Genomic DNA, 72,089 nt, shown 5'->3' on the forward strand with positions numbered 1-72,089 from the left:
GATGACATCACTGATGACATCTCAAATGACATCACTGATGACATCACTGATGACATCTCAAATGACATCACTGATGACATCATCTAGTGTCTGTGTGTTTTTGTAAAGTTTAAATATGTTTTACATATTGAAGAATGAGTGGATGTATGGAAGACTGAGTGTGTGTGTGGCTGGCTGGGAGGTGTGTGACTCTGTGCATATCAATGTGTACTTGTATCAGTGATTGTATAAGAGAGTAAGTATGTGTTAGTATATGTGTGAAAAGTATGGTGTTCTGTGTTTAACTGTATAGATGAGGAAATCGAAGTGTGATTGATTCTTCACAGGACTGACTAGGTGTATGAGTGCATATGATAGTGTTGTAATAATGAGTGACTGTATGTATGAGTGATTGTATGGGTGAATGAGTTAATGTGTGTGTAGACGTAGGAATCAGTGAGTGCGTATGTAGTAACTGGTATTGGTGTGTCATGATGTCATCAGTGATGTCATTTGAGATGTCATCAGTGATGCCATTTGAGATGTCATCAGTGATGTCATCAGTGATGTCACTGAAGTATGGTGTTCTGTGTTTAACTGTATAGATGAGGAAATGGAAGTGTGATTGATTCTTTACAGGACTGACTAGGTGTGTGAGTAACTCCATGGATGAGTGGCAGTGTGTGAGTGTCTGCATAGGTGTATGAGTGCATATGATAGTGTTGTAATAATGAGTGACTGTATGTATGAGTGATTGTATGGGTGAATGAGTGAATGTGTGTGTAGACGTAGGAATCAGTGAGTGCGTATGTAGTAACTGGTATTGGTGTGTCATGATGTCATCAGTGATGTCATTTGAGATGTCATCAGTGATGTCATCAGTGATGTCATTTGAGATGTCATCAGTGATGTCATCAGTGATGTCACTGACCATGTCATGAATGATGTAATATGTGACATCATCAGCAGTGGATTGCGGGTGCGCGATATATAGTTAGTGCAACTAACTATATAGGGAATTTCATTGGTTTTATGTCAATAAAATGTCCAGCTAACTATATATGGTCTCTAACCTATGGTTTTTTCAGTGAATTTTCAAGGTTTTGTAAATGCAAATTCCTAACTATATATGGTCTATAACCTATGGTTTTTTCAGTGAATTTCATTGGTTTTTTAAAAGCTAATATCTATAGCTGTAAAATATATTCTTTATTACGTGACGTATCACGTAGCCACGTGAGACGCCTCATGACGCGTCGCATAACCGTGACGTATCGGCTCTGCAGTGGAAACAAAACCCGTAACGTAAGCGTGCCGGAGCACGCTTACAGATATATATATTTTTTTTAACCTTAATTAGACAAAATCCACACGTGCACATATCTTGAGGCCTTGCAAAGGCACATCAAACAAACAGTCCCTACAATTTTGCCAAGTTTGCTGGAAATCTATTCCCTTAATTTTTTTTTTACTGTTTCTCTTGGTTTTCCCCTTGTTACGCTTACCGGGACGCTACCCGGTACGCGAACCGGACGCTCAAAAAACACAAGATGGCGGACTCCCGTTACGCTGCCGGTTAGCTGCCCGGTTCGCGTACCGGGAAGCGCCTCTACCGCGAAAAATCGCGGGGGACTTTAATATCCCCCTCATCAATCCTAGGGGGTCAGGAGTGGTCTACCTTGCCCCCTTTCCTTCATTTCCCCCTTCGTTTTTCACCACATCTTGTCCCTCGATCGTACCGAGAGACAAGATGGCGGCCGCTCCGGACTGTTTAGAATGTTGACAGACACCGGAGAGCCAATCAGCTTCGCTTCGCGAAGTTCCGTTACGCGTCAGGTACACGAACCGGGGCGCTAACCGGAGCGCTGTCACAGATATATTTTTTTAAACGTTAATTTCTCAAAATCCACTGGAGCACATATATTGAGACATAGCAAAGGCACGTCGGGCAAACCATATCTACAATTTTGCCAAGTTTCATGTAAATCTATTCAGCCGTTCGAGCTAAAAGTGAGTCCAACCGCCCTATGGAAAAATGAATGGGAAAAACGCGTTTTGGGACCCCCCTTTTTTCTCGGCCCCCCCTTGACGAAACCTCCGCAAATTTTCAGGGGCTGCTCAGAAACACAATGTGCCATTTTCCTGAAAATTTCAGCCAATTCCGTCCACAAACGCCAAAGTTATTAGACATAGAATGTTCAGAAATCCCACAGAGAAAAAATCCTAACTATATATACCCACTGGCTATCGCCAGTAGGTAATATACATATATAAACATATATAATCTGCATATCTATATAAATATAAATGCATGCATACATATACATATATGCATACATATGCATGTTATTTACATGAAAGTTTTAAAAACACTAATAAAAGCAAAGCTAAAAAGCCACCTCATTACAAACAGAATGGCTTTAACTTAAACGAGGGCGAGATCTATTGCATTTTCAATGCTTGTTTACTTTGGTTCTATCAAGAAGGCATTCAGATGTGTCACACATTTGCCATAAATTCGGAATGTTAGCACTCTAGTTGCTCATTAGATCACTGTAGTAAAGCTAGTGCTCACCAGGGAAGTCTGCTGCTAATCATGGTTTGCAGCCATTTTCCCGCATTTTTTATACCGCAGACTTTCAGTCCGCATACCATTATCCCGCAAGGTCATTGACCTCGCATACCATTATCCCGCATTTTTTCAAAACGCATGTGCATTTATCGCGCATGCCTTTACAAAGAATTACGTTTTAAAGGCATGTATGGTAAATGCATTTGCGTTGTGAAAACCACGATGACGAGAGAGGTAAGTGGGTTTGTGTTAATTTTTTCGTGGGTTAGTGATTGTGTAGTGTAGTGTAGTGTTGTGTAGTGTAGTGTTGTGTTAGTGTAGTGTAGAGTTGTGGTGGTTGTTTAGTGTAGGGTCATGCTGGGGGTAGTGTTTTAGGGTTTATGGTTGTGTTGTAGTGTTTGCGTAGTGTAGGGTCATGCTGGGGGTAGTGTTTTAGGGTTTAGGGTAGTGTTGTAGTGTTTGCGTAGTGTACGGTCATGCTGGGGGTAGTGTTTTAGGGTTTAGGGTTGTGTTGTAGTGTTTCCGTAGTGTAGGGTCATGCTGGGGCTAGTGTTTTAGGGTTTAGGGTAGTGTTGTAGTGTTTGCGTAGTGTAGGGTCATGCTGGGCGTAGTGTTTTAGGGTTTAGGATAGTGTTGTAGTGTTTGCGTAGTGTAGGGTCATGCTGGGGGTAGTGTTTTAGGGTTTTGGGTAGTGTTGTAGTGTTTGCGAAGTGTAGGGTCATGCTGGGGTGTAGTATTTTAGGGTTTAGGGTAGTGTAGTAGTGTTTGCGTAGTGTAGGGTCATGCTGGGGGTAGTGTTTTAGGGTTTTGGGTAGTGTTGTAGTGTTTGCGTAGTGTAGGGTCATGCTGGGGGTAGTGTTTTAGGGTTTTGGGTAGTGTTGTAGTGTTTGCGTAGGGTAGGGTCATGCTGGGGTGTAGTGTTTTAGGGTTTTGGGTAGTGTTGTAGTGTTTGCGTAGTGTAGGGTCATGCTGGGGTGTAGTGTTTTAGGGTTTTGGGTAGTGTTGTAGTGTTTGCGTAGTGTAGGGTCATGCTGGGGGTAGTGTTTTAGGGTTTTGGGTAGTGTTGTAGTGTTTGCGTAGTGTAGGGTCATGCTGGGGGTAGTGTTTTAGGGTTTTGGGTAGTGTTGTAGTGTTTGCGTAGTGTACGGTCATGCTGGGGGGTAGTGTTTTAGGGTTTTGGGTAGTGTTGTAGTGTTTGCGTAGTGTAGGGTCATGCTGGGGGTAGTGTTTTAGGGTTTTGGGTAGTGTTGTAGTGTTTGCGTAGTGTAGGGTCATGCTGGGGGTAGTGTTTTAGGGTTTAGGGTAGTGTTGTAGTGTTTGCGTAGTGTAGGGTCATGCTGGGGGTAGTGTTTTAGGGTTTAGGGTAGTGTTGTAGTGTTTGCGTAGTGTAGGGTCATGCTGGGGGTAGTGTTTTAGGGTTTAGGGTAGTGTTGTAGTGTTTGCGTAGTGTAGGGTCATGCTGGGGGTAGTGTTTTAGGGTTTAGGGTAGTGTTGTAGTGTTTGCGTAGTGTAGGGTCCTGCTGGGGTGTAGTGTTTTAGGGTTTTGGGTAGTGTTGTAGTGTTTGCATAGTGTAGGGTCATTCTGGGGGTAGTGTTTTAGGGTTTAGGGTAGTGTTGTAGTGTTTGCGTAGTGTAGGGTCATGCTGGGGTGTAGTGTTTTAGGGTTTTGGGTAGTGTTGTAGTGTTTGCGTAGTGTAGGGTCATGCTGGGGGTAGTGTTTTAGGGTTTAGGGTAGTGTTGTAGTGTTTGCGTAGTGTAGGGTCATGCTGGGGGTAGTGTTTTAGGGTTTAGGGTTGTGTTGTAGTGTTTGCGTAGTGTAGGGTCATGCTGGGGGTAGTGTTTTAGGGTTTAGGGTTGTGTTGTAGTGTTTGTGTAGTGTAGGGTCATGCTGGGGGTAGTGTTTTAGGGTTTAGGGTAGTGTTTTAGTGTTTGCGTAGTGTAGGGTCATGCTGGGGTGTAGTGTTTTAGGGTTTTGGGTAGTGTTGTAGTGTTTGCGTAGTGTAGGGTCATGCTGGGGGTAGTGTTTTAGGGTTTAGGGTAGTGTTGTAGTGTTTGTGTAGTGTAGGGTCATGCTGGGGGTAGTGTTTTAGGGTTTAGGGTAGTGTTGTACTGTTTGTGTAGTGTAGGGTCATGCTGGGGGTAGTGTTTTAGGGTTTAGGGTAGTTTAGTTGTTTAGTGTATGCTAAAGGCATATTCGTTCTAAAAGTTTTCGTTATTTTAATTTGCGGCCTAATAGTACATGCGGGATTTTTTTTGCGGACTGATGGTATGCGGGATTTCGTCATATATTCGCTAATCATACTTTCTATGGCAAAATGAACCCCCTCATTTTGTTCCTTTTTAAATTAAATGTTTTAAGAGTTACCACTTTATTCCAATCAAGATGGCTTCAGGTGTGCCATACCTTTGTAATAAGTAGGACTGTTAGCACTCTAGTTGTTCTTTAGAACACTCTGGGACATTCTGTCATTGGGCTATAGTTGGGCTACATCTGGCTGATATTTGGGCTACATTTGTTTTTTTTGTCTCTGGTGGCCATCTTTGGGCTACATTGGGCTACATTGGGCTACATTGGGCTACATTGGGCTACATTTGGGCTCCAACATATATATTGCCCAATGTAGCCCAATATATATTTTTCAAAGTTAATTTTCGTAAAAACCACTGGAGCCTATATCTTGAGACATAGCAAAGGCACATCGGGCTACCAGTCCCTACAATTTTGCCAAGTCTGGTGTAAATCCATTCAGCCGTTCAGGCTAAAACTGAGGCCAACCGCCCTATGGAAAATTGCATGGGAAAAACACGTTTTGGGACCCCCCTTTTTTCTCGGCCCCCCCTTGACGAAACCCCCCCAAATTTTCAGGGGCTGCTCAGAAACAAAATGTTTCATTTTCCAGAAAATTTCAGCCAATTCTGTCCTCAAACGCCAAAGTTATTCGACATAGAATTTTCAAAAATCCCATAGGAAAAAAATCCTAACTATATATACCTACTGGCTATCGCCAGTAGGTAATATATATCAAATCCAGCTCTCCCCAGCTCCGGAAGAAACAACACGGACACCTTGCAAGGATTGCAGGTAATTTATTCAAAATGTAGAACTGCACCGCAACGCGTTTCACCTTTCGGCTTGATCACGCTAAAGAAGCCTAGCAGTATACACATTTAAATATTAGTGATAGACATAAACATAAACAAAGGACTCAAAAACACTGTGAAGTGAATGTCAAATTCTAGGCTTACTTCTTCAATTGCCGCAAGCAGCTTCTTCCGATCTTTCAGGGCAAATTTCACGAGGATTTGCATCATCACCATCGAGCATGCATTAGAATTTTTGGACCAGTCCTCCAACATCTCGGGGTCAGGGTCCTCATATGTAGGAATTGTAAAAATTCTAAGCCCGCGTGGTACTCGTGCTGCCTCTATATACCGCTGTAGGGACTCCGCTTCCCACCATTTGGCCAGTTCCTTGCGGTAAAGTTTTTCAAGTTTCATGAATAATTCCTGTATTTTGATTTCTTCGTAAATGTTTCTGTTAGCATTATCCCCAGCTGTATTATCAAGGTTTATATCCGATTGTTGTGCAAAGAACAGTTTGTCTGCTGCCGTTTTCCTCTTTGCTTCCAAAGCTGCAGCCATATTCAATTAAGTTTCCTGCCAATTCCGTGCAACACCACCAACTGGACTACGTAGTCCAGAATGCAACAGTGGCTCCCTTCGCGCAAATGCCCAGCCGAACTGTGCTCCAGTGAAACGGACTCTCGAGAACAACGAACACCGCGTTCCTTCGCCGGGGGCGAGAATACCGCAGTGTCAGGAAACCCAGGAGTCACGTCAGCCGGATCCAGTAGCGGCTATTAGTACCAGAGTCTAATCGGTAAGCACTAAGAACGGCACTGATAGTAACTTCCCATTGCCCTCCTAGATCAGCCCAAACTGTAATATATGTATATAGTGTCAACAATCAGTATCACTGGCCAGTGCTACTCCAGGTATAATTGATCTGTCCTTAGAGTGTTATCCACACAAGCGTGTTACATTTAATATCATTGGAGTGTGCTCTTTTCAGTTGCTGCTGTTTTCTGAACTGTTTTTTAGAAATTTGTACATACTTTTTTTGACTGTATGATGTTTTATTACTTTTAGGTGATGGCACATTTTTGGTGATGGTGGGACACGCCTATTGGATCTTGACCAGCACAGCCAGACTGTTTAGTATACCCTTTTTGATGCTCATGCCCACTAGGGCGAGACTCTAACGTTCTATGTCCATGTAGACTATTTAATTTGCATGCAGCGCAGTGTTGTATTTACTTTTGAATAATGATGGCCCACTTGGGCAGTTATCTTTGACTACAAACAGTGTGACCAATACTGTTTTATATCACGTCTAATTATCACTGTGACAGCGTGCAGAAATCCATTTTATGAACTGGAAATAGGGTTTTCTTGCATACATTGGCCATTAATTGTGACTAGGTCAAAATGGCGGAACTAGTTAGTAAGTGGTTCACTGACATTCACTTCACGGTGTTTTTGAGTCCTTTGTTTATGTTTATGTCTATCACTAATATTTAAATGTGTATACTGCTAGGCTTCTTTAGCGTGATCAAGCCGAAAGGTGAAACGCGTTGCGGTGCAGTTCTACATTTTGAATAAATTACCTGCAATCCTTGCAAGGTGTCCGTGTTGTTTCTTCCGGAGCTGGGGAGAGCTGGATTTGATAGTATACAGGGCTGCCGGTGCCCTGCTCACGGACCGCCCTGATTGTCGGCTTCTTTCGGAACCGGAGTTTGTTGGCTTGCATATATATATATATATATATATGTATTCACTGAAAAAACCATAGGTTATAGACCATATATAGTTAGGAATTAGCATTTAAAAAACCTTTTTTTACTCACACAAAACCATTGAAATTCCATATATAGTTAGTTGTACTAACTATATATCGCGCACCCGCAATCCACTGCTGATCATGTCACATATTACATCATTCCTGACATGGTCAGTGACATCACTAATGACATCACTGATGACATCTCAAATGTCTCAGTGAATTTTCAAGGTTTTGTAAATGCTAATTCCTAACTATATATGGTCTATAACCTATGGTTTTTTCAGTGAATTTCATTGGTTTTTTAAAAGCTAATATCTATAGCTGTAAAATGTATTCTTCTTTAAATCAAAAAATATATTTTATATGTTTATTAATAATTTTTTTTATTATTATTTTTTTTTATTTGCTCCCGGTCCGCGAACCGGGAAGCTTCCCGTTAGCTCAATTTGGTGCCGCGACCCGGTCCGCGAACCGGTAAACGTTCCGTTCGCGCAACTGCCGCGTTAGAAATCAACATCGTGACGCGTCGCGGAAGCGCGACGTATCACGTTGTCGCGTAATGCGTCTTATGACGCGCCGCGTTAGCGCACCCGGAAGTGCTCCGGTACGCGAACCGAGACGCGAAGCGCAGCTCCCCGGAAGCGATCCGGGGCGCGTCGCGAAAGCGCGACATATCGCGTTGCCGCGTAATGCGTCTTATGACGCGCCGCGTTAGCGCACCCGGAAGTGCTCCGGAGCGCGAAGCGCAGCTCCCCGGAAGCGATCCGGGGCGCGTCCCGCAGCGCGTAACATAAGCGTAACAGGTCATGTGACTTGTTAATAAAACTTTTAATTGGTTCATTTCACTTTTGGTTTCCTAATGATGTAAGGCTAGGTCATGTGACCTAAAAATAACACTTTTCATTGGTTTAGAACTATTTTTTTTCCAAAATGATGAAAGCCCCCACCTTTTTTCTCACTCTGACTTTCAACTTTGTGAAAGGAAGACCTATTTTGCTGAGTGGAAAATGGCTTTACTAGTACCTGCAGCTGGTGCACCCCCACCACCACCACCACCTCCTCATAGGAAGAGAGGACCACCTCCACAGTTCCTTCCCAACACAGAGGAGGAAGAGGATGAAGAAGAGGAAGAGGAAATACAGGCAACACAGTTTTTACAAGAGGAGCCCCGGATATCTCATCATAAAAATAGTTTCATTTGGCAGTTTTTTTCTTTTCCTGAAGGACAAAAAAAAAGTTAATGCTCGCTATGTGACGTGCCTCATATGCAAAGAGGACTTATCTAGAGGCACAGATAAGAAGTATAGTTACGGCAACTATACTATGCACCGTCACATGCATCCACTAAATTACAGCAGGGCAGAGATTTGTGACCTCCAGGACAACCCACCAACTCCTGTGGCCAGGACATCGGCACAGGTAACTCTGTCGGGGCCAGAGGCACGGGAAACAGTGCCAAACATTCAAGACAACTTTGTCCACATGAAGATAGTGTGTTTATATTGCGGTACCTTACTCTCATGTGGCAATATGAGTATTAATTTGATAAACAGAGCATTTGAAAACCACAAGTGCTCAAAACGCCCCAAAAAATAATTTTTTTTTTTGCTCCTGTTGAGCCCTTTCCAATGCTTGTTTTTCGTTGTTTCCCCCCCAAAAAAACCAAAAAAAACATAAAATTGTTCAAAAAATACAAAAAAAACAAAAAATGTTCAGAAAAATAAAAAAAGAATATAAAACAACAAAAACATTAAAAAAAAGTTATTTTCAGAACTACCTCCCCTTTATAAAATAATTGCTAGAATGTTTAGCACTCTGGCAACCTCTATTTCTTTTGGTTCGCTTTCCGGTTCGCTCTCCGGTACGCGAACCGGGAGCGAACCCAAAAAAAAAAAAAAAAAAAAAAGAAGAGTAAGTATAAGGGAAGTAAACAGAGAGTAATGTTAAAAGAAAGACAGCTATAGGGACTAAACCAGAGATACTGTTTAATAGATTTATTTACGGAAGAAAAGATGGAAGAGGATATAATTGTGAAAAACAAAATAGATAAGGAAGTGAAAGAAAAAAAGGAGAGTAGAAGAATAACAAAGAAGAGTTTCTTAGAGAATGTGAGTGAATGTTCAAAATAAGATTAAAACATGTGGAATAACAGAGAGAAAAAACAGAAAGCAGAAAAGAAGAAGTAACAGAAAAAGAATAATTGAAACAGCAAAGAAATCTAAATAACATAGGGCCATATTATCAACATAGGCAATAAAAGTTTTGCAGCTTTTATCGGCAGAAATGTGTCGCTAAAGCCACTTTTGCGGCAGAAAACTGCCGCTAAAACCGCTTTTGCAGCAGTTTTCAGCCGATAAAAACAGCAATAATTTTATTGGCTGTGTTCATAATATGCCCCTTAGTGTGCTTCAACTACACAGAGAAAGCATAATGAACAAGTAGTGAAAGAGTGATCAGTCAGAGACACTAAAAGTAATAGAGACGGAGTGAGTGAACAAGAGTGAGGAACTATGAGAAGAGAGAGACTGAGAAAAGGAGTGGAAGGAGTAGAGTAAGTAAGTAATAGAGAAAGGAATGAGGGAAGTAGCAAAGGCAGGAAAGTGAGGGTTAAAGAAATGAAGCAGTGGAACTAATAGTATTTAAATGTGATAGAAATGTAATGAAAAGAGTACAAAACATTTACCTTATAATAGTCGTTAACTTAGTCACTTGTTATTTTTATACTTTCAATCTGTGAAAGAGAGAACAAACATTTGAAAAATATTAAAACATGTATTTAAAAATTAGAAAAGACAAGGGAAAAGATTGAAGGACAAACAGTTTTTCAACAACTTTGACACTTACAGAAGCTTCTGCTTCTCCAGGCCCCCTACACAGTCCTAAAGATATACATTTTAAACTAACAGTATCTTGATGCAGATGAAGAGAGGCCTATCTTGGAACATGGTGGATCTTTTGCACTGCTGTTGTCTCACAAAAGTGACGCAATGGCAGCGCAAAAGAGGTGCACAATCATCATAAAACTGTTCCTAACATTTTAAATGATTGTTTCAGGATGGCAATAAGGTGTGTCCTATCCAGACGTTTGTTTCAGGTGAGGCCTACTCAGGGTTGCAGATGAAATTTAGAGTTGTTGAAGAGCACAGAGGAGATAATACATGTGCAGGTCTAATAACGAAGTGAGTCATGTCCACTGCACTCTTGAACAAATGTCAGACCTCCTCTGTCTCCTGGAACAGGCCTAAACCTCATCTACACAATGTGATTTGTAATGTTAGGAAACACAGGTAATAGAATTGAAAAACGTGCAATTTTTTTTGCTCATTCCACAATCACATCACCTGTGTTTCCTTAGCTTAGGTATCTCATTGTGGAAATGTAGTCTATCATATGAAAGACTATGTATAATGTGAGCACTGTATGCAACAACTTTGACACTTACAGAAGCCTCAGCTTCTCCATGTCTACTACACATTTCTAAATGTATATCATAAGTACTAAAAATACAGAATTAATTATACATGTTAAATGGTTTATTTTTGCTGTTCTCAGAATTTATCAAATTTCACTAAAAACAGTGACTTGAAGGTATTCATCATATAACAGCGGGGAAAAAAAACACAATCAAAATGATTGTGTTTAAAAAACCCATATAACATAACCAATCAGAAATCAAAACTCCTCAAAAGTAACTTACTTTCCATGACGTCGAAGGATGTCCTATGAACAGCTTACACTCTGTTGTGCTGTTTTTATTTTCAGCCCGCCACTTTCTGAAAGAAAACCTCCATCGTTTTGAAAAATATGTTACATACAATAAATGACTTCTCGCTCTCTACCACACGTTTCCACAAGGCCAAATCATGTAAGAGCCATTTATAACTCTTGGAATTCTTGTAAGCAAATCCTGTCATTTTGTATTTCCGCAACTTTCAGAAAGAAAACGTTCAAGATCACTTTCACAATCCTGGACTAGTAATATCTTACCCTTCTTGCTCACTCATGTTCTACATTTCCTATGCCACTGATACTGCTTACTATGAAGCAGACTTACACTACCTCTATGACTACTACAATTATTTAATTGTCTACATCACTTTTAATCACAAAGCAATATGAAACAGTAGATAAAATTATATCAACCCCTAAAATCATTATAGGCCAGTTACCTACCCTAAATTCTGTCTTCTGAAAACAGAAAGTAAGAATATTTTTAAGTTAAAAGGCAACATTTTTCATAGTCAAATGTGAATCATTTCCGAAACACCAGCTTTTTTTACATTTTAAGCTGTGTAATAAGCGGATGTTGTCAAAGGACCATCATGTCATATAATAGATGCAGTTACACATGTTCTTCCTAAAAGGAACGACTGTGTAGCCACAACATTTGTAATTAAAGTTGAAGACTTACTTTCATCAGGTTTATATAGTTGGAATTTTAAAATGACATTATAACCAAAAGTTTGGTCAAATAATCTAGACAGCATTGCAGACTTACATTACCTCTACTCCATGTTTTTATTGGCTGCTTGAATTAGCTTATAAAAAGAAACAGTTTTTCTGAACTCATTCAAAGTGCAGTTATTTTTCTATGACGTCAAGTGTTATGGTAAGAACACCGTTTGCTTTGGGAAATACTCTGTTGTCCTTTAACTAATCCGTGCCCACCACTTTCTGTAAGAAAACCTTCTTTTTTTCCAGGAACTATTTAAAACTCAAAAATAACTTTTGACTCTGTACTACACTTATCCTCAAGGCCAAATTGTGTAGGAGCCATTAGAACCTCTTGAAATTCCTCAGAGCAAATCCTGAGATTCCTTCCCTAAAATTTTGGTTTTAAAAACACCAGGTAAGAATTTTTAAGGTCAAAAGGCAATTTTTTTTAAAAAGTTAAAACAGAATCATTGCAGAATGACCAGCCATTTCTAGACTTTAAATAAGCTGTGTAATGTCCTGATGTTATTGAAGGACCGTCATGATATATAATTGCTGCAGTTACAAAAGTCCTTCCTGATATTGACAACTGTGAAGCCACAAAATTTTTAATTAAAGTTGTCAATTTTGTTCCATCAGGCCTACATCGTTGGAACATTAAAATGACATACTGGCCATATGTTCGTATAAATAATGTTGATAACATTTCAGACTTACATTGGCTACACTCCATGTTGTGATCAGCTGCTTTTACTAGCTTATTAAAGGACACTGATTTACTGTCTGGCAAAGTTAAATATATAAATCTTTCTGAGTCTACACTAGTAGTACTTGATACCCTACAGTTCTCGCAGTCATGCTGCCATTGATAAGAAAGCCCAAACAGGTGATCTACATCTACACCTTCAGCATGCAATACATCAAGCATATACATTAAAAACTCCTGACAATCTTGCTGAATATTTTGAGAGAATTGTGTTTGACCTGAACATCTGTCTAACAGATTTCGAATTTCAGACACACTTTCTATTTTTGTTCTATCAGTGCTACATTTCTCTAACACAGAATTCAACAAACTGCAAAATCTCTGATCCGAATTGACCACAATCTCTTCTTTTACATTTTCTAGAGAAAACAAAACATTAACCACTACATTAGCATAGCAGTTGACACCAGAACTGTTTTCAAATTGAAAAACAACAACATCTTCAACAGAATCCTTTTTGTTTCTGCTTATAATTTCAGGTTCATCGACTTTCGTCTTTTTGCTACAACCTCCCTAGTATTGGTCACATTTCTTCGTTTCCGGCCTACCACACGTTTCTCAAACAAAGGATATTGAGGCAAATGTGGCGCATACTCTCTTCTTAACCTATTGTATTCCTTAACACAATCTAGATCCGCACAAATGTTCGTGACATCACACTCAATCAAGTACAATCCCGATAAAGTTCTAACTCGTGACAATGCCACATATGCCATACCCTCCTTGAACACAGAACTGCCAATATTCACCAATGCACTGTCTACACTTAAACCTTGCGATTTATGGATTGTCACCGCATATGCCAAGCAAACAGGAAACTGCTCACGGCAAACATATAAGTCTTTTACAAGCAAAAATCTAGCAGAACAACGACCAATTAGCTGTACTTCCTCAATGCCATCAAATTTAATTTTAAAAAATTCAATTCCATCTCTATTTCTGTATTTCACAAAATCAACAACATTACCCATTGATCCATTTACCAGACCTCTTTCAACATGTAAATTCCTTCTTAAAATTATACGGCAATTTAAGCACACATTCAGAGTCTTTTCAAAACCCGCAGTTTTAGATATACTCTTCTCTAATGAATCCAATTTTGTTTTCAAATTCTCAGACAAAATAATTGTTGATCCCATATGCTCTACTCTGGCAATAGCTTCCAGTTTCACAATCTCTTGGTTTTCTAAATACAACATTTTGTTGTTGAAGATGGCACATTCTGCAAGAGTTGGCATCAAACATATTCCAGATTTCTTCTCAGTAATTTTCTGAAAAATATTCTCAGGCACAACGTCTTGTTCTGGATATAAATTTGACAGTAATCGTGCATGTAAAGCTTCTTTCCCATGCTCGGTCACTTTTCCAATTCTAACATCTTGTAGAATATTCTTGTAATCTTCATCCTTCGCCTGGCGCATATTTTCATGCAGTTCAGCATAATTGAAGTTTAACCATATATTGACGTTGCCAATGCTCCCTAGGCACTTCCTGGTATCTTCATGCGTGAGCATTTTGAACACAGGTTGTCCTTTCACTGGTGTCAGCTGCAGAAGATCTCCGAAAACAATGATGTGTTTGCCACCAAATAACACATCATACTCTGTTTTAAGTACTTCTTACATTCTCAAATGCACAAAGGCAAGCATGACATTGGAAACCATGCTTACTTCGTCAATGATAAGAAGTTTCATTTTCCTCAAGACTCTTGAAACTTCACAACAAGCATCTCCAGATAACTTGTGGTATTGTAATTTGTTATCATGCTCCACTGGCAGCATCAGTAGACGATGCAAAGTAATACCTTTAATGTTATGTGCTGCCAGTCCAGTTGGAGCGGTGACAACACAAGACAGCGATGACTCAGTCCTTTTCTGCAAATAACATGAAATTGCTTTAATGAGGAAACTTTTTCCAGTTCCCGCTTCTCCACTCACGTACAGTCGGACAGGCTTCAACGACGTACATGAGCACTCTTTCTTCTCATGACTTAATCCATGATCAATTTGGTTGGTAACCTCGTCATATATTTTCCTTTGCTCAACGTTGAGTTGTCTTTCCAAGTCTTCTAAGTTAACCGCATCCTCCTGAGCATGTGCCATGGCTCTTTCCACTTCATTCATGGCAGTTGCAGCTTCATTTTTGATAACAGGTCCTCCTAGTGGATCCTGACTCAATGAAACAGAACTCTGACTGTCCTGAGAACTGTCTCTGGCAATCTCGGCTGCAATCGTTGCTTCCTGCTCGATTTCTGCATTCAACATTTCTAGATATTTGGGAAAAGCAGGACATTCTATGGTCTCCTTGGCGGCAATGAAAGAGTCTTCGTAACAGAGGAAATCTCCAAGCAGTTCCTCTTCTGCACGCCAAGGCTTAAAAAGTTGCAAAAGTGCTAAATAGAAAAACTCCTTTTTTTCAGGAGATTCGCCACTCAATTTTCAATGGTTTACCAAGTGGCATTTTCTTTGCTTGACCAGACATCCCTCACTTCCAATTACAGCATACACTCCTTTATCAATATCTTCTTTGATGTTCCTCTTGAATATGTAATTTTGTAGAACCTCATACAGACAAACATTCTCGAGGTGACTGCTTCGATTTGGATAATATGTATCCAACATGTTGGTCTTCAAAATATCGGTACTGTTCGGCTCCTTTTCTGCCAAATACTCAATTTCCCGCACAGGTTTCAGAACTCGATTACGCGTTGCAGCAAGACCAAGACTCGCCCAAATGATACTCCTGGATTTGGCATAGAGACTTGCTGAAGACAACCGGTCAGAACATTCGTAAGCTCCGATTTCTCGATGTGACAACATCTTCAGACTGAAACTGTACAACTTCTTGCTGAGGCTCTTTTCATGGGAAATGTCCTCCCACATATCCTTCAATTCTGTCTTTTCTTTTTTGGTGATGTAAGATGTCACATACCGAGCCACAGCCATACAGTTATCAGCCACAAACTGTATATCCATGTTAGCATTCCACATGGACAAAATCACTGGGATGTAGTCGTTGACGTACTTGGACTCTTCGTTCCTTTTAAAATTGTATGTGTTTTTAGGTGATTTCTTCATCACATTATGTCGCAGCGAAGACATCAAACTGTTTACTCTTCCTTTAGAAATCACCGGTCGTGGAAAGCCGAAACGACATTTGGTGTAGAACTTGTCCTTGTTTCTGAATTTACGACGACAGTACTTTCCACAACGATGGCTTTGGAAACGTAGAACTTGTTCTCTTAGGCTTTTCTTCTCCTTTGCGTTTGGAACAGCACATGTAGAATACTGTTCTATGAAACTCATCAATAAGTCTTCTGGATCCGTTCCAAATTTAGGTGCATCCTTGATCCACAGCAGCATATGTATATGAGGAGCACCTCTTGCTTGGTACTCCTTTCTCCAGAAGAAATCCAACACCTCTCCAAGAGGTGGATTTCTCTTGTTCATGATGAAAGACATCATAGCTTCAAATCTATGATTGAAGTACCTGCATACATTCACTGGATCCAAAGAGCACAGTTCTCCAGGTGTCTTGAATTCGATATTTTCAATGTTTCCATTTGCCTCTCGTAGAAATTCAAGTAAGTCTTCCCAGCCATACTCGGCACAGCTCAGAGTGAGGAACCATGTGGGAGTTCCTAAGTTCCTCAGCATACATTTAAAATCACCATGACGACGGTACCAGTACTCATTAGTACCACGCTGACACGCCATGAGATTAATCAGGTGACAATCCAAAATACTGTCTTGCACATTGACTTTATCCATAAAGTCACTTGCAGAGATGTTTTGCATGTGTATACCACTTTTCAAGATGTGGTTCACTGCATATGACAGTCCAGACAGATCGCTTTCAAACAGGAGATGAAACAAATAGGGAATCCATTGTCGAAACCTAGCATCTTCTGCATACAATCGTAAAGTCCGGTATTCAGAAGCAGGAATTTGATGAGGTCGCTCATCATATCTTCCTCCCTGACCTGTTGGAAATAGCTGTGGGAAACACCGAGCTTCCAAACTTTCCTCCCAAACACTAATGGGACTCCCTTTGGCTTGTTTCATTTGAAACAACTCAATAGCATTCCCCATGACTTCCTTGGAATGCAAAGGATGAACACTATAATGTTCATATATTTCTTCACTTTTAGAGGGTTCTACTTTCTCAATTTGACCAGCACACAAATCGCTATCCTCTTCCTCACTTACTTCCTCTTCTGCAACATACACATTCTTATAGTACTTATTATTTTTTTTCAAATACAATGTTGCCTTTTTGACTTTCCTAACATCCACTAAATCTTGCCATATTTTCTTAATCTTTGTCAGAACCCCATTAACTAAGATAACCAGAGGTTCCTCTTCCACTTTTTCTCCTCCAATTGTATTAATGTTTTTCTTCAAATCTAGAGGCAAATAAACAACTCTTCCCTTTAATCCTCTCTGTAAATCTGATGGAGGCAATTTCCCTGTCTTTGGCTCCATTCTTACAATAGCCTGAAAGGGATGGATACTTTGAATCAAAATAGATTCATAAGTATTTAAATCCTTCAATTCAGAAGGAATCTCAACCAATTCCAGATTATTATGAACCGCTCTAGCAGGCATCTGGTTTTGATTTAATTTGTTACAACAATAAGTACACACACGTTGATCCAATCCCAAATCAAAACAATTTTCTACCATCAAGTATGTTGTGAAATCCTTCCATTCACTATTATTTTCCCTTTCACTTTTTGCATATAAATCCACTAACTTAGTCTGATTCTTATAATAAGTGCGTCGACAACACACACAAGTGAAATTAGGCCTCTCACTTGATTTCACCTGAAACGTGGCAATTTCCTTCTGAAAATTATCTGTACTGGAAACCTGTACACTATCTTCCACATTACCCTCTTCTTCTGGGTCAATTTCAACATTCTCCTCTTTACTTCCAAAGTAACAAAACTCAATTTCTTCACAAATATTTTTCACATCTATTTCAGAACCATGCAAAAGAGCAGCGCATAATTGTTTAAGCATAATTGCTGGACTCTTAGCATAATACAACATTCTAACTAATTTCCTCACTTTATTATGATGCACTGCTAGCATCCTGAAATGATGAAAAACACTCTGGCATACTCTCCTGGAAAGACAAGCCAGTGAATGACCATGCAAACCTGTCGCTTCTCTCACTCTGCAAGGATCTAATTCTTGCAACAACATCATTTTCTGCTTCAAACTGTTCTTATTAAATGTCCGTACAAAATCACAAAGCAAATTGATGGAATCCTGTCGTACACTGCAAATACTACTGTACACAGGACCCTTAGGACGTCTTCCTAAAACCTCATTACCTAACACCTCTTCTGTCTCTGTTGTCACAAGTTTTTCTTTTTCAACTGGACAACCATCTTTCACCTCATAAGCTCGACCATTGGTGTCAACTGCATGCACCAAATCATTATCCTGGAAATAACTCTCCTCATTAAAAAATGCCTCACAACTTGAACTATGCATCCATTCTCCGGAAAAAACTTCACAAAAATTACTACGATTAACTATTCTCTTCCATCTACTATTTCTTTTGAAATCATAAATTGCCTTGTTTAGCTTCCTAATTCTATTGATTATCAAAATAAATAACTTTCGTTTAATTTCAAATGCCTGATCAATACCTTTCTCAACTTTTTTTTTCTCTTATAAAAAACCACTTTCTGTTGACCTTTCTTAATATTTTTTAATAAATTGCCAATTATCCTGTTGCGGAACATTCGTTTACGAATGTCCCTAAACTGTTGTTTCCTTCTACTATAATGCACAGAGTTATCTCTTGCTCTAGCAGTAAAATTTTTGATTGGCCTTTCCTTTCCGTTTAAATTGCTTCTCTTTTTCTGGACTAAAACATTTTCTGTAGTACTACTTTTTTTTTTACAAATGTTTCTTATGAATGATTTCGTGGTCTTACCCGGTGCTTTCTTGGTGACTTGACAATTTTTTATTGTAGAGGACTGCTGCATTAGTTGATGAACCTGCTGTCTTTCACGTTTTGTAGCCTTTCTGATTCTATCCTTAGACGGCATTCTCAAAATTTGAAATGATCTGCAGTTGAATCTGTGGTAAAATATAATAAAAAATGTTATTAACCACTATTAGCAAACAGTAAATCAATAACAGTCATCAAAAACTTAACACACTACTTGACATTTTTACATAGAATATTTTTTAGTGCTTTGGCAAATTTAGAATACACAAATAGCAGAAAAGAAATGGAATTCTTCTTCATTTTACCTGTGCTGTTTTATATGTGAATCTGATCTAATTTTATGAGCATATTTTAATATTTTATTGAAGACACTACACATAACCTGTTTTTGAAGGTGTGTTTAATTTTAAATGAAACGGTTTACATTTTTATTTTTCATTTATTGTAAATTTTAAAAATAAATGTTTATAGTTCCATAGGCTCAAGCAGGTCAGCTTCCCACCCTATGTCATACAATTCTGACAAATCGGCATCCTCATCATGTTCTTCATCATCCTCAGGATTTAAATCATCCAAGGGATCTACTTCCACTGACGTTTCAATTACAAGTTCAATGATAAGGTCGAGATCAACTGATTGCTGATTGTCACTCATGGTTGATGTTGTCGTTATCTTTAAAGAAAGAGAACAACAATGAGATGTTGCAGAGTAAGAGACAAATCTCAGAGATTATAATAGTAAAATTGTTTAACAAGAGTAACATTTTGCAGCTATTATTTAGCCATGTCCAGCGATGCTGAGGAGGTGAGGCCTATGTCCAAGTTTTCAGTGAACAGGACTCATCTCTTCTTAACCTTGGATAAGCCTCACCGACTCTGTGTCCCCTGCTCATACTTAAATGTACAGGGGCAGATTTATGCTAAGTGGCGCATCCCCACGGATGCACCAGTTAATGTGCACCGCTGCTCTGCCACCCATAGTGTGCCGCATTTACAATGTGGAGCACCATTGAGCAAAAAGCAGCACATTGCAGGAATCACGTCATAAGCGAGACATGTCTACTGCAATGCACAGGAGGAACCCTCACATTGCATGGTGCATCACTTCTTATGCCTGTTTCAAACAGGCGTAAGGATTTGATTCAGCAATGCTATAAAGCTGACTCAGTGAAATCTTCTAAATTTCACTGTGTTAGTTTTACAGGGCTTTCATGCAAATTAATGCATACCTTGCAACAAAACACCTATATGAAAACTGACGCAGGTTTCATGTGGCACAGGACTTTACAGCATGACACATCTGCCTAGATGCATCAAGTTGTAAATATGTCGCCACATAGCAAATCGTTTGCACCGCCGCTGCGTCACAAAAGTGACGCACAGTGACGCATAAGAGACATACACCTATCATAAATCTGACCCTAACATTTTAAATGATTGATTCAAGATTACGATAAAGTGTGGCCTATCCAGAGGTTTGTTTGAGGTGAGGCCTACTCAGGGTTGCAGATGAAATTTACGCTTGTTGAAGAGTACAGAGGAGATAATACATGTGAAGGCCTACCAATGAAGTAAGTCATATCCACTTCACTCTTGAACAAAGGCCAGACCTTTTCTGTGTCCGTGGACAGACCTAAACCTCATCTGCACAATGTCATTCGTAAACTTAGGAAACACAGGTGATGTAATTGAAAAATGTGGAGTTTCTTTTCCTCATTTCACAATCACATCACCTGTGTTTCCTTTGCTTAGTTATCTCATAGTGCAGATGGACTCTAGCATATCAAAGAGTACACATAAGTTGAGCAGTGTATACAACAATTTTGACATTTACAGAAGATTCAGCTTCTTATCTTGTTGGAGATGAAATGAGGCCTGTCTTGCAACATGGTGCATCTTTTGCATCACTGCTGCATCGGTTTCATGTGGCACGGGACTTTACAGCATGACACATCTGCCTAGATGCATCAAGTTGTAAATATGTCGCCACATAGCAAATCTTTTGCACCGCCGCTGCGTCACAAAAGTGACGCACAGTGACGCAAAAGAGGCATACACCTATCATAAATCTGTCCCTAACATTTTAAATGATTGATTCAGGATGACGATAAGGTGTGGCCTATCCAGAGGTTTGTTTAAGGTGAGGCCTACTCAGGGTTGCAGATGAAATTTACGCTTGTTGAAGAGTACAGAGGAGATAATACATGTGAAAGCCTACCAATGAAGTAAGTCATGTCCACTTCACTCTTGAACAAAGGCCAGACCTCTTCTGTGTCCGTGGACAGGCCTAAACCTCATCTGCACAATGTCATTTGTAAACTTAGGAAACACAGGTGATGTAATTGAAAAATGTGGAGTTTCTTTTCCTCATTTCACAATCACATCACCTGTGTTTCCTTTGCTTAGGTATCTCATAGTGCAGATGGACTCTAGCATATCAAAGAGTACACATAAGTTGAGCAGTGTATATAACAATTTTGACATTTACAGAAGATTCAGCTTCTTATCTTGTTGGAGATTAAATGAGGCCTGTCTTGCAACATGGTGCATCTTTTGCATCACTGCTGCATCGGTTTCATGTGGCATGGGACTTTACAGCATGACACATCTGCCTAGATGCATCAAGTTGTAAATATGTCGCCACATAGCAAATCTTTTGCACCGCTGCTGCGTCACAAAAGTGACGCACAGTGACGCAAAAGAGTCATACACCTATCATAAATCTGTCCCTAACATTTTAAATGATTGATTCAGGATGACGATAAGGTGTGGCCTATCCAGAGGTTTGTTTAAGGTGAGGCCTACTCAGGGTTGCAGATGAAATTTACGCTTCTTGAAGAGTACAGAGGAGATAATACATGTGAAAGCCTACCAATGAAGTAAGTCATGTCCACTTCACTCTTGAACAAAGGCCAGACCACTTCTGTGTCCGTGGACAGGCCTAAACCTCATCTGCACAATGTCATTTGTAAACTTAGGAAACACAGGTGATGTAATTGAAAAATGTGGAGTTTCTTTTCCTCATTTCACAATCACATCACCTGTGTTTCCTTTGCTTAGGTATCTCATAGTGCAGATGGACTCTAGCATATCAAAGAGTACACATATGTTGAGCAGTGTATACAACAATTTTGACATTTACAGAAGATTCAGCTTCTTATCTTGTTGGAAATGAAATGAGGCCTGTCTTGCAACATGGTGCATCTTTTGCATCACTGCTGCATCGGTTTCATGTGGCATGGGACTTTACAGCATGACACATCTGCCTAGATGCATCAAGTTGTAAATATGTCGCCACATAGCAAATCTTTTGCACCGCTGCTGCGTCACAAAAGTGACGCACAGTGACGCAAAAGAGTCATACACCTATCATAAATCTGTCCCTAACATTTTAAATGATTGATTCAGGATGACGATAAGGTGTGGCCTATCCAGAGGTTTGTTTAAGGTGAGGCCTACTCAGGGTTGCAGATGAAATTTACGCTTCTTGAAGAGTACAGAGGAGATAATACATGTGAAAGCCTACCAATGAAGTAAGTCATGTCCACTTCACTCTTGAACAAAGGCCAGACCTCTTCTGTGTCCGTGGACAGACCTAAACCTCATCTGCACAATGTCATTCGTAAACTTAGAAAACACAGGTGATGTAATTGAAAAATGTGGAGTTTCTTTTCCTCATTTCACAATCACATCACCTGTGTTTCCTTTGCTTAGGTATCTCATAGTGCAGATGGAGTCTAGCATATCAAAGACTACGCAGAAGGTGAGAACTGTATGGAACATGGCTATGTAAGTCAAATAATCAAAATCTAAATTTGCCAAGCACACATGGGGGCGTATTTACAAGGACCTTGCACCACAGGGAAAGGTCTTAAATTAAAATGGGAAAAATACCATCAGAGAGACACAAAGGCCTTATAAATATGCCCCAAGCAACCTATGAAGCTCTAGCATTACATATCAAGAAACCTAATTGATTTCAAAAATCGTTTTTAAACACATCATCTAAATCAATTATATACCTACATTCATCGGGAAGTGACTTAAAATGCCCTAAGACACATGAAAGCGTTTTTTTTAAGCCCTTGCTCCATTTTTAGATCACTTTTAACATGGCTATGTAAGTCAAATAATCAAGATCTAAATTTGCCAAACACAGATGGGGGCGTATTTACAAGGACCTTGCACCACAGGGAAAGGTCTTAAATTAAAATGGGAAAAATAACATCAGAGAGACACAAAGGCCTTATAAATATGCCCCAAGCAACCTATGAAGCTCTAGCATTACATATCAAGAAACCTAATTGATTTCAAAAATCGTTTTTAAACACATCATCTAAATCAATTATATACCTACATTCATCGGGAAGTGACTTAAAATGCCCTAAGACACATGAAAGCGTTTTTTTTAAGCCCTTGCTCCATTTTTAGATCACTTTTAACATGGCTATGTAAGTCAAATAATCAAGATCTAAATTTGCCAAGCACAGATGGGGGCGTATTTACAAGGACCTTGCACCACAGGGAAAGGTCTTAAATTAAAATGGGAAAAATAACATCAGAGAGACACAAAGGCCTTATAAATATGCCCCAAGCAACCTATGAATCTCTAGCAATACATATCAAGAAACCTAATTGTTTTCATAAATCGTTTTTAAACACATCACCTAAATCAATGATATACCTACATTCAAGGGGAAATGACTTAAAATGGCCTAAGACACATGAAATCGTTTTTTTAAGGCCCTTCCAACATTTTTGGGTCACTTTTAACATGGCTATGTTAGTCAATGAATTAAAATCAAAATTTGCCAACCACAGATGGGGGCATATTTACAAGGACCTTGCACCACAGAGAAAGGTCTTAAATAAAAATGTGAAAAATAACATCAGAGAGACTCAAAGGCCTTATAAATATGCCCCAAGCAACCTATGAATCTCTAGCAGTACATATCCAGAAACCTAATTGTTTTCTTGAATCGTTTTTAAACACATCTAAATCAATTATATACCTACATTCATGAGAAAGTGAGTTAAAATACCCTAAGACACATGAAAGCATTTTTGTAAGACCCTTGCACTATTTTAGCGTCACTTTTAACATGGCTATGTAACACAAAGAAACAAAATCTATTTGTAAAACACTTGACACAAATCAATATTTTAAATACACAACTTTCTTCATAATGTTCTCCCTAAACCATACTATTCTCTATCTAAATTAAATGAATCTTTTCTCACCTTAGCAAATACTTTATGAGTTTCAAAACAGTCTCAGAAACACACCAAATTGTCTTTAGCAGAGCAAAAGGTATGCACTCTAGAGTCTGCAGCTATAAAAAGCACAGAAAAGCTGTAATTCATCACACATATCTCTCATGTCACCCAATCAAAACTCTTCCCTCACTTTTTTCAAATCAACACCCTTCCCCCCTCTACCCTTTCTGCCTTTTTTGCATAGCAACCACCTCCTGAAAGACCTCTCATGTTTGCAAGTTCACACAACAATGTTTCAATTGAACTCTGAACTCTCAGTACACCTGCATATCCAGTGCAATCTTTCATCAAATTATTTTTTTTTGACCATTCAAATTACATCTTTCAAAGAACTCATCCATGCACCCTAACTTTCTGTTTTCAGCAATCAAAATCCACCAATCACTGCTACTGCTTCATTAACACAGAAACTCCACAGTTTTTTTCATTTTAAACTCTTATTTTTTCAACTCACATTTCATTGCCACACTTCATCTGACTGCAGCAGAACCTCCTCTCACCATGTTTTCTGTCTGGATTGTTGGACATAGTTACATCTACTGGGCTCAGAGGTATGCTGATAACAGAAATTTACCTAACCTCAATTTACAAGATGTGGAAATTAAGTGGTTTGGCCACAGAGGATTAAAATGTCACCAATTGATACCATTGGTGAAAACCTTTATGCATTTGCCTAAACCTGACCTGTTAATTGTGCACTGTGGAGGAAATGACTTGGGCACTTTGACTGGGGTAGGTCTGGAAATGCTTTTAAAGGACACCTTTCAGCAATTGATGGCACTATTACCTCAAACTGCCTTGGTATATTCAAATATATGCCAAAGACAGAAATGGAGATGGTCGAACCAATTTTGTCCACAAATTGAGAAATCGAGGAAGCATGTAAACAAATCTGTTTCAGCTTACATGAGAGACCATGGAATGGGCTCCATCTACAACAATAACTTACGTTACTACATGCAAGATATCTACAGAGGAGATGGAGTTCACTTCTCAGATGAAGGGAACAGAATTTTCATTCTGAATTTAAAACTGTGCATTGGTACCTACTTATAAGTACCTAAATGTACCATAAACCCAAAAGCTCTTCTCAGAGCTACCCTACATCTGATCACTCACAATTATTATTTTACTCTAACTTTTTTCACTAATTTTCAACAAAGTACGCTCCCCGGAGCGCTACCCGGTACGCGAACCGGAAGCTAACCGCGCAAATTTTTTTGAAAAAATTTATTTTTTTTCTCACATATGGGCCTCCTCAGCCACCCTCAGAAAACCTAGGGGGTCAAAATACGTCTACCGTGCCCCCTTCTACACATTCTGAACATTATTTGCCCTCCATCTTGTATCTTAATTCGACCGAAACACAAAATGGTGGACTCCCGTAACGCTGCCGGTTCGCGTACCGGGGCGCTCACCGGGAAGCGCTCCATTAAAAAAGGTGGGAAAGTAATTTACAGAAGAAACTCTGGAGACACTTTCACCAAATATAGATTAGCTCATACTACATACCAATCCCTACCATTTTCACACATTTGGTTGGAATTCCATTTAGCCATTTAGCCTGTAGACCTCTCTAAATACCCTGAGGTAAATTACTTCACAAAACACATCTGAAGTGTTGGAATTGACAACCAATTAAAATGTTACTTTCATTTTCTACTTTTTTTTCCTGACATTTGATTGGTTATGTACCTGAATATATATAAAAAAAGAGAGAGAAACACAGCCATTTTGACTACTACTTCCTGAACTATATTGCAAGATCATTTTCACTCACAACTTAAACTTGTTTTTAAAAGGTAAGATATTATTTTATAAATTTGAAAACATTTTCAGATAGTTATATACTATCCCTCTGTAAGAGTTAGACATTGAGAAAGGCTTGTTTATTATAATTATGGATTGATTTAGGTTTCTGTGGTATTATTATGAATTTACATAGGCTTTCTCACAGGCACTTTTTAATAGTACTACTTCATGCCTCAAAAGTACCTGTCTGAACTTAAACCCAACAGTGCCCTATCTCTACTGATATATTTATTTTTTATTCAAATTTCAGCACAAAAATGCAAGGAGAACAGAACGTTTCCTTTGAAATTGTCCTAGACATGAATAATGAGGAAATAATTGAACCAATTGACTTGGAATTCATGGATGAATCACGAGACCATGAACTTCTACAATGTGTAGAATATGTGGATCATTTACTTCATTATGATGACGGTCAAATGTGGGAAGTTATGTTCACTCAACAAGAGGACATATCGGACAGTCAAATGTTAGACGTTCTATTAAATTTTGAAAAAGAATCAGAAAAATAAAATTATATTTAATAATAAAAAATTGTTTGAGTCTTTAATTATTTTTATATGTAATTCATAAACTAGTACCAAATTGATTATAATGTAAAGTCAGACTTATAGTATACTGTGCACAATTCCAGAAATAAATTTATATTTAATAATCATTAATACTGCTACTTAAATAAAAAAAAAAAAACAACAAAAACAACAATCAATAAACATACAATATTTCAAAATATCATAGTCTATCATTCTTTTTTCCTTATAGTACGCTCCCCGGACCGCTTCCCGGTGCGCGAACCGGGCGCTACCCACGCAAAAAAACCGAACATTTTTTTATTTATTTTTTGCCCCGCGGGGCCCTTTTAAAGCCTCCACATCAAACCTAGGGGGTCAGGGAGGATCTACTATGCCCCCTTATGGTCATTTCCCCTTTTTTTTGGCCTCCTCTTGTCTCTCGATCCTACCGAGAGACAAGATGGCGGCCGCTCCGGACTGTTTAGAATGTTGACAGACACCAGAGAGCCAATCAGCTTCGCTTCGCGAAGTTCCGTTACGCGTCAAGTACGCGAACCGGGGCACTGCCCGGAGCGCGCTTACAGATATATATATTTTTTTGAACGTTAATTTCTCAAAATTTACTGGAGCACATATATTGAGACCTAGCAAAGGCACATCGGGCTAACAGTCCCTACAATTTTGCCAAGTTTGGTGGAAATCCATTCAGCCGTTCGGGCTAAAAGTGAGGCCAACCGCCCTATGGAAATTAACATGGGAAAAACGCGTTTTGGGACCCCCCTTTTTTCTCAGCCCCCCCTTGACGAAACCCCCCCAAATTTTCAGGGGCTGCTCAGAAACAAAATGTTCCATTTTCCTGAAAATTTCAGCCAATTCCGTCCTCAAACGCCAAAGTTATTCGACATAGAATTTTCAAAAATCCCATAGAGAAAAAATCCTAACTATATATACCTACTGGCGACCGCCAGTAGGTAATATATATATATATATATATATATATATATATATATATATATATATATATATATATATATATATATATATATATATATATATATCTCAGTTAATTTGTTTAATTTGTCATAGGGGTTAACATCTCAATAGTTGATAAAATAGTACAAGAAATAAAGTGCAAAGTGGTAAGGCATATATTTATACCGCAACTAAGTATACAGTACAATCATCATTTAAAATATTATGCCCCAGTTTCCTCATAGACAAGTGCTTCGAGATGTGAGTTATTGTAATTTTTTTAATTGCCTTCTGGATGAAGACAGCCAGAGCATTACAAACTTTAATATTACCTAGGCTACAGATATATTTGAAAGCAGGTCTATATAAAAATAACCTCTCCTTTAAGAACAATGGTCATAAAAATCACTTCCTAAGCTCTCTATAAAAGTAACAGAACAAAATAAAATGTAACATTGTCTGATTTGATTTACTGTCACAGGGGCACTTTGGCAGGTTGTGGCTCCACTTGCCCATTTTTGGAAAGGCTATTAAAAGATGAGCCAAACACATCCGTGGTCTTGTAAGGTCAAATCTGTGTGTTGTGTTTGTTACCTGCAATAAATAGTTTTGTGCCCCAATCCCAAAGGTTCTCTGACAATAATCCTTTGTCAAGAATTTTGCGTTGGCATCTATTTCCCTTAACCAGTTACGTGAGTCCACCAAGATTCTTTTTAATTCTTTTTTGTCATAATTAAGTATTTGGGAGGGATTTTCTAGATCAACATCCTCAACACATTAATTACAGCACAGAAAATGATGGTGGCAGGTACTCTTGCTGCACTAACAGACAGTTGTAACAACCGGTCCTTGGTTCCAGCTACGGTTTCCACTATTGCCCACCTCCTAAGACCAGCCACCAATGTTGGTCTTTACCTTCACATATAAACTTTTTTACACAGATGTGGAGAGGCAAAGTGTATCAATAAATATTCACGGCTTCAGATGCCATACATTTAAACATAAATAGATGACAGGAGTGATAAATCTTCCAAACAATGACGTGATTTTCAAAATGCTTTTATTGTATTTCATAAAATCCACAGCCTAAGCGTTTCGCCCAACACGGGCTTCTTCAGGGCTTATCTTTGTATCCTGATACTGAACCGTCTCCAAATTGGGGTGTCTTCGTTGATTTTGTCCAACATGAGCGAGTATTCGTTCCGGAACGAAGCCTGGAAGAGAAGGGCTCCGACGTAGGAGATATTACATTGTGCCTTAATCGGCACATTATAGCCACCTGACTATGACACAAGTTTTCCCTTCACCCTAAGAAGCAAGAACTCCAATAACATAGGAGGGATTACGAGATAATACCCAACTACTTAACGAATGAGTGACTTTATGAATTGGGATATACTCGCTCATGTTGGACAAAATCAACGAAGACAAAATTTTTCTATAAGTGACTGTAGTCCATTCTCAGTTCTTGATGAAAGAACTGCGTTGTCCGCATATAGTAAAATTGGAACGGAGAGTTTACATACTCTTGGGGTGCCAGCATTTAAATTTTGTAACTCTACATTCACCCCATTTACATATAAGGAAAATAAAAGAAGGGGCAAGGACACAACCCGGTCTAATTCCCCGGGTTACCCTAAAGTTGATGTACACTCTCCTCTAACCCCATAATGCACTCTAATACTCAAACAGCTATACAATTGTGAAAGTTTATTCTTAATGTCATTTGATGCCCCCATGTTAATCAATGTTTGCCATAGTTTTGAATGATTTACTAAATCTAAGAAGCTTGTAAGGTCAACAAAACAAAGGTGTAATGGACCCTTTTTTGAGATTGTATATTTAGAAATAAGAAGGTGCAAATGAATGCACTGTTCTATCGTCCCTGTCTTCCTTCTGAAGCCCATTGTGTTTCAGTAAGGATTGTATTCTCCCCTGCCCACTATTCCAGTCTCTCCAGCAATATCCTGCCCATTACTTTAGATGTTGTATCAAGAAGGGAGATTGGGCGGTAACATTTGGGGTCATTCATATTGCCCATTTTGTAGATCGGGACAATGATACTTTCCGTCCATGTTCTTGGAATCAAACCTTTAGCAATAGTATTAAACACATTTTGTAACAACAGACCACACAAACCCACATTAAGTTTAAAAATGTCGATGGGGACACCACTAACACCAGGTGCCTTTCCTTTAGCACTTTTTTCTAAGGCCGATATGACTTCATTTGCAGTAATGGGATCCAAATAGAAAGTATCAAAATTTATAAAGATGTTATTATCATCTAATTCAGAGACATATATTAGGTCACTATGTACTGTTGAGACAGGGTTTCATATCTGAATTGAAAACCTTCATGAAATGGCTAATCCACTCTTGGAGTTTGTACTAGGCTTTAAATGTTTACAGCACTACCGTCTTTAAAATAGGGGGGGTTATTGTTTTCCAAAAAAGGGAAGAGTCCCTAGTATTAGCTACCTGTGTAAGCTTCTCCCATGCTTCACTTTGAATCTCCCTCTTTCTTCTTGCCACTGTCTTTTTATATATCGTCCTCCGATTTTTTATCTGTTCGTTGTCTTTTGGTCTAATTTTCAAAGCATTCTTTAATAGGTGGTTTGCCTCCGTACATTCTGAGTCAAACCAGCTAACTATCTTTTTCTTTTTCTATTTGTTCTTATTCTTTATTTTTAGGCCCTGGGAAATCGCTGTGGTTATTTGACAGAAAGTTCCAATTATATCTTTATTTGTTGAATCTCCCCTTTTACATAATTTTATATCATTTTTACTATCACTCAATAGTCTCTCTACAATCAATCTGATTTATCCCAGACCATGTGATCAAAATGCAGTTTTCTCCCTGGGCTTTTATGCTTGGTGTTCAGCACAGCCCTCCACAAGGGATATAATTTAATCTGACAGTTAGAAATATTAGTGTGTGGTCGCTTAGGCAGAATTTTGACACCTCTATTTTTACTATATGTTTATGACCATATGCCGAGATTAATATGTGGTCAATTATAGAACACTGGCCATGCCCTTCAAAAGTTGGTAACTCCACTTGTCCCTCCTGTAGCGTCTGATCCACTACTTTCAAATGATATTTTCACAAGACCCAGTTAATTGATTCCCCATACATGTTATGTAGGAAATGAGTGTAGCTTACTCCAAACTCATTCTCATATCCACAGTACTTCCCTTTGAGAATGTCACATTTCCTACTATTGAAATCTCCAACCCAGATCAAAAAGTAGAATCCAATTTTGAGTTAATGCCCGCAATGTTCTATGAAACTATAATCAGATTATAGGCCTGCAAATTTGATGTTAACAATAAACCTTTATCAACAAGGGAAAAGGTTTGTGTAAAACATTGTTCAGCACCCTGGTGCAGTCAATCTATATCACTGCATCATCTGAGAGCTGAAAATCTATTAGACAAGGGCAGAGGTCTATACCTATCAGCTGTCAATGGACCAGTGTCATACTCTTTTGGGTTTCTTGCAATTGGTCTATAAAAATATCCAAGCGGTACCCCGGTAATATCTCTTTCCCCATTATTGACTGACATTTCTCCATCATTAGATATTTCTTCAAGCAAGACTTCAACCATTGGCGGGTATCGAAAAGAGACAACCACACAGTCTCCCTCTCTATTTTTCTGAGATCTCCATACCCAGGGTACTCTTCTCACCACGATAATGTTCCTTGCCAGAATATTTGAGTTATGGAGAGAGTGTTTCATGAACCAATGCAAGATCTTGTTCTTGAAATCTACCCAACCCACATTAACACCATCCTACAATACTGGAACATCTGTAAGGATAATATTGTAAGGTGTAGCCTCAGGTGGTAAATGAAGCGAACCTCTGTGTTTATGTCTAGGTTAAGATCTTTCCATTATTTTATCCTGATTTCTAATTGTAAAGTATGTAGGACTTGTTGTTTTTGTCACATTTCAGGATGCTGATGGTAACTGCAAATCCCTTTTTGAAGTTTCCTTGACTATGTTCTCTACAATTCTTTCCCTATTTTTCTTGTCATACGTTGATGCAGGTTTCACTGGGCCACATACAGTCTTGTTACTAGCAGTATCTCTTGTTTATCCTTTCCTACTGTGTCTGATGGATTTTTATCCGATTGTACTTTCTCGTGAGATGACAAGTCTGTAATGACTTTCAGGATCTGCGCTACATCATCCTTAATTTTCCGAAATTCCATTAGGAGATTTTTCTCAACCACCAATCTTCCCTAGTAACTTTTTTGATACTAGATCCAGTTTAGTAGAACAGTCATTACTATTGTTGGCCTTTTGCCCTCCATTATGTTTAGAGAGCATTGGCTGCAATTGCTTAGTTGGATCATCACCTTTTACTTTCACTAGCTACCTACTTTTGGCTACTGGTGGAATAGAAATACTTATGTCTTCTGGTAAAGCTAGTATTTCCAATGGTTCAGATGATACACAAAGTGCCCCATGGGTAGTATGCGCTAGGGCTATTACTCTTTTCAATTTGGCATTGTTGGTCAAATCTGCTTCTGGTGCAGGCCCAGATGGAGCCAGTGTAGTCTCATCTACCACAGTCGTTAATGCATTCTCAGTGGTCGCTAACCGTTCTTCCACATATTCAATTTCACTATTGATTAAACCCATTGCATTGTTAAGGTAGTTGGTTATAGGAGCACTCAGTCTGGCGGTTTTGCTCTTGCTACTGGCGACAGCACCCGCAAGTTTACGTTTCCCCATGTCTTGTGATGTATTATTAAGTTTACAAGATGATACCACCTTTCCACTGCATAAAATGGGGGTATTTGTACAGAAAAGCGTTTAGAGTCTCAGTCTCTTACCCCAGTTATCTGCGTTTCACAGCAAATTTCAGGGACGTGACCCAGCCCAGCCTATTCCAGCCGCTGACGGGCATGGCCCAGGCATGCCCGCACAAGTCCCGTGCTGCGATTCTTGTTGATTTGCTGTGTGGCTCTGCAGCTCCATCCGCAGAAAGAACCAGCAGGTAGGCAGCTAACGGCGGGACCCCTTGGATCTATTACTTTGTAGTACTGTGCGAATATTGTTATTTTTATAAACACTGGGTTGATTTGCACACAAGATTGATTTGTCTTTGGATACCATTTTAGTGTTTTTTTTGTTCAGTAAGTATGTACCTGATTATATATAAATATGTAGAATGACATTGCAGTTGCAAGATGCCTTTATCCAAGATACTGACATGGTTTCCAGTTTTACATTCATAGGTGTTTTTTACATTATGTTCATTTGATATGAGGAGCCTTGACGAGTATATACACTTACATTTTTAAACTGGTCACATAGTCGTAAGCGATAGATATACAATTTCACTTCAGATATTGTAAGATGGCTGCTGGCCTTTGCTTTTTATTACATGACTATTACAGGTATTGAAGCCGTCCAAGATGGTGTGATGCATCCATGCTAAAAAACAGAAGGAAGTATACTCTCCGTACCGGATATGGTGATTTCCATGGGTTAATTTGGGTTGAGTGCTCACTAGTTGTATAATCACTTTTTCCTCATAACTTTGCCGTTAGGCCTATTCACTTCCGCGCTTTGTTCCATGGCTTACTGTTATAATCAAACCATTACTTTTACTTATAGCGCATTTACCAATATGTGCGTTTAACTTGACCATTAGAAGAGATTAAGTATGCAATGTCTATTACTGCTCACTGGAATGTTTATTCTCATCACCGATTGCGCATTTACCAATAATGTGACTGTGTTTCCTTCATGTTGCCAGCACAGACATAGCCACTCATACACTTTGGTTTATTCCTGCGTGACTGGCACGTCTCCTTAAATGTCTATAATGTTAGTGCATCAGCATATTCATACGTCAACTATGATATATTTTTAGATCGATCCTAGTGGCATCGCGCATGAGCTGCTCGCTCTGCGATGCATGCAGTAGTCCAGTATTGTGGAAGCCTCACCTTCTCTCCGCCCATATTTTTCATTTGGCTGGTGTCATTGTCCTTGGTAAATACTGGCTTCCGATTGATTGTGAGGCTTTTTAGTCCCTCCTTGATACCGCCAAGTCGCCATTTGTTACCTTCCATGAGGACTGGATCTTTTACTTGCCTCGTTACACGGTCTTCGTATATGGATGTGAGCACTATTTTCTTCAACGTTATTCCCCTCTTCCGGCCGATTGGTCGCAGCATGCTGCCCGCTTTTATTTTACTTATTAATCACGGTCTGCTTTAACTATAGCGGCTGCGTTTCTTTCATTATTTGAAGTACTAATGTCGGTCCACGTTAAGCATAGCAGTTGCATTACTTATTTTTAAATGTTTTTGCTCACTAGTACCCATGCAGCGCTTTCACATTTATGGAAGCCACGCCCTTACTTTACACTAATTGTGTCTAGAGAAGGTTGTACAGCCGATATTAAAGTGAAAGCGCGGCATGCACACTTTTACCACAAAAACAAATCTCTTTGTCAACTTGACAAACAGATGCTTTTTTTAATCAAATCACCTCATGCAACTGTTTTACTTTAATACTGATTTCGCCTGGTGCTTTAGATGTGGTGTGTCTAAAGAAGGGGACGCATGGTTATGGTGGGTTTTAGCTCACCTAATCATGCACTGTTCACTTGGTGCTCCGCACCTTAAGAAATACAATTTTTTAACCACAATCTTTTTGGTTCGTGATTACACTTATGTGTGCATTTATTTTTCTCTTGCTCTATGCAGTTTCTTGACTTATGTTATTTGCAGTATTCATAACAATGTCCATAAACATTTATAAGTGCATTTATCATTACAATTTCATCACAGTCATAATATACATCACTTTATACAAGCATTATTGAGCAGGCCCAATGCATTTCGGCACTCAAGCTGGTGCCTTCATCAGGGGCGATTCTGGAAAAAATAAAAAAATGTGGATGTAAGTGAGAACAGTGTTGAGTGTGTGTGCTCATGGGGGTAGACAATTATATTAAGTAAATAGCGTACCTGCTATCAACTGAAATTCAGGTGTTGGTATGGTGGCCTGCAAATCTAAGGCTCTGTGTAAATGAAAGAGATATAGCGGTAAGAGCTAGGTGTTGCATATGGTTTCAAATTACCATGCCTATACCGGTGATGTCCACATACCTGCTTGTCTGTATCCTGATAAACTGTAATGACAAGCATACGTTTCATGATTATTTGAATCATGGACTGGAAATAGCACATTCGTATTTTGATGCGTTAAACTGCCCTACCTTATCTTCGTGACTGTGGTGATGTGTCTACAAAGTTAAAGAAACGTCACGATGTTATTGTCGTATGGATAATCCATGTTAGGTCTAACACGCGCTATCTAAATCACGATCAATGAATACCTGTTTTGTGTAGGTCTCGTTCCTCAATGGTTAAGCCGCTGCTCACTGGAAATGTATTCAACCGCGTCCCGACAGCGGTCTCCATTAAAGCTCAAAATGCGCGTCGCGTGTGAGTGGTGTAATGACTGAAAACGGACTGGTACTATCATGGTCTACCAATGTGATCCTTACTATACACGCCATCTTGGACTAGTAACGGTGTGGTGGAACCTTTGCTGTTGCGTGTTATGGAGACTGTTTGAACGAAGATCCATGACCTTTTCATAATAGAAAGCGCATGATTTAAATGCCGGAATCGAACATGTTTTACCAAAATAATTTGCTTGTCGGTTCTGGGCTGTTGATACACGATTGTGTTTAAGGAACGCAGTATAGGTGTTGTGAACTGATTGTCGAGTGTTAATGTATAGTGTCACATATCCACGTAAATTTCCAAAATAACATGTCAATCATATTGTAAGAAACTCGTATAAATTAAATACAAACTCTAAATGCGACTGTTATGCTGAGTGCATCATATCCACAACAATTGCGGTTTTGCACTTAGATTATTAAATACTTAGAATCTATATACAAGGAATCATGTTCCGACATATTTCTGATTATTGTACAAAGTGGCTTTGTATACTCAATGTCATATATTCACGTTTACCTTCACGTGTATGCATGGAATTCAGAAATAACGTACTAACCATGATCCATCAAAAATGAAATAAGTGCAAGCTGGATATACAGATTTGTTAAGAGATGTTTCCTCATCATTACAGTTGAAATGTTGTTTTCACATCACTATCTACAAGAAATTTTAGATCACACATATTTGTCTCTAGCAAACCCCTACTCTAGACTGTATGAATATAGTATGTCTATAGTGGTGCATATCATACCTGGGCATTACCATCACTATATACAAGTTGTGATTAGCCATTAATGTGTTTGTATGGTCTAGGAAAATGCTAGTGTCACTTAATACGAGTTATAGATAGCAGGACAAATCATATTTGTCATTAAGGCCTGTTGGGGACAGAGTCTTAAGATCTTTAATCCAAAATAATTCACGTTGTAACAACCTTTGGTGGTTGTCTATGCCATGTTGGATCGTTACCTGTTCAATAACAAAGTATCTCAATTGGGAAATGGTGTGGCGTGCTTCTTTCCAGTGTGTCACAAGTGGTGAAGTCATATTCTCATTGCGGATGCGACTTTTATGTTCCGTGATCCGTACTTTAATTTTGCGCTCCGTCTTCCCTATGTACATCTTGCCGCATGGACATTTGATGGCATACACTACATTCATAGTGTTGCAGTTACTCGAGTGCCTGAGGTTGATGAGTTTGCCTGTCGTTGGGTGTGTACAAGTGTTACCAACAACTACATTGTTGCAGTTTGTGCAGTTTAAACATCTGGTAGTTCCACTGTAGTTAGTCGATTCTATAGGCTGTTGTTTTCGCTTGAGTCTTTCCCTCAAATTTGATCCACGCGTATATGCATGTAGAGGTGGTTCTCTGAAGATTCCATGAAAATCAGGTTCCATGGACAAAAGTTCCCATCTTTTGTTCACTATTCTTTTAATCGTTGAGGACAAAGTTGTGTATTTAGTGACAAATACCATCCTATTTGTTGAGATTTTTTTGCGTGGTCTCAACAGATCCAATCTATCCATTTGTTTTACCCGGGTTATTTGTTCAGATAATATTTCAGGTACATATCCTCTATCCTGGTATTTTTGTGCCTGTTGTTCCAGTGTGGTTAAACATGTTTGTTCATTTGAGCATATGCGTTTGATCCTGATGAATTGTGATACTGGTAAGTTCCTTATAAGGTGTTTTGGATGGAAACTTGTGTATTCCAGTGCACTGTTGCGGTCTGTTGGCTTGGTGTACAGAGATGTTTCAAATCCGTCGGTTGTTTTAGTGATTCTGACATCTAGATAATCAATGATGTCTTTGCTGATTGTGTAAGTGAATTGAATTCTGTTGTCTACTTGGTTTAGTTGATCAATCAATTGTTCTAGGGATGCAGGAGTATCGTCCCAAATCAAAAAAATGTCGTTGATGAATCGACTGTACATTTTCACGTGTTTCCACTCTCCAGATGACATCAAGTTGTTTGCTTCATACTGTGCCATAAACGTATTCGCGTATGCAGGAGCCCCTGCAAAACCCATAGCTGTTCCATTCAGTTGTGCATAAAACTCATCCTTCCATATAAAATGGCTGTTGTGTAAACAAAATTTCAGTAGTTGGAGTATGAAAATTTTTTTGGTAAAGAAGGGGACGCAGCATCCATAAATGTGAAAGCGCCCTTCGGCGCTAGTAAATAAAAAAAAGGGCAGTGCAATATGCGAGACCTATTGCATTGCAAATGCTTTTTGTTTTCGCCGTCCCTTCAAAAAGTATTATTTCTTTCTCTGAGGTCACTGGCTCCCTTTCCCTGTTCTGCTGTCGGCGCAAGTATATGTGGCCTCCCTTTGTCTGTCTGAGGGTCCTGCAGCCTCTCAGAGGAGGAATGCGCTGCCACAGTTGCACTCACTGAAGGGTGTGCATGGCTGCTTCTCGATCTCGGCAAGTCAGTGGCGCCATTGTTTAGCATTGTAGTACAGACAATGTTTAATTCCACTTGTTATATCTGTTTCCCGCCCACAGGTCGAGCCTGAGGCACCCATGAGGGGACTTGGGTATCATGTGTTTCCTCTGAGCAAGGAACTGCTCACTATTCCACCTTTTGTTGTGCTTAGAATTCAGAGGAATTAATGACGAAATGGTTTGAATGGTTAGCCTTTGTGCTTTGAGTGAAAAAAACTGCCACACAAAAACATTATTCTTTTATAGCTAATGACTGAGGGCATTTTACCATTCGTTCTTTACGAATTATCTGTAGCCCTTTACTTAGAAGTTTATTTGTATGAAAATAGTACTGGTTAATGTTTGGTACTGGTCGAGTTAGTAAGAAAGGCTGCGTTGACCTTTCAGGATTTGAACCCCTGAACTGTAGGTCACATCTTAGTGTACGGCAATGAACCCTCCTAGTTTAATTGAATTATGCATGCTGTCTTCCGTGGCAAGATCTCACATTCATGTGGCACGTGAGAACCAGCACACAATTCATTCACCTAGGAGCCTAGTCCTAAAGGTTCCTAGGAGTATACACAGCACAACGGACAGGGGACAATGTGGCGCCGCGGCCAGGGCGACTGACGCTGGAATCTGGGGACCACGGTTCGATCCCCGGCTCCGGCGGCAGGTTAGCCCAGCACCATGTGACTCTGGGCAATAGCTCGCTTAATCTTCCCGACGGCCCCCAGCGCCTAGAGACCCTTACGGGTGATTGTGCGCTTTACAAATGTGGACTTTACAGTCATGGACTAGATGGAAGCCATGCCCCATCTATAGGTTAATTAGCCCCCTTATTGTTATTGTTGTTATTTTTGATTTATAACGCGCCCACTCACCTACAGGTCTCTAGGCGCTTGGAAATCGATGGTAAGAACAATAACTTAGCAAAGACAGAAAAGCAGCCATTAGTCTATATTGCGCCCATGGATCTTCTAAACAGCAATGTTTTTAACACCCGTCTAAAGCGTAGGAGATTCTCTTCCCTGCACAGCGGCTCAGGTAGTGCGTTCCACAGCTGCGGAACTAGCACAGAGAAGGCTCTCCCTCCCTTAGTCACCAGTTTGTACCGGGAACAGACCAGTAACTGAGAGTCTGAAGATCTTAAAGATCTCAATGGGCTGTACACCGCCAGGCGATCCTTGATATAAGCAGGTGCCAAACCATAGATAGCCTTATGAGCTATACACAGATTCTTAAATTCTGCTCTCTCTTTAATAGGGAGCCAGTGCAAGCTCTGTAGCAGGGGAGATGCCTTCGCTCGTCTTGGTAGTCTAAAAATAAGACGTGCCGCATCGTTCATAACAACCTGTAGCCTATGTATCAGAGTTTTAGGCAGGCCAAGATAGAGGGCATTTCCGTAATCTATCCTCGAGATCACGGTGGCTGCAACAATTGAGCGCATCATAGACTGAGAAAGAACGGGGGCTAGCTTACGTAGCTGCCGGATGATGTTGGTGCAGCTTCCCACCACCGAGGAGATCTGACTGACCATTGATAGATCACAGTCCAGTTTGATCCCCAAACTCTTTACATTCAGGCTAGGTTTTGGAGCCGGGCCTAACTCCGCGGGCCAATAGAGGTCTCCCCAGGGGGAGGTGGCAGATGGAATCACCAATACCTCGGTCTTGTCTGGGTTGATTTTCAAAAGATTTCCCGTCATCCATTGGACCGTGTACCTCAAGATGTTCTGGGTTTGGAGTTGTGCAGCACTTGTGTTATCGACCCTCAGCAACAGCTGAGTGTCGTCCGCATAATTAAATACTGTGCAGCCCATGCTCGCCAAAGAAGCAATCAGAGGTTGCAGGTAGAGGTTGAATAGAAGTGGGGACAGGGCTGAGCCCTGAGGCACCCCACATTCTAACGTCCCCACCTCGGAGATTTCATCCCCAAGTTGTATCCTTTGGGTTCTGCCTGACAGGAAAGATTGCAACCATCTGAAGGCCCGACCTTTGATACCAAAGTCCCTCAGCCTCTCCAGAAGCAACGCATGGCTGACGGTATCGAACGCCGCTGAAAGATCTAACAAAATCAGGGCGCTCGGTTTCTTACCGTCAGCCATACCTCTCAATTCATCCAGCACCGAGAGCATCACCAACTCGGTGCTGTGATGGGCTCGAAACCCTGCCTGACCTTCATGAAGTAGGTGGTGAGACTCCAGGTACATAGACAGGGATCTTAATACATGTTGTTCCAGTATTTTAGAGAGGAATGGCAGCTGAGAGATAGGCCTATAGTTCTTTAGAGCACAGCAGGGTCTACACCTGATTTCTTTAGCAGGGGTCTTACAGGTGCTTCCTTAAGCTCGGCTGGTATATGCCCTGTCTCCAAGGATCTATTAAGGAGGAAGATGATGCGTTCCTCCAGCAGAGGGCGGGCTAGCTGAAAGACTCTTGGTGGACACGGCTTATGCTTTTTAGTTGTGTGTGGAATTTTTGGGGGACTGATTGAATATGTGACACGTGCTGGATGAGGATGTGTGTGGAGAGGCCACAGCTTTGTGTCTGTCATGGTACATGTCCACCTGTGGCATGTAAAAGATAACGGCGGGGGGGTTGGGGGGGTCTTTGTAAGCTCAAGAACTGTAACTAAGAATCTTGTCCTAGAAGCATATTTTTGTAATTAAGGGCATGGCTTAAAGCACGGAAACTAAAGTAGTGTGCTTCACACATTTTGTCACCTGACAAATATTTGGGTATCATTCTGCTATTTTACTTTATTGCATTAAGTCCTATGAAACATAATTGACATAGGTTTAAAACAAGGCAGACTTATTGGCTATGGATGTTATCAGTATGAAATAAATTAACAGAGAAAATGACTCTGTGGTAAACAGGATTGACATATGTTTCAGTCTTGAAAATATGAGATTTAACTAGACATATTTAAGGTCTCTTGGAGGGGTAGTGGTCTTCGGAGTGTCTCAGCTACTCCCATTGTCACCTACACATCACTTTCCTCTGTGGTCCCTCACTGATACTTAATGCCGTTTTTCTCCACACATCATTTTGAAATCCTCACTGCATCTTACACACACCATCGGTCTTCAGCACTGTATTCTCTCACCCTTATTCTACGTGTACGACCACTTATCTCTTCCATTAAACACCCCTCCAGAAAGACCCCTCCACAACTCACTCTCTCCTGTAAGCACCGATTTTATTTTCTTGGATGCTGTTAATATTTTGATAACTACATACCTCTTTTCCACACTTCCTCATTGAATCACAATTGTAAATGGCACATATGTAGCCTTTGCGCTCTGCAGAGAGGCCAATGATTGGATGTGCGCTATAGTCTGAACACTTTTATGATCTCTGAAACGTACTGTGGGAAACTTGCACTGCCTTCAGCCTGACCTCAAGAGTTTGCTGTCATGACTTCCCCCTCCTCTCCTATGCCGCTAGCTCCGGTTTTGCTGCGATCCAGCACATGAAACAATCAGCGGCGCCGCAGAGCAGAACTACAGTGACCAGCATGCCTAGCGAGGCCTGTGCGACGACCGGAAACGCCTACAAATAGCATACCTCATCGTAGACTCGGCGTCGGATATTACGATTCCTTATCGACCTCGAGGGCTGTCCTGGACTTCGCACCGAGGCGTTCTTCATTCCGCAGCCGACCTGAGAGCGAGAGAGTTAGGTGAGGCCAAGGGCTGTTCGCCGCATCTCGCTTCCCGACCATAGAGATCCGAGTGTCAGTCCGACACTATTTGAGAGACTTCGGAAGAGACGCATTCCACAGGGGTGGCTGCTGCGTCTCCATTGAAACCGCCAAGAACCACCAGACAGGAACCGAGGATACGGAGGTAAGGTCGAGGGGCTGCTCTCTGCCCCCGCACTCACTACCTGAGAGTTTTACCTTTGTAAGACCTTAGCAGAGACACACGCCACGGAGGTGTTTGCCGCGTCTCTGCTGTACATTGCGTGTAACACCACAGAGGCATTGACACGGTGCACTGAGGCTGTGCCCATAAAGTGGAGGAGGTAGAGCGGCTGCTCCCTTCATCTCGGCGGGGAACTGCATGGTAGAGGGCCCGGCTGGGCCTCCCAAGTACGTTTGTTCCCTGCGAGAACAGCCCACGCCATTAGCAGCACACGAACAGCATTTTCGGCCGTTTCTTAGCACAGTGCCCTCCGTTGGCGAATACCGGGACCGGTATTCATGCGGAGGACGGTGGGAGCCCCATACAGGCATAAGGACCCGTGCTGCTAATGGGTATCGTTGACATTTCCTTATGCTTATTTCACTGATATTTCTTTGTCTTTTCCTGTACCATATGGTTTACCCTATTGGTTTCTTGTGTTTATCCTTACCTTCAATAGCATTGATCCAATAAATACAAATTGGTCAGCTACAGCTGTTTGGGGTCTGATTCCCTTGCTTTGTTCTGGCCTTCCCCGATCCTGGGTATTCCAGAGGTTACATTTACAATAGTGCCCTGTCATAAATACCCACCTACAACCTGAACTCACCCAGGCACCTACAAGTGATTCAATTCACAATATGTTGCATGAAAACAATCAGATAAACAATGTCTGGAGAATCACATTTCTTTGCGTAATGCAAGTAGAAGTAAAACATGATTTGAAAACAACGACTTCATCGCTGACATGGATTACCTTAAGTGTTTTTGCAGTCCTTGATATGGCTTGGAAGGGACCAATTTCGAAGTCCTGTTTCTAATTACTGCTGGCTCTAAGGCACTGAAGGACCCACCCCAGTGAACATTGACCATTCTTTACCAAACCGGAAACACTCACAGCATATGAAGGTAAACCCAGTGCTCAATTTGAGCCGGTGGTTTTACGATCCTCAGCACTGGCACTCAATCATCAACATCAGTGCTTTTAATGAGCACCATTTAAGGACACATTTATGTATTTATTTTGGGGAGCTTAAGTGGTTTGCTCAGCATTACATAATGTTGAGCAGACGCAGAGACTCTAACCTGGTTTCCCAGCTCCGTAGTAAGCAGCTGAGGCCATTATATCACATCCTATCCCCACTTTCATGCTTAGTAGTTGGTTCTGTTTTAGTTGGTGTTTTAGTTGGTGCTAACAGGAGTAATGGGATGGAGCAAGTCCCGTCCCGACGAGAGCCTTGGCACTTCTGTATTTGTACAAATTAACCAGTGGGTAGAACTACACAAGGAGCACGGCAGCTGATCTCAAGACTACTGCTCCACAGTCAGTGTTTACAGTTCCTGGCAAAACTTTCATTACACCGGTGTAATCGTACATGTGATTTCTGGCATTTCATGTTACGGCTGTTACGGATCATTCACAAAATTACATCACTTTGCATACTTTCAAGTCTGTTCAGGTAAAATCTTTCACGGGAGTATGAAAATGTGACAGAACAGAAAACAAGCAGATGTTTGTGGCACTTGTGTTCTTGCGCTTTTTTCAGTTTTGGACAGAACGATACATTTCACCCTAAAATGTAGTGCTAAATGCTAGATTTGCATTTCATGAAACTTGTCCATAATTTTGCTAAAGAAAATTATGCAAATTTTGCACACCCCTGCCCATGGATTGGTTGTTGGTTGGAAACCCTTGACCAATTAGCGCCGTGAAGGTGGGTCCTGTATACACTATTCTAGGGATGTACAGTTTGGGCCTGATTTGGATTTCGGAGGACGGGGTACTCCATCACAGCGGTGACAGATATCCCGTCCTCTGAAATATAAATCCCGTAAGATATAATGAGATTTATATATTTGCAGACAGGATATCCATCACCGTTTGGAAGATAACAATCAGTAGTTGAGTGAGTGGGTGTGTTCATATTGTTACTGCAGCAAGAAAAGTCGCATTCCAGTATGTTTCCGCCTCTAGCCTCCTTGTTGTCTGGAAGTCACAACCAAAAAGTTTAGTCAGCAAGAGCGTCTCCTTCTATGTAAATATTGATGGAAGAGCTTGGGTCTCACAGCCCTGGCGTAAATACACAGCACAGTGGGACCGAGTGCATGTTTAAGTGCTGAATTCTTTCAAAACCTTAATTTGCCACACCACCACCAGAGATCTTTGAGCTGCCAACTAAAACATCCAACTGCCACCCAAACCACCCTCTGCAGCTCCCAGTGCAAGATCTCTTTACTTCTGTGGTTCCTTCCACTGGAATTCAATGCCCCTGCAATCCAGGCATGCCACTCACTCATAGTGCCAATATCGGCCCAGCCCAGACCTTTCATCATACAACACACCACTCCACCAATAACCGACACAACACAAGTTTGATGGAGAAAGTTGTTGCAGTTTTATTCGCATATACATTATGCTCATGTATGTTGGGTTATCTTACGGGTCGATCCAGACCCACCCACCTGATGAGCCATAACCCCCCGGGGTGTTAACCACGGGGGCGTTTGTCAGTTTCGGAGGAAGGTCTAACTCCTCCCCTCGGCGAACCTCTATTCCGCCCCTTACTCACGCCCCCGCCCTCGGGGGGCGGAGCGTAGTGGCAACCCCCGGTTGCTCAGGTCTACAACCGCCCGAAGGACTAACGGGGCGCCGTTGGTCCTCCGGGATCCATCACAGCGTGGATCTCCCTGGGGGATAATTCTGCTCTCGCACCCACCGGTGCTCCTGTAGAGGGTACCCCTCTGTACCTTTCTGCATTGGATCGCCCTGTAACTCCGCCTGCAACACAAAGACAGTAATATTAATAGCAACCCCCCCACTTACTGCCCGAAAGCAGGGTAAGCGGATGGGAGGGAAAAGGCAACGGGCAGTCACCCGCTCTATGTCCAGCCGGGGAGGGCGAGGGTCAGGGCGAGGCAGCGACCAGCGAACAAAGAGGGCGCTTGACCCTCGCCCCCAGGGCTAAATAGTCACCCCTCCCCCCCAAGACACAGGAAATGACATCACGGGGGGGATCAATGCTCCCCCCAACCACTAGACTGCTGAGGGCTGTGCCATCCTATGGCACTAAGGGTGGCCGCCATCGTAGGTGGCCACCCTTGGTGTCCCGGGGCAGCCAATCATAGTGCCAATATCGGCCCAGCCCAGACCTTTCATCATACAACACACCACTCCACCAATAACCGACACAACACAAGTTTGATGGAGAAAGTTGTTGCAGTTTTATTCGCATATACATTATGCTCATGTATGTTGGGTTATCTTACGGGTCGATCCAGAGCAGGCCGCCCCTCGCGACCCGCCCACCTGATGAGCCATAACCCCCCGGGGTGTTAACCGCGGGGGCGTTTGTCAGTTTCGGAGGAAGGTCTAACCCCTCCCCTCGGCGGACCTCTATTCCGTCCCTTACTCACGCCCCCCCCCTCGGGGGGCGGAGCGTAGTGGCAACCCCCGGTTGCTCAGGTCTACAACCGCCCGAAGGACTAACGGGGCGCCGTCGATCCTCCAGGATCCATCACAGCGTGGATCTCCCTGGGGGATAATTCTGCTCTCGCACCCACCGGTGCTCCTGTAGAGGGTACCCCTCTGTACCTTTCTGCATTGGATCGCCCTGTAACTCCGCCATGGCTCTGGGTGTGGCCGCCGCCGCCCCAGAGTCCCCCCACCTACTAGCTTCCTATTAGTACAACCTGCTGCTCCTAGTGCTTTCCGCTATATCAACCCAAGATCGTCATATCATCTGGGGGAAATAAACCCCATCTACATCAAAGCAAACAGTGCATTTGGCAAGTAGCAGCTGAGCCTGATGAAACAAGTTCTCCTATGTTTCAGGCTACTCCCAAGTTATCGGGCGACACTATCCAACTCTCATTGGCGCCAAGGACCTATTGCACAACAATTGCAATCACCGGCCTCTTTCAGTTCATGCAAGGACAAGTCTGCTCTCTTCCTCAGCACCACCAAGCTGGCATGCAACCAAACTTCCTTCTCCCATCTGCCGCCCTCCGGACAGGGAACTGAGCCAGTGATGCCCATGAACTTCACAATAACTGCCAGCTGTGCCTTGCAGGTGTCCATCAAGTGTGCCACCCCCCAGACTGTTCCTATTCTATACCGCTGGCTGACCAGCAACCAACATGCCCCTAACAGGTAACAACGCCACTGACATTGGTATGGTGTCCCTTGTCTAGCATGTGGCCTTACACCCTTATTTAGACCTACTGGGGACATATTCACCAACAAGGTCACGCCAGGCGGTTCATTCCCTTGCCGCCGACCCTACTGTAGGCTAACCAACTCCTCGGCATGTTTAGCCTCGCTGGAAAGACATGTAACTTCCAACCCATGGGAACCTAATTGTAAGACCATCACCTCTCAACTATGTCTGCCAACTGCGTTCTGTTGTCGGCTTAAAAGACTGTATAGAGGATCTCCTCATGTTTGACACTTGTACAAGACGTCCCCCTATGCCTGGCCTTCAATGGACCCTAAGAAGCTTGTAACAAGCCGCCTATATCACTGTATCTAAGTTGGCAACTAAGAGAAGTAATCCTTCCTCGCATTTACTTCCGGGGATGTGCACACTGCCAGAGGAATCCTGACTATAGTACCTGGAAACAACTAAGCTGATACTATCTAGGTGAAAGCTACCCGAACACCTAGCCACGGGCCCTCCACTGCGTGACAACCCCTGTTTGTTGATTTTAGCTGTTAGAATTGCCTGGTCCCTAACGAACCCTTCACGTAAAACTAGCCAAACCAAACGCTAACTTGGCCAACTAAGAGCCAACATGTGTCCCAAGGATGTCACAGTGTAGGGCAGGATGCCGCAGTTAATGTGATGCTTAAGCCGGCCCACTAATCTGCAGGGCTATCCAGCTTGATCAGGTGAAGTGCTGAATATTGCCTGGTATATAGCCGCTATGCCAATTGCCTCCCTGTACTTTACAAAAGGAGCACTTCACTTCAGTCGATGTTGCTTCGTTGTGATTCAGTTGCATCCAAGTAAGAAGCTACCATATCGCTTTCTTGCGTAGCCCAACTCGAGCTAGCCGCCCCAACATGGCTGCCCCACTTCTCCCTGCCATGTGAGACCATATCCTATCGGTGCACTATGAATGGCATGCAAAGACTATGACAAACACTTTCGTGTTAGAAGGAAACCATGGAGAGGAGGGAAACCTGCTATCTCTGACAATACCCATATGACCATCAAGGAACTCTAAGCATAACCTGGTTAAGGCTTCTTTAATGGGATATCCCCCTCTTGGAGAGTGCATGCTTGAGACCGACATATAACAAAATTGGGAGTCAGGTGCCCGATATGGAAATGGACTGACGTGGCAGTTGCTGTACAAAGACACATTCCATTATTGCACATGGGATATATGACATGCCCAGACACTCTCGTTGATTAAAAAGACCCGCATATCAACTGTGTCACAGGGGATGTAAGAAATGCCACACTGTTTCACTGCTTTCCAAGAGAACACCCCGTTAATGCCTAGTGAATAGCGAATTGCCAAGGCTCAACAGTTGTTCTAAATGCGAAAACATCCCAATAATGTACAGGAGCTACCTGCCCTGCTCACGTACCAGCTGACTACCACTGTACTGTTACTATGGGGTGTAGCCTGCGCGCCCCAATCCCAGGGACCGGAGTGATGCCTGGGGTGAAAATAGGTGTCCCAGACCCTGTCTCACTGCCCCCTTAGTGTGCTATGACCCTTATACCTGTAGATGGGTCAAGTGACACCCCCATGTGGGCCGAGCTGTTCTCCAGCACAATTCGTACCTAAAACATCCATTAGAAGCCCTGCCCCCTCCCCATCAATAACCTCACATTACCCTGTAATGAGGCCTGGGCCAACAATGTTGCTCACGCTACCAAGGCTGTTGTCAGTTCGAGAACTATATTGACCAATTACAATCTCGTAAGGAGTTGGGTGGGCAATCACTTGCGTACCTCCAGGATAGAGGCAGAAGTGAAGTGTTGTGTCTTGACACTAAGTCATATCCCCAAATGCTGAGTCGAAGTGACCGGAGCACTTGTTCGAGTGGAATATCACAACAACCACGTTCCCTAACCACACTATTCAGTAACACTTCCCAGTGCCCTTTCTAAATTGTGAAAGGGGGACCCAAAATTAAGCAAGGTCGATACCCCTTGACTAAGGCAAATCTTACCATTCCTATTCGTCCTGCAGCCATATACCTCTACTAATCATGTACGCTATTTAACTTGCACCCTTGCCACCTATTCCTCCTGGAATGCACCGTTACATAACTCATGCTAAAATGAAAGGGTGCACAAGTTGCTCCTGTGTAACACTTCTGTCCTTAATGTGAAGCGGCTGAACGCCTACGAGTAGAGTACCCGCGAACTGCGGCGGGCTGCGAAGCGTGATGAAGCCTCGAACCCATTGCACCCGCATTACTTGTTAATCGTGCACAACTATGGAACTATCAGCGACTAACAGGTAGATGCAGGCCCAGGGGAAATACGTGGGCCCGTGACATTACACTATACTACGAAATTGACCCCTTGTAAAATATTACCACCCGGTCCCTTAATTAACTGTGGCACCAATGGAGCGGCCCCCTGTACCAGCACAAGGCCGTCCGCCATGAGGGTGGCTAGAAGGTGTCATACACGAGGTCATGGCAATCCTGAAAAGATGCGGCGAACAACGACCACGGAGGCCCGCAACCGCTAACCTGGGAAACTAGCGATGCTGCACATGGCATCGAGCTCGCTACGGGCAATGCCATCGGCGTCGGAGAAAATAAAACATCCCCAAAAACGCTACTTCCGTCCAGGGCTACTATACTCCCTATGCGCCGCAGGGTGGGTTGCCTAATAACTATGAGAGGACGTTACGTTGCGACCCAAAAACCACCCAAGGAAGGACGCAACTGCTTGTACATAGCCTCCCCACTTGGGAATGCTGTAACTACCATGCCTGAGCAGCCAACCCTGGTCCGAGTGATAATCACAGTCCAGGGCGAGACCAGGTGCATTGAAATGTTGTTACTATTGCCGCTGGCATTTCTCGGTGTGGCAGCTTCCTGCACTCGCCCCTGCTATTCCTTAATATTTGTACATAACGAAGTCACACTCAAAGGATACAGCCGCGGCTGATGCTCTAACCCTGTTCTCCTGCTTCAGAGTCAACAGCATTATATGTAGAGCCGCCTCCACGCACCGGGTAGAAGTCACTTCCAGCCCGACGAAGAGGAGTCTATATCAATGTTCTAACTATATAGCGAGAGAACACGGCGTGCGCACCGCTACGCCAGAAATAATGCCAAAATGCGCATACTGGGACCGGGGAATCTACTAGAAAAACATCGTGCTTCTCCCTGGTGACGACCGGCAACTCGGCCCGCAGGCCGAGCGGTACATCACAAGGAGATGGTAAATAATTCCAGAGGGTGTAGAAAGGAACACAAGTCCCTAAGACCCAAATCGTAGCCGACCTAAATATGAGCCCGTGTGAGTCAGCAGCCTACCTACGCGCAGTAATAGCGTGTCCCACCAGGATCGATCAATAACGTTGAGAGACAACGAGACGGCGGAAAACACGGTCACCGTACCCCTTTCACTCCCTACGTACTGAATGGGCTGCATCGCCTGAAATCGCCCCTGACCATCTCCACGCACGTGCCTATCATAACAAATAGCGCTTAAAATTGGTTCTCCACAACCGCAAACTCCGAGGGTCGGACCATGATGTCACGCTGCCCCTCAAAATGGCCGCACCTGGACGCCATTAACCTCTATGCATCGGACTCCTAATGCTCCTCAAAATGGCCGCACCTGGACGCCATTACCACACGGGGCAAAAGAGCAACAATCATCCCGAAACAGGACCAACTCTGTACTCTGTCCCAGAGTCCCTGCGTCAACACCCTATTGGGAACTTGCCTCAAGCTGCCTGTTGATTTCCAAATCTGGCACCCCGTTGTTATGCCAGGACAAGCTCGCCCCCGTATGCTCGGACACACACGATACATAGAAGGAAAGCTAGCCCCGAAACGTACTAGCTAAGACACTCCACGATGTGTCCCGTAACCCTGCTTAGCCAGCCATAGGTGCTCAGACGCTCGGCATTCCCCAATGCCTGGACGCCATACCGAAATTGCATGAAACTAACACAACCTTAACATGATTCCCCAGATGGTATCCAAAACTGCTGTAATGTCTTGATACCTTTCACACTAGAAAATGGACTGTAGCCTCCAACTTACTCGGAACCAGCTTCCAGGGACCACGGGCATACAGGGAAGATTGAGCAGATAGAGCACTTCCAGCAACCTAAATTGGTGCAGGCCCCACCCCGGGCTCTTTATTTACTTGCTCGGACCGGGGGTAAGAAATATGCACGAGCGCCGCAAGCTGCATGCAAAGACAAGGAAGGGGTGCCGGAGACGCCCCCCCTTCGACATACTGAAAGGCCAGTCCCGCACAGGTACCCGCCCTGTCCCGATGCAAACCGTGCTCACTCCGAAGCCAAGACAATAAGGCCCCTACAAGCTTCCAAATGCAATCACCCCCCACATGTCTAAGGCAGCGCCATCGTCAGCAAAAGAACCCGGGGGAAGGGCTCTTCACGCTGTGTACATCAGCCACCCGCCCCAGAGTCGAAGCAACACGGCTGAAGGCACACTATCTCAAGCACAGCAAGTACATATCGCACAAGCCAAAGTAAGAGCAAATATGACATAATTACAATGAAAAGAACTTCCTGGCGAGCAATTTTGCAGCACTGTATCCATTAAAAGCCGGCCCACTGCCACAGCGAGATAAACCAACTTAACCTTGTGTTTTCCGTCCTGATGTGCGATCCTACCAACTCATCTTGATGAAGTCCTGCAGTGATAGAAATTGAAAATAATCAATACTTCATACCCCCCCAACACTCCACAATGCCCCATCACTCCATGTCTGTCGACCTTCCCTTTGCTGTTCTCGTGCTGAAAAACAAAACAACACATAAAATTCCCCAAGCCCCCCCCGCCCCCCTTGCCAAGAACAAGGTCGCATGAGGAGTAGGGAGGGGTAGGGGAGCGCGCTTGTCACACGCATGCGCGCTATCCGACCAGCGGCCATGCGCGACCCCAGAAGGCCAACGGGTGATGATCGCGCTACCTGGCGTGTGCCGACCTTCTCTCCCATCTGTCCTGCAGTAGACACAAATAAAAACGTCAAAAGCCCCCCCCCCGCATCCCAATTGCCCGGGTGAAATAAAGTCCAACATTTACGATTGTCGTATTGCTTCATTTAATGTAACGTTTGCCTTTGCAATTTGTTCACTTGTAATGTACTCATGTGTCAGTTGAGTTCCCATTAAGAAGCGCTCTGACACCTTCGGGCAAAGTCCGCGCTATGTAGCAACGCACCGACTGCTGCGTGTAAGACCGTGCCAGGATCGCCCAGGGCAGATAATAAGCAGCGCTAAGACACCATCAGGTAACGTCCGCGCTATGTAACAACGCGCAAATAAATAAATAAAAGCAGTCGCCGATCCGTTAATAATACACATGACACATAACGCATGCATCCAGGACAGTTACGTGACAAGATGTCCTAAAGTGACCGATAATGTCCATAACATCGCACCGAATCCTGTGTGTGAACATCGCGCCAGGGCAAGCTATCCCAACCCTCAGCGCTGCTGACGAGGTGCTGCGAGGGGGGGGGAGTGCGCGCGAGACTAGCATGCATGCGCGAAGGCGAGACTACCCTCCGTCCATTATAACCCCCCAGAAAGTCCAGCGTGGGCCCCAACCACGAGGACAAAGGGCCCGCGAGGCCACAGGTGCCGGAGCAAGGAGCAAGATAAGGCATGACTGAGAAACCTCCCGGGGCACCGCCCGCAGATGCCGCTCCCTCCCGCCCTCCGGCCGGGGTCCAAGGGAGGGAACAGGGGCCCGATGCCCAGTCAGTCCTGGGGCTTAGTATACCAATACGCCCTCGGCATCAATGTAATTATCTGCCCATACGCCACATGCGAAACAAAACTACAAGACCCAGAAAGCACAGCGTTTCTGGCGAAAACCAGGAAAGGCTGCGCGAGCGTGTCACATGGCGCGAGGATACCTGGCAGCCGTGTGGGAGGACCAGAGGTAAACATGAATTAAACCCTGGGTTAGTATGTTAATCTGGGTGTGGAAGAGGGGGGGGGACTCGCCCGCCCGCTCGCCTGACGCTCAAGGTACCCCGGAGACCCCGGCCCCTTCTCCCCACACAAACAACAACAGAGCAACTGACCCAGCTGTCTCCCTCGACACTGTCGTCCTCCACCCCGCAGCAGGGGAAGTAACGTGGCCCCGCAGACCGGACCCTCTCCCCCGCACTCCCCTATGAAAACAACAACCCTTAACCCTGCACCAAACCCACAACGTCCCTCCTCACCTTAAAAGGCAACGGGCAGTCACCCGCTCTGTGTCCAGCCGGGGAGGGCGAGGGTCAGCGCGAGGCAGCGACCAGCGAACAAAGAGGGCGCTTGACCCTCGCCCCCAGGGCTAAATAGTCACCCCTCCCCCCCAAGACACAGGAAATGACATCACGGGGGGATCAATGATCCCCCCAACCACTAGACCGCTCAGGGCTGTGCCATCCTATGGCACTAAGTGTGGCCGCCCTCGTAGGTGGCCACCCTTGGTGTCCCGGGGCAGCCAATCATTGAGACTACAAGAATCTTCGTCATGTAATCAGAAAGAAAAAGTAACTTCCACGCATCAGAAACAAACGGTATATGAGCACTGTTTTCTTTATTCAGGTTCTCTTACTGCAGGTACGACGTGCTTTGGTGCCATTACCCCCCTCCCTCCCATTGTGGTGCCTTGTTAACCGCCTCCCGTTGTCCGTGCATTCTCCCTTCAGTGGAGCGTGTGCACGATTGTTTCAAAATTATTTTGGAATATCTTCCACTCAGCTTGACATGCTCTTAACTGGCGAGAAGTAGCGCTGCAAGGCCCTGTGCACGTGGTCCATGTGCTTTGAACTGACGCACATTCTGGATATCATGGGTCTCGGCTGCATGTGTCTAGCTTCACCAATCGGGACATGCACGTCTTTGCGTCACGTGGCTTCAGTGGCTGAGTTACTCACCGGTGAACTTCTAGTTGGCGTTAGACATGTAGTGGCTCTGAACATTTCCATAATTTATGACTGCTATCATTTTTTGGATTATTGAAATCGTCGTCTTGTCTTTAAGATGTGGTGGTGTCACCACAGAGGTGGGTCATTTGAGACACTGCTGGGTGCCCAGAGCTTTCCATTGCAAAGCATGAAGAGGTGTCTTGACTGAGTCAGCTGTACTGATGTGACTCTCCTTTTTAGCTCCTTTTCCATGAAGAAGGTGCCTTGATTCCCGGAACGCATGGGACTGAGTGTACAGTGATTGTGTCACGTGAGTGACAGAAGAGAGTCCAGTTAACTCTCTTCAGTGAAATGGGCGTCTTGGTCTTCACTGTTGGACTCAACATTGAAGGTCACATTTTATGTCCCCAGTGATTGCATTCAACACACATAATTGAGGACACATTCAGTCTTTACATCTGGATTATTTTTGGGAGAGTGTGCAGCGAGCCTGTACATCAGTTGGACGGACAGCATGAGTGATCTTGGGCAGAAGACGCTTATATGCAGCACCAGGAATACAGAAGTAAATAATCTCAGTGCACATTCACTGGGCTGGAATAAAGGTTGATTTGGAAGTGACAATTTGGAAACACTGTTTTAACAGGTTGCAGGTGGAATCCCCTGTCCCGGAGGCCCTGTGGTGAGCACATTACTGGATAACGAATGTTGCAGGAACCCTCTGCTTCCAGCCCTATGCAGTGGCGTCACTAGGGTTGGTGTCACCCGGTGCGGGTAACTCATGGTGTCACCCCCTCACAACTTACCGGATGGACCAACTCACCCTCTGCCTGCACCATGTCCCCTCTGCCTGCACCATCTCTCCCTCTGTCCGCACCATCTCCCCTCCACCTGCATCATTTCACACCCTGCCTGCATCATCTTTCCCTCAGCATACACCATCTCACCCTCTGGCTGCACCATCTCCCCTCTGCCTGCACCATCTCTCCCTGTGTTTACACCATCTCCCCTCCACCTGCACCATCTCTCCCACTGCCTGCACCATCTCTCCCACTGCCTGCACCATCTCTCCCTCTGCCTGAACCATCTCTCCCTCTGCCTAGACCATCTCCCCTCCACCTGCAACATCTCTTCCTCTGTCTGCACCATCTCCCCTCTGCTTGCACCATCTCACCCCCTGCCTGCACCATCTCTCCCTCTGCCTGCACCATCTCACCCTCTGCCTGCACCATCTCCCCTCTGCCTGCACCATCTCCCCTCTGCCTGCACCATCTCTCCCTTTGTCCACACTATCTCCCCTGTGCCTGCGGTAAACAGCGTTTACAACGCAACTTTTACCATGCACTACCTTTACCACGCAACTTTTACAACACGCTGTAGGATAGGGAATAGTTTAATTTACTATCCAAAACCTTCCCTACTATCCACGGGGGCTGGAGTTGGAATAGTAAATTTAACTATTCACTATCCAGCACCCCCCAACGCAAGTCGTAAAAGTTGCGTGGTAAAGGCATGCGTTGTAAAAGTATGCATGGTAACGACATACATCCCTGCCTGCACCATCTCTCCCTCTGTCTGCAGCATCTCTCCCTCTGCCTGCACCATCTCTCCCTCTGCCTGCACCATCTCCCCTCTGCCTGCACCATCTCCCCTCTGCCTGCACCATCTCTCCCTTTGTCCAGACTATCTCCCCTCTGCCTGCACCATCTCTCCCACTGCCTGCACCATCTCCCTTCCACCTGCACCATCTCTCCCTCTGCCTGCACCATCTCCCCTCCGCCTGCACCAATTCACCCTCTGCCTGCACCAATTCCCTCTCTGCCTGCACCATCCCTTCCCCTCCTCCTGCACCCCCTTCCCCGCCTGCTGCTCTTTTAACCCTTTCCTCGCCGCCTTCTCCAACCCCGCCCCCCCCATGGTTTCTCCCTCACTGTTCTCGGCTTTTCTCAAAGTGACAGAAATAAAATAAACACATGAAATGTGCTTTGAATTTGTGCGCGTGTCGCTGAGGATAAGTTTAAATAGACACAGAGAAGAGAAAAGGCTGCAGAGCTGTGTTACATACACAGCGAAACCAGATGGTGTCACCCTATGTGAGGATGTCACCCGGTGCGGTCCGCACCCCCCGCACCACCTAGTGACGCCACTGGCCCTATGTGTAATCCATGTTCGTCCCTTGGTGACTGGTGATGTTAGTACATGCACAGCTTTGGAAGACAAAGGTCCTAAGCTTATCAAAATAAAAATTGTAAATGAAATATAGGCCATAATAGGAAGCTATATTTATCCTCTGTCCAGCCAGGCAGTACATGCACAAACAGACAGCCCTGTGGAGTGAGCAGCACAAGAGCCCCACTCAGGTGGAGTCAGCAGCCCCCCTCCCTCCGCCAGGAATCCTCTGTACATCCTCTGGCGTGGGCCTTGATGGACCGCTGACAATCCTAAGACTCAACCACCCCCCTGAGGGGGTGGTAGACCCCCTGCGGTCTCTGGACATTGCAGACACACAGGCAATTTTCAAAGAGGGTGAGGATGAGAGTTGTCATGTGTGTGAGGCTTCGCTGGCATTATTTACTCCAAGTACTGCCACAAAGTATCAAACCAGACCGGGAGTTGTGAGGGTGGAGGGTGTGAGGAGAAAGATTAAAAAACAAGCATTTGCAAAGCAACAGGTCTCGCAATTACACAACTTTGAGCTATTGGCATTGTAAATGACAATACCTTGTAGTTTCTTTTGGTGTTTGAAACATAAATAAAAGGCATTGTCATTTACAATGCCAATAGCTCAAAGTTGCGTAAATGCGAGACCTATTGCATTGCAAATGCTTGTTACTTATACTGTGAGAATTCTTTGTTGCACACATTTCACTTATGTGTAATTCTATCTCATACTTAGGGACAAGTGGCTAGCAAGCATTAATTATCTTTACATTAACATTGCGGTCTGACCCGCATTTGACTGATGTGCTTATTCTTAAGTGCATAGCTTCCACTAGGTTGAGTCCTATTTATATTGACTCGATATTACTTATTGGTGTACACCTGTGATTTGTTCGCCAAGGTTAGCCTGACCTTATTTGTCCTATATAATACTTTTTTTATTTTTTGGGATTTGGAGGTACTACTAGTGACCAGTTCCTATGGACTTGTGATTAATTGTCCTTGTATTAGAGTTATGCTAATTAAGCGTTTGATTATCCATACGGTGATATGATTCTGTTCTTAACTCGTTCATTTGCCTAGGACTATGAGTCTAAATGAACATATAATATGGATGATTTTTACTTTTGCTATATTAGACGACAGAGATCAAATTTGATACTTTAAAAGTCAATATATATATTTTTTATCTTTAATAGACTAGTGTGTTGATAGGCACGGAGGGGTGCATGTGATTCCGGGAAGGACATTTACTCCTTATATATATATATATATATATATATCATTGCTCCAAGGTTCACCAATATCGCGAGTCACTCTGCTGGCGGGTGCTGCCACGCGTTGGTGTACCGCGTACACAATATTTGCTCCACAGCTTTCTTCGCAAATCCTTCAGAAGAAGAAAAACGGCAGCACTCACGGGTTTTAGGCAGTCTCCAACAAACTTTATTCAAGACAAACGCGTTTCGGGAAGCGTCCCTTCCTCAGTGTCATAGAGGAACGCTGTGCGCGGCGCCATTTTAAAACATTCAAACAGTGTGATGTCAGTAGACAAAGGACTACACTCTGCACAATCATAGGCGCCATCTTAGAGTGTGTTGTTATCCTCATTAAAGCATTTTCTGTATCTAAACAGATACAATTACACTTAAATATTGCCGTGTATCGGCATAAATGTCTCTCCAAAGAGAGACAACTGTTCTTTGAAAACATAGTCTCACAATTACTATTTGTATGACTAAGATCATCGGTGCGTGTCCGGTTTGTGTCTCTCTTTATGAACCAAGTACATGAGGACTATGTATCACTCATTCTTATTATTGAGTGACACTATTATTTCTACATAGAAACCACTATTTATTGTTGCACAGAAGGTGATTCCAAAAATATATAAATCTTGCCGTGTATCGGCAATTGCAGCCAGATGGCTGCTTTTCTCATATACAGTAGGAAACATTCCGAGAGACACATACTCCAGACACACATCCCTTAATCCTGTCAGTAAAAAATATTTTGTCATTAGAATTATCAAAAATGCATATCCCCGATTATCCACAAAAATGTCATGTGTAATTGATTCCAGTAATTACATCTTTTGTTCAAAGGAGTTTTCAAATTAAACACATCATAAGACATCGAATAACCAGATCCAGAATATGAATTGATCTCGAAAAAAGATTTGAGTTTCAGATTATCATACAGATTGGTACAAATCACATTTCATTGGTTTTACCCTGTGTTGAGCCCCCCCGGTGTTTTCGTTTCAAGATCTACTATATAACGGGATTCAAGTCTTCTTAATTTTTGCAATTTGTTTCCTCCCCTGATGTTATCGGGAACACAATCTAAGCAAAAATATTTTAGAAGTCCTCTATCACTGTTGTGCTTGAAAGCGAAATGACGAGAGACTGGGTAGGAAAAATCCTTATTCACAATCGCCCGCATATGCTCAAGAATTCTCAGCTTTACCGGGTTAATTGTACAACCTATGTACTTTAGGTTACACGAACAGATGAGGCAGTATACTGCATGGCTAGTGTGGCATGACATTAACTTTTTGATCCTCCTTCCTCCACTGCACCCTCTTACTTCATAAGAAAGGATACGTTTACTTGATGCACAGGCTTTACATCTTCCACAAGGGAAGAACCCTTTTGCATCTTTTAGCGTCCCTGGTTGTTTTATCATTGGATTTAGGTGACTGTGCACCAAATGGTCTCTTAGTGACCTGGCTTTTCTGAAAGTAATCAAAGAAACAGGGGGAATGTCGGGTCCGATGATGGAATCAGTTTTAAGAATATGCCAATGTTTGATCATAATAGATCTTAATCTGTGGGAATCTACAGAATATGGCGTGATTAACCTGAATTTACCATCATCAGAAGTTGAACCACTTTTCTTTTTAAATAGGTTCCGTCGAGGTAATTTTCTCAAACGATTAAGTGCATCCTGCAACAAATTTTGTTTATAACCTCTCTGTAGGAATCTCTCCACACTTCCCTGTGCTGCTATTTCAAAGTCATTGTCAAGTGTACTATTTCTTTTTAGACGTAAAAATTCCCCATAGGGGATGCTATTAATCAGTCTGCGGGGGTGGCAACTGGACGCATGTAAAATGCTGTTGTCAGCAGTAGGCTTGCGGTATAAGGAGGTCTTGATTTTATCATTATTCACCTCAATTCTCAGGTCCAGGTAATTCACTGTTTCCTTACTGATCTCCCCAGAAAATCTAAGGTTACAATTGTTATCATTTAGTACCCTGATATATCCCTCTGCCTCTTCCTTTGACCCTCGCCAGATTAAACAGAGATCATCAATATATCGGTACCAGGCGACCACCTTGTTTGACCACTCGATATTCCCTGGGGCCCAGGCTACCTGCTCCTCCCACCAGCCCACGAAAAGATTTGCGTAGCTGGGGGCGAAGCAGGAGCCCATCGCCGTACCAGACAACTGTCTAAACAATGTATCCTGGAAAAGAAAGATATTATTTCTAAGACAAAAGTTTACAAGTTCCAGTAACATTTTGTTATGCATGGCCATTTTTAATGGCCGTTTGTTTAGAAAATACTCCACCGCATGTAGGCCTTGTTCATGATCTATGCATGTATATAGACTGGTTATGTCAAGTGTGATTAACAAATAAGTTGGTGACCAGTCCAAAGTTTCAATCTTTTCGATGAAGTCAGTTGTATCCCTAATATAGGACTTCAGGGTCAAAACAACCTCAAATAGATAGTGGTCCAAAAACTTTGAAAGATTTTCTGTTAGTCCCCCTATTGAAGAAATAATAGGTCTTCCTGGAGGTTTGACAATGTCTTTATGTACTTTAGGCAAACGATAAAATGTTGGAATAATCGGATTTGTTGTTTTCAAAAAAAGATATTCATCCAGATCTAACATTTTCTTATCATGCCATTTCTTTAGAAGATTGTGTGCTTGCATAATACTTTCCTGGTATTCTTTCTTAGTAGTTTTTTCATAGCAATGTAAGTCTGTGAGTTGACGCATGGCTTCATCTATATACTGTTCTCGTGATAAAATAACAATATTCCCTCCTTTGTCGGATGGCTTGCAGATGATGGTCAAGTCCTCTGATAACGTTTTAATTTTAATAGCCAATCTTTGAGATTTGGTGGTATTATATACCTGTTTTCTCGGCGTAGGTTCCACTTGAATTGCCATCAGGTCCCTGATGACGGCATCCGAAAAAATGTCAATAGCATCAATTGGAGTCTGTGGTAAGAATCTCGAAATTGGTTTCAAACCACTGTTTGGTGCCTCTTGTTCAATCTCTATGTTGGCTAGCCTTTGTGTCAATGAGTCTGTTGTTCCATCATGTATCGCCTTCGATCGAAGATTTTCTAGGAGTTCACATGCAGTCAAATCATTGACATTAAGAAGATCAGTTTCTTTTTGATTTTGTCTTAAATATTTGGTTTCCTTGCTCGTGGGTTTGACCTTGAAGAATTTATGCAACTTGATCTTCCGGATAAATTTAAAAAGGTCGATTCGCGTCTGGGTGTATTCCATGCGGCCATTAGGACAAAGGTTAATCCTAATTTAAGGACACACACAAGATGTTAGTGTCCTATGGGATAAATTCACAATTGTTAGTTGGTCCGGTCGTTCTATCTTCTGGAATGTGTGAGTGCTGCCGTTTTTCTTCGACTGAAGGATTTGCGAAGAAAGCTGTGGAGCAAATATATATATATATATATATATATATATATATATATATATATATATATATATATATATATTACCTACTGGCGGTCGCCAGTAGGTATATATAGTTAGGATTTTTTCCCTATGGGATTTTTGAAAATTCTATGTCTAATAACTTTGGCGTTTGTGGACGGAATTGGCTGAAATTTTCTGGAAAATGCAACATTTTGTTTCTGAGCAGCCCCTGGAAATTTGGGGGGGGGGTTCGTCAAGGGGGGGCCGAGAAAAAAGGGGGGTCCCAAAACGTGTTTTTAACATTGAGTTTTCCATAGGGCGGTTGGCCTCACTTTTAGCCCGAACGGCTGAATGGATTTCCACGAAACTTGGCAAAATTGTAGGGACTGGTAGCCCGATGTGCCTTTGCTAGGTCTCAATATATGTGATTCAGTGGATTTTTAGAAATTAACGTTCAAAAAAAGATATATATCTGTGACTGCGGACCGGGCAGCGCTCCGGTTCGCGGACCTTACGCGTAACGGAACTTCGCGTAGCGAAGCTGATTGGCTCTCCGGTGTCTGTCAACATTCTAAACAGTCCGGAGCGGCCGCCATCTTGTCTCTCGGTAGGATTGAGAGATAAGAGGAGGCCAAAACAAAGGGGGAAATGACCATAAGGGGGCATAGTAGATCCTCCCTGACCCCCTAGGTTTAATGTGGAGGCTTTAAAAGGGCCCCGCGGGTAGCGCCCGCGGGTAGCGCCCGGTTCGCGAACCGGGAAGCGTTCTGGGCAGCGTACTATAAGGAAAAAAGAATGATAGACTTTTCAAATACTGTATGTTAATTGATTGTTGGTTTTGTTGATTATTTTTTAATTTTTTTATTTTTTAAGCAATTATTTATTATTGTGATTGTGTTTCAAAATTTAATAACATTTCTAACATTTCACTAGTTTATGAATTACATATAAAAATGATTAAAGACTCAAATAATTTTTTAATATTACATATAATTTTATTTTTCGGATTGTTTTTCAAAATTTAATAGAACGTCTAGCATTTGACTGTCCGATATGTCCTCTTGTTGAGTGAACATAAGTTCCCACATTTGACCGTCATCATAATGAAGTAAATGATCCACAGATTCTACACATTGAACTAATTCATGGTCCCGTGATTCATCCATGAAATCTGAGTCATCATTGTCCTCAATATCTTTTTCTGTGTTGTTCTCCAGAACAATTTCGAAGGAAACATTCTGCTCACCTTCCATTTTATTGCTGTAATTTGCATAAAAAATAAATATTTCAGTAGAGATAGGGCACTGTTGGGTTTAAGTTCAGACAGGTACTTGTGAGTTTATAACAGAGAAGTAATCTATGGGCACTGTATGGTTTCAGGCGTGAAGTAGTACTATTAAAAAGTGCCTGTGAAGAAGCCTAAGTAAATTCATAATTATACCACAGAAACCTAAATCAATCCATAATTATAATAAAGAAGCCTTTCTCAATGTCTAACTCTTACAGAGGGATAGTATATAACTATCTGAAAATGTTTTCAAATTTATAAAATAATATCTCACCTTCTAAAAAGAAGTTTAAGTTGTGAGTGAAAATGATCTTGCAATGTAGTTCAGGAAGTAGTAGTCAAAATGGCTGTGTTTCTCTCTCTTCCTTTATATATATTCAGGTAGATAACCAATCAAATGTCAGGTAAAAAAAGTAGAAAATGAAAGTAATATTTTAATTGGTTGTGAATTCCAACACTTCAGATGTGTTTTGTGAAGTAATTTACCTCAGGGTATTTAGAGAGGTCTACAGGCTAAATGGTTAAATGGAATTTCAATCAAATTTGTGAAAATGGTAGGCATTGGTATGTAGTATGAGCTAATCTATATTTGGTGAAATTGTCTCCAGTCGCTTTTCTGTAAACTACTTTCCCACCTTTTTTGATGGTGCGCTTCCCAGGGAGCGACCCGGTACGCGAACTGGCGAGCGCCCCGGTTCGCGAACCTTAAGCGTTACGGGAGTCCACCATTTTGTGTTTATGTCGAATTAAGATACAAGATGGAGGGCAAATAATGTTCAGAATGGGTAGAAGGGGGCACGGTAGACTTATCTTGACCCCCTAGGTTTTCTGAGGGTGGCTGAGGAGGCCCATATGTGCGAAAAAAACATTTTTTTAAAAAATTTAGCGAGGTTAGCTCCCGGTTCGCGTACCGGGTAGCGCCCCAGGGAGCGTACTTTGTTGAAAAATAGTGAAAAATGTTAGAGTAAAATAATAATTGTGAGTGATCAGATGTAGGGTAGCTCTGAGAAGAGCTTTTGGGTTTATGGTACATTTAGGTACTTATAAGTAGGTACCAATGCACAGTCTTAAATTCAGAATGAAAATTCTGTTGCCCTCATCTGAGAAGTGAACTCCATCTCCTCTGTAGATATCTTGCATGTAGTAACGCAAGTTATTGTTGTACAGGGAGCCCATTCCATGGTCTCTCATGTAAGCTGAAACAGATTTGTTTACATGCTTCCTCGACTTCTCAATTTGTGGACAAAATTGGTTTGACCATCTCCATTTCTGTCTTTGGCATATATTTGAATATACCAAGGCAGTCTGAGGAAAAAGTGCCATCAATTGCTCAAAGGTGTCCTTTAAAAGCATTTCCAGACCTACCCCAGTCAAAGTGCCCAAATCATTACCTCCACAGTGCACAATTAACAGGTCAGGTTTTGGCAAATGCATAAAGGTTTTCACCAATGGTATCAATTGGTGACATTTTAATCCTCTGTGGCCAAACCACTTAATTTCCACATCTTGTAAATTGAGGTTAGGTAAATTCCTGTTCTCAGCATACCTCTGAGCCCAATAGATGTAACTATGTCCAACAATCCAGACAGAAAACATGGTGAGAGAAGGTTCTCCTGCAGTCAGATGAAGTGTGGCAATGAAATGGCAGTTGAACAAATAAGAGTTTAAAATGAAAAAAACTGTGTAGTTTCTGTGTTAATGAAGCAGTAACAGTGATTGGTGGATTTTGATTGCTGAAAACAGAAAGTTAGGGTGCATGGATGAGTTGTTTGAAAGATGTATTTTGAGTGGTCAAGAAAAAATCATTAAATGAAAGAATGCACTGGATATGAGGTGCACTGAGAGTTCAGAGTTCAATTGCAACATTGTTGTGTGAACTTGCAAACACCAGAAGTCTTCCAAGAGGTGGTTGCCATGCAGAAAAGGCATGAAATGGCAGAGGGGGGAAGGGTTTTCATTTGAAAAAAAGTGAGGGAAGAGTTTTGATTGGGTGACATGAGAGATATGTGTGAAGAATTACAGCATTTCTGTGCTTTTGATAGCTGCAGACTCTGGAGTGCATACCTTTTGCTCTGCTGAAGACAAATTGGTGTGTTTCTGAGACTGTTTTGAAACTCAAAGTATTTGCTAAGGTGAGAAAAGATTTCTTTAATTTAGATAGAGAATAGTGTGCTTTAAGGAGAAAATTATGAAGAAAGTTGTGTTCTTCAAATGTTGCTTTGTCTCAAGTGTTTTACAAATAGATTTTGTTTCTTTGAGAATATGTAATTGGAGAAAATGTGAAGTATTAGTACTGACAGGGTGTTATTGTGCATAGGAGCTGTGGAGTCTTTTCAAATTATGATTTGAAAATCGTTTTTGAGGAAAATGAATGGTTATAATATTTATGACAAGGACATAATGGTGTATGCTTCATTATAAGGCAATTGAGTGTCTCTGATGTTATTTTTCCCATTTTAAAGTAAGACCTTTCTCTGTGGAGCAAATTGCTTGTAAATATGCTCCCACCTGTGCATGGCAAATTTAGATTTTGAATGTTTGTGTTACATAGCTATGTTAAAAGTGACCCAACCATGCTGCAAAGGCAATCAAAAAACGCTTTTATGTGTCTTAAGGACATTTTAAGTCATTTCCCTATGTGCAGTGTTTTCAAATTATGATTTGAAAATCGTTTTTGGGGAAAAGGAATGGTTTGTAAATTTATGACAAGGATATAATGGTGTATGCTTCTTTATAAGGCATTTCAGTGTCTCTGATGTCATTTTTCCCATATTACATTAAAAGACCTTTCCCCGTGGGGCACATTCCTTGTAAATATGCTCCCACCTGTGCATGGCAAATTTAGATTTTGAATGTTTGTGTTACATAGCTATGTTAAAAGTGACCCAACCATGCTGCAAAGGCAATCAAAAAACGCTTTTATGTGTCTTAAGGACATTTTAAGTCATTTCCCTATGTGCAGTGTTTTCAAATTATGATTTGAAAATCGTTTTTGGGGAAAAGGAATGGTTTGTAAATTTATGACAAGGATATAATGGTGTATGCTTCTTTATAAGGCATTTCAGTGTCTCTGATGTCATTTTTCCCATATTACATTAAAAGACCTTTCCCCGTGGGGCACATTCCTTGTAAATATGCTCCCACCTGTGCATGGCAAATTTAGATTTTGACTGTTTGAGTTACATAGCCATGTTAAAAGCGACCCAAAAACTTGCAAAGGCTTTAAAAAAAAACTTTCATGTGTCTTAAGGACATTTTAAGTCATTTCCCCCCGGGTGCAGTGTTTTCAAATTATGACTTGAAAATCGTTTTTGACGTAAAGGAATGTTGTTAAAATTTATGTGCGCCATATGCCCCCAAATTTCTTTTTCAGGGGTGCAGCAGGGTGTTATTGAGACACCCCTGCACCTTTGGAAAAATTCCTAATTTGCGATGAGCTAATTGCTAATCGCAAATTGCACCTTCATTCCTATGGGCCTCCTGGCCCATGGAAATGAATGGGTAATTTGTAATTAGCAATTTGCTCATCGCAAATTAGGAATGGTAAAGAATCGCTATTTATTCCTTAAAATTTGCTATTTTGGAAATGCAAAATAGTTTGATGATACATATGGCGGTTCATCTCTAATAAGATAAGAAGCTTAGGGATACATTTATGATGACTGGCGCAATGAAGTGGACATCACTTACTTCATTGGTAGAGCTTTACATGTATTATCTCCTCTGTATTCTTCGTCAAGCGTAACTTTCATCTGCAATCCTGAGTAGGCCTCACCTTAAACAAACCTCTGGATAGGGCACACCTTATCGTCATCCTGAATTAATCATTTAAAATGCTAGGGACAGATTTATGATAGGTGTATGCCTCTTTTGCGCCACTGTGCGTCACTTTTGTGATGCAGCGGCGGTGCAAAAGATTTGCTATGAGGCGACAAAATTACAAATTGATGCATTTAGGCAGATGTGTCATGGTGTAAAAAACACCGTGCCACATGAAACTGATGCAGCAGTGATGCAAAAGATTCACCATGTTGCAAGACAGGCCTCACTTGGGGCCATATGTATGAAGCTAATTAGCATTTGCAAAGGTCGAAGTTCTGTGAATTTTGGCCTTTGCGAATGCTAATTAGACAAATGGTATGTATCAAACAAGTTTGATGCAAAATAAGGAATAGCAAAATTTGCTATTCTTTATTTTGCGATTGCACTGAAGGATTTGCAAATTTTGTGATTTCTTAAATGCAATGTATCAAACAAAAAATATGCAAAAAATGCCATTAAGGATTTGCAAATTACCACCAACTTCTAGTTGGTGGTAATTTGCGAATTCTTTTCAAAAAGCTTTTTTTCCAAAAAACAAAAGGTGCCATATGACGCCCATACATGCCCTTAGGGCATGTATGTGCGCCATATGCCCCCAAATTTCTTTTTCAGGGGGTGCAGCAGGGTGTTCTTGAGACACCCATGCACCCTTGGAAAAATTCCTAATTTGCGATGAGCTAATTGCTAATCGCAAATTGCACCTTCATTCCTATGGGCCTCCTGGCCCATGGAAATGAATGAGTAATTTGTAATTAGCAATTTGCTCATTGCAAATTAGGAATGGTAAAGAATCGCTATTTATTCCTTAAAATTCGCTATTTAGGAAATGCAAAATAGTTTGATGATACATATGGCAGTTCATCTCTAACAAGATAAGAAGCATAGGGATAGATTTATGATGACTGGCACAATGAAGTGGACATAACTTACTTCATTGGTAGGCCTTTACATGTATTATCTCCTCTGTATTGTTCATCAAGTGTAACTTTGATCTGAAATCCTGAGTAGGCCTCACCTTAAACAAACCTCTGGATAGGCCACACCTTATCGTCATCCTGAATTAATCATTTAAAATGCTAGGGACAGATTTATGATAGGTGTATGCCTCTTTTGCGCCACTTACAAAACACTGCCCACGGGGAAATGACTTAAAATGTCCTTAAGACACATGAAAGTGTTTTTTTAAAGCCTTTGCAACTTTTTTGGGTCACTTTTAACATGGCTATGTAACTCAAATAGTCAAAATCTAAATTTACCATGCACAGGTGGGAGCATATTTACAAGGAATGTGCTCCACGGGGAAAGGTCTTTTAATGTAATATGGGAAAAATGACATCAGAGAGACTGAAATGCCTTATAAAGAAGCATACACCATTATGTCCTTGTCATAAATTTACAAACCATTCCTTTTCCCTAAAAACGATTTTCAAATCATAATTTGAAAACACTGTACATGGGGAAATGACTTAAAATGTCCTTAATTCAAAATTTGCTATTCCTTATTTTGCGATTGCATTGAAGGATTTGCAAATTTTGCGATTCCTTAAATGCAATGTATCAAACAAAAAATATGCAAAAAATGCCATTAAGGATTTGCAAATTACCACCAACTTCTAGTTGGTGGTAATTTGCGAATTCTTTTCAAAAAGCTTTTTTTCCAAAAAACAAAAGGTGACATATGACGCCCATACATGCCCTTAGGGCATGTATGTGCGCCATATGCCCCCAAATTTCTTTTTCAGGGGGTGCAGCAGGGTGTTCTTGAGACACCCCTGCACCCTTGGAAAAATTCCTAATTTGCGATGAGCTAATTGCTAATCGCAAATTGCACCTTCATTCCTATGGGCCTCCTGGCCCATAGAAATGAATGGGTAATTTGCAATTAGCAATTTGCTCATCGCAAATTAGGAATGGTAAAGAATCGCTATTTATTCCTTAAAATTCGCTATTTAGGAAATGCAAAATAGTTTGATGATACATATGGCGGTTCATCTGTAACAAGATAAGAAGCTTAGGGATACATTTATGATGACTGGCGCAATAAAGTGGACATTACTTACTTCATTGGTAGGCCTTTACATTTATTATCTCCTCTGTATTCTTCATCAAGCGTAACTTTAATCTGCAATCCTGAGTAGGCCTCACCTTAAACAAACCTCTGGATAGGCCACACCTTATCGTCATCCTGAATTAATCATTTAAAATGCTAGGGACAGATTTATGATAGGTGTATGCCTCTTTTGCGCCACTGTGCGTCACTTTTGTGATGCAGCGGTGGTGCAAAAGATTTGCTATGAGGCGACAAAATTACAAATTGATGCATTTAGGCAGATGTGTCATGGTGTAAAAAAAACGTGCCACATGAAACCGATGCAGCAGTGATGCAAAAGATGCACCATGTTGCAAGACAGGCCTCACTTGGGGCCATATGTATCAAGCTAATTACCATTCGCAAAGGTCAAAGTTCTGCGAATTTCGGCCTTTGCGAATGCTAATTAGACAAATGGTATGTATCAAACAAGTTTGATGCAAAATAAGGAATAGCAAAATTTGCTATTCCTTATTTTGCGATTGCACTGAAGGATTTGCAAATTTTGCGATTCCTTAAATGCAATGTATCAAACAAAAAATATGCAAAAAATGCCATTAAGGATTTGCAAACTACCACCAACTTCTAGTTGGTGGTAATTTGCGAATTCTTTTCAAAAAGCTTTTTTTCCAAAAAACAAAAGGTGCCATATGACGCCCATATATGCCCTTAGGGCATGTATGTGCGCCATATGCCCCCAAATTTCTTTTTCAGGGGTGCAGCAGGGTGTTCTTGAGACACCCCTGCACCTTTGGAAAAATTCCTATTTTGTGATGACCTAATTGCTAATCGCAAATTGCACCTTCATTCCTATGGGCCTCCTGGCCCATGAAATGAATGGGTAATTTGCAATTAGCAATTTGCTCATCGCAAATTAGGAATGGTAAAGAATCGCTATTTATCCCTTAAAATTCGCTATTTAGGAAATGCAAAATAGTTTGATGATACATATGGCGGTTCATCTGTAACAAGATAAGAAGCTTAGGGATAGATTTATGATGACTGGCGCATCACCAGGGATGTGCCAGTCATCCTGCGCCGCTGTTCCGCCACCCATGGTGTGCTGCATTTACAATGCGGCGCAGCATGGGGCAAAAATGGCACAGATGCGTGACGCATCTGTGCCGTAAAGGTGGCGCATTGCTGGAGTTGTATTGCAAGTGCGATGCAGCTCCAGCAAGGCTCAGGGGTGCCCCATCTCCACAATGTTGCGTCAAGACCTATGCCTGCTTAAAGCAGGCGCAGGGTTTTGACGCAGCTTTTTCCTATCTGATTGTAAATGCGGCACACCATGGGTGGCAGAGTAGTGGTGCACGTTAACTGGTGCATGCCTGGGGATGTGCCATTTAACATAAATCTGCCCCTTTACATTTAAGTATGTGCAGGGGACACAGAGTCGGTGAGGCTTATCCAAGGTTAAGAAGAGATGAGTCCTGTTCACTGAAAAATTAGACATAGGCTTCACCTGCTCAGCATCGCTGGACATGGCTAAATAATAGCTGCAAAATGTTACTCTTGTAAAACAATTTTACTATTATAATCTCTGAGATTTGTCTCTTACTCTGCAACATCTCATTGTTGTTATCTTTCTTTAAAGATAAAGACAACATCAACATGAGCGACAATCAGCAATCAGTTGATTTTGACCTCATCATTGAACTCGTAATTGAAACATCAGTAGATGTTGATCCCTTGGATGATTTAAATCCTGAGGATGAAGAAGAACGTGATGAGGATGCAGATTTGTCCGAATTATATGACATAGGGTGGGAAGCTGACCTGCTTGAGCCTATGGAACTATGAACATTTATTTTTAAAATTTATAATAAATAAAAAGTAAAAATGTAAACCGTTTAATTTAAAAATAAAGACACCTTCAAAAACAGGTTATGTGTAGTGTCTTCAATAAAATATTAAAATATGCTCATAAAATTAGATCAGATTCACATATAAAATAGCACAGGTAACATGAATATAAATTCCAATTTCTTTTCTGCTATTTTTGTATTCTAAATTTGCCATGCACTAAAAAATCTTCTATGTAAAAATGCCTAGTAGTGTTTTAAGTTTTTGATTACTGTTATTGATGTACTGTTGGGTAATAGTGGTTAATAAAATTTTTTAATATATTTTACCACAGATTCAACTGCAGATCATTTCAACATTTCACCATGCCAACGAAAGAAAGACTGAGAAAGGCTGCAAAACGTCAAAGACAGCAGGTGAATGAAAAAAAGCAGCAGTCCTCTAACAAAAAGATTTGTAAAGTCACCAAGAAAGCACCGGGTAAGAGTACAAAAACATTCATAAGAAATATTTGTAGTAAAAAAAATATTACTACAGAAAATGTTTCAGTCCAGAAAAAGAGAAGCAATTCAAACGGAAAGGAAAGGCCAATCAAAAATGTTACTGCTAGAGCAAGAGATAACTCTGTGCATGATAGTAGAAGGAAACAACAGTTTAGGGACATTCGTAAACGAATGTTCCGCAACAGGATAATTGGCAATTTGTTAAAAAATAATAAGAAAGGTCAACAGAAAGTGCTTTTTTATAAGAGAAAAAAAAAAGTTGAGAAAGTTATTGATCAGGCATTTGAAATTAAACGTAAGTTATTTATTTTGATAATCAATAGAATTAGGAAGCTAAACAAGGTAATTTATGATTTCAAAAGAATTAGTAGATGGAAGAGAATAGTTAATCGTAGTAATTTTTGTGAAGTTTTTTCTGGAGAATGGATGCATAGTTCAAGCTGTGAGGCATTTTTTAATGAGGAGAGTTATTTCCAGGATAATGATTTGGTGCATGCAGTTGACACCAGTGGTCGTCTTATGAAGTGAAAGATGGTTGTCCAGTTGAAAAAGAAAAACTTGTGACAACAGAGGCAGAAGAGGTGTTAGGTAATGAGGTTTTAGGAAGATGTGCTAAGGGTCCTGTGTACACCTGGAAGTGTAGTAGTATTTGCAGTGTGCGACAGGATTCCATCAATTTGCTTTGTGATTTTGTACGGTCATTTAATAAGAAAAGTTTGAAGCAGAAAATGAGGTTGTTGCAAGAATTAGATCCTTGCAGAGTGAGAGAAGTGACAGGTTTGCATGGTCATTCACTGGCTTGTCTTTCCAGGAGAGTATGCCAGAGTGTTTTTCATCATTTCAGGATGCTAGCAGTGCATCATAATAAAGTGAGGAAATTAGTTAGAATGTTGTATTATGCTAAGAGTCCAGCAATTATGCTTAAACAATTATGCGCTGCTCTTTTGCATGGTTCTGAAATAGATGTGAAGAATATATGTGAAGAAATTGAGTTTTGTTACTTTGGAAGTAAAGAGGAGAATGTTGAAATTGACCAAGAAGAAGCGGGTAATGTGGAAGATAGTGTACAGGTTTCCAGTACAGATAATTTCCAGAGGGAAATTGCGACGTTTCAGGTCAAATCAAGTGAGAGGCCAAATTTCACTTGTGTGTGTTGTCGACGCACTTATTATAAGAATCAGACTAAGTTAGTGGATTTATATGCAAAAAGTGAAAGGGAAAATAATAGTGAATGGAAGGATTTCACAACATACTTGATGGTAGAAAATTGTTTTGATTTGGGATTGGATCAACGTGTGTGTACTTATTGTTGTAACAAATTAAATCAAAACCAGATGCCTGCTAGAGCAGTTCATAATAATCTGGAATTGGTTGAGATTCCTTCTGAATTGAAGGATTTAAATACTTATGAATCTATTTTGATTCAAAGTATCCATCCCTTTCAGGCTATTGTAAGAATGGAGCCAAAGACAGGGAAATTGCCTCCATCAGATTTACAGAGAGGATTAAAGGGAAGAGTTGTTTATTTACCTCTAGATTTGAAGAAAAACATTAACACAATTGGAGTAGAAAAAGTGGAAGAGGAACCTCTGGTTATCTTAGTTAATGGGGTTCCGACAAAGAATGAGAAAATATGGCAAGATTTAGTGGATGTTAGGAAAGTTAAAAAGGCAACATTGTATTTGAAAAAAAAATAATAAATACTATAAGAATGTATATGTTGCAGAAGAGGAAGTAAGTGAGGAAGAGGATAGCGATTGTGTGCTGGTCAAATTGAGAAAGTAGAACCCTCTACTAGTGAAGAAATATATGAACATTATAGTGTTCATCCTTTGCATTCCAAGGAAGTCATGGGGAATGCTATTGAGTTGTTTCAAATGAAACAAGCCAAAGGGAGTCCCATTAGTGTTTGGGAGGAAAGTTTGGAAGCTCGGTGTTTCCCACAGCTTTTTCCAACAGGTCAGGGAGGAAGATATGATGAGCGACCTCATCAAATTCCTGCTTCTGAATACCGGACTTTGCGATTGTATGCAGGAGATGCTAGGTTTTGACAATGCATTCCTTATTTGTTTCATCTCCTGTTTGAAAGCGATCTGTCTGGACTGTCATATGCAGTGAACCACATCTTGAAAAGTGGTATACACATGCAAAACATCTCGGCAAGTGACTTTATGGATAAAGTCAATGTCCAAGACAGTATTTTGGATTCTCACCTGATTAATCTCATGGCGTGTCAGCGTGGTACTAATGAGTACTGGTACCGTCGTCATGGTGATTTAAAATGTATGCTGAGGAACTTAGGAACTCCCACATGGTTCCTCACTCTGAGCTGTGCCGAGTATGGCTGGGAAGACTTACTTGAATTTCTACGAGAGGCAAATGCTAACGTAGAAAACATCGAATTCAAGACACCCGGAGAACTGTGCTCTTTGGATCCAGTCAATGTATGTAGGTACTTCAATCATAGATTTAAAGCTATGATGTCTTTCATCATGAATAAGAAGAATCCACCTCTTGGAGAGGTGTTGGATTTCTTCTGGAGAAAGGAGTACCAAGCAAGAGGTGCTCCTCATATACATATGTTGCTGTGGATCAAGGATGCACCTAAATTTGGAACGGATCCAGAAGACTCAGTGATGAGTTTTATACAACAGTATTCTACGTGTGCTGTTCCAAACGCAAAGGAGAAGAAAAGCCTAAGAGAAAAAGTTCTGCGTTTCCAAAGCCATCGATGTGGAAAGTACTGTCGTCGTAAATTCCGAAACAAGGACAAGTTCTACACCAAATGTCGTTTCGGCTTTCCACGACCGGTGATTTCTAAAGGAAGAGTAAACAGTTTGATGTCTTCGCTGCGACATAATGTGATGAAGAAATCACCTAAAAACACATACAATTTGAAGAGGAACGAAGAGTCCAAGTACATCAACGACTACAACCCGGTGATTTTGTCCATGTGGAATGCTAACATGGATATACAGTTTGTGGCTGATAACTGTATGGCTGTGGCTCGGTATGTGACGTCTTACATCACCAAAAAAGAGAAGACAGAATTGAAGGATATGTGGGAGGACATTTCCCATGAAAAGAGCCTCAGCAAGATGTTGTACAGTTTCAGTCTGAAGATGTTGTCGCATCGTGAAATTGGAGCGTACGAATGTTCTGACCGGTTGTCTTCAGCAAGTCTCTATGCCAAGTCCAGGAGTATCGTTTGGGCGAGTCTTGGTCTTGCTGCAACGCGTAATCGAGTTCTCAAACCTGTGCGGGAAATTGAGTATTTGGCGGAAAAGGAGCCAAACAGTACCGACATTTTGAAGACCAACATGTTGGATACATATTATCCAAATCGAAGCATTCACCTCGAGAATGTTTGTTTATATGAGGTTCTTCAAAATTACATATTCAAGAGGAACATCAAAGAATATACTGAGAAAGGAGTGTATGCTGTAATAGGAAGTGAGGGATGTCTGGTCAAGCAAAGAAAATGCCACTTGGTAAACCATCGAAAATTGAGTGGCGAATCTCCTGAAAAAAAGGAGTTTTTCTATTTAGCACTTTTGCAACTTTTCAAGCCTTGGCGTGCAGAAGAGGAACTGCTTGGAGATTTTCTCTGTTACGAAGACTCTTTCAATGCCGCCAAGGAGACCATAGA

This window comes from Lissotriton helveticus, chromosome 6 (genome assembly GCF_964261635.1).
Source record: "Lissotriton helveticus chromosome 6, aLisHel1.1, whole genome shotgun sequence".
Taxonomy (NCBI): Eukaryota; Metazoa; Chordata; class Amphibia; order Caudata; family Salamandridae; genus Lissotriton; species Lissotriton helveticus.